General features: G+C 42.7%; 2 protein-coding genes and 1 pseudogene across 2 annotated transcripts; 1 reads left to right on the forward strand and 2 right to left on the reverse strand.

Annotated features, from left to right (window-relative positions):
• Positions 1 to 3,219: 3,219 nt before the first annotated feature.
• On the forward strand, positions 3,220 to 6,478 carry PABPC1L2B (poly(A) binding protein cytoplasmic 1 like 2B). The gene has a single exon (XM_075539090.1). The coding sequence runs from the start codon at positions 3,490 to 3,492 to the stop codon at positions 4,144 to 4,146; it is 657 nt and encodes a 218-aa protein (XP_075395205.1). The 5' UTR covers positions 3,220 to 3,489; the 3' UTR covers positions 4,147 to 6,478.
• A 13,380-nt stretch (positions 6,479 to 19,858) lies between these two features.
• On the reverse strand, positions 19,859 to 20,943 carry LOC142433454 (deubiquitinase OTUD6B-like; annotated as a pseudogene).
• Positions 20,944 to 43,458: 22,515 nt separating this feature from the next.
• Positions 43,459 to 46,168, reverse strand: LOC142434378 (polyadenylate-binding protein 1-like 2). The gene has a single exon (XM_075539101.1). It carries the CDS (start codon positions 45,895 to 45,897, stop codon positions 45,241 to 45,243), a length of 657 nt encoding a protein of 218 aa, XP_075395216.1. The 5' UTR covers positions 45,898 to 46,168; the 3' UTR covers positions 43,459 to 45,240.
• Between the last annotated feature and the right edge of the window lie 25,921 nt (positions 46,169 to 72,089).

A 72,089-nucleotide genomic window follows, 5' to 3' on the forward strand; every position in this document is an offset into this window, starting at 1 on the left:
GTAACTAAGAGGAATTTCTAAATCCCTGGTGGGGACTGAGCATGATAATGGGATAGGAGGGAGGTGAAAGGAAATAGAGGAAAGAGCTGGGAGGCAGAGGGCATTGATAGAGGTCTAGATAAAGACATGTACATATGCAAATATATTTATACATGAGGTTGGGGAAATAGATCTTTGTGCATATATTTATAAGGTTAATATTAAGGTAGCAGAGGGACATTGAACCTCCACTCAAGTTCTCCATCAATGCAAGAATATTTTCTTCTATTAAATTGGTATTCTATGATGCTCACATTCCCGACAGAACTGCTGAGGGCAAAGTGGGTAAACAACTAAATGTGGTGAAGAACGTTGATGGTGCCGGCTACAAAAAGAGATAGCGTCTGGGGTCTTAAAGGCTTGAACGTAAACAAGAGGCCATCTGGCTCAGAAGCAATAAAGCCCACATGGAAGAAGCACACCAGCCTTTGTGATCACGAGGTGCTGAAGGGATCAGTTATCAGGCATCAAAGAACAAAATATCGCATCATTTTTTGCTCACCTCCTGATATGATTGCTGAAGACAAATGGGTGCATAAGCAAATGAGGGGAAGAAAGCTGAAGGTTCCCGGCTATAAGAAAAGATAGCTTCTGGGGTCTTAAAGGCTTGAAGGTAAACAAGAGGCCATATAGCTCAGAAGTAACAAAGCCCACATGGAGGAAGCACGCCAGCCTGTGTGATCACGAGGTGTCAAGGGATCAGGTATCAGGCATCATCAGAACAAAAAATCTTACCATAGTGAATGAACGGGGGAATGTGGAGTGGAGACCCAAAGCCCATTTTTAGTGCACTCCATATCCCCTTACTAGAAGGGTCTTGGGGAGGACACGAGACAGTCAGGGTGTGACATAGCAACGATCAAAAATACAACTCTCTTATTAAAAAAAATACAACTTTCTTCTAGTTCCTAAATGCTTCCTATCCCCCCACTCGCACTGTCATGATCTGAATCCTACTTTCTAAGTCTGACTAGACCAGAGGATGTACACTGGTACAGATGGGAACTGGAAACACAGGGAAGCCAGGGTGGGTGATCACCTCAGGACCAGTGGTGTGAGTGGCTATACTGAGAGGGTATAGAGAGACCAGGTATCTTGCTGTAGAGGCTGTGGTTTTTGTTTCTATTGAATAGGGCTGTCCACCTCACCTCCCCATTCAAGTTGGAGGCCTCGGCACCTTGAGGGCAGATCTTAGAGCACCTGAAGCTGTACTCCTTGAAAGGGGTTGTGCGTTCAACCTTTGCTTTGGCTTTGCTCATCTTATCCTTCAGGGCAGCACTGGAGACAGGAGACAGGTTGTTCCTGATTGCTTGGCTTCCAGGGGGCATGTATAGAGACCACCAGGGGGTGATGGCCGGGCATGTGTGCATCCTCACAGGCCCCTACTCCTCCCATACTCTGTCACAATGGCCTATGCCCTCCTGCCTTTCAGAACCCCTCTCTCCCTAGAAATGGGGACAGTCTCAATAGTTTTGTGGCATGGCTCTATGAGTGGAGCGAAGTATAAGCATAAACATCTATGTGCATGCATAGCTCTATCTGCCTGGCTACCTGTCTGTCTGTCACGTTGCAGTCAAGGTCCAGTTGATTCTGACCTGTGGCGACCCACAACTGAGACCCACAGGGTGTTGGTGGTGGTCATCTTTAGGAGGCAGGTCGCCAGGCCTTTCTTCAGCAGCACAGCTGGGTGTGGGCTTGAACCGTCAGCACCCTTAGGTGCCTAATCAAGTGCAAGCCCTTTGCCTGTCCCAGGGACCTTTGGAATGAATGCATGTCTGTGTGTTTCCTATGCTCTCTTTTGTGAGCACTGCATAGGAGGGAAAGGGCTGGGAGCAGGGGGTGGCTCCCTCAGGAAATGGCTGCATGGTGAGCTTGGCAGGCTCAGAATAGGAGCAGTTTCCCTGGTGATGGTGGTGGTGTTGATGTTGACAGTGATGGTGATGGTGATGGTGGGGAGTGCTTGGGCATTGAGAGCATGGCCCAAACCCAGCCCTAGCCCCGGTCCTGGCGACCCTACAGGGCAGAGTCTAACCACTGCATGGCTTGGGGTTTCCCAGGCTGGGAGCCCTACTGGGGGGCACTGCCATATCTTGCTCTCCAGGAGAGGCTGAGCTGATGCTGATGGGCTCCCTCCACCCACCATTCCTTTAGCAGCCCCCCACTTACTTGGCCCGCTGCACGCCTCAGGCTCCTCCTGGAGAGCAGTATCGCCCCTGTGTCTATCTGAGAAGACCCTTGTTTTTAGCTTTGCTGGGGCCAGCCAAGTGAGTTCTCAGTGCCACCTCACTGGCTCTCTAAAGGGTCCCCGCCCTTCTAACTTTTCATTGTGGGTGGAGGAGGGGGCGGTGTGGGGGCCAACCCAAACTCTCTGCCATCCAGCCAATTCCGCACCCTGGTGGCGCAGAGGGGCTGCTGGCCACTAGGTCAGCAGTTCAAACCCACCAGCCCTGCCCAGGCTGTCTCCTCCCATAAGGATCTAGATGTCGGGAAGTGCCCAGGGCCATTCTGCTCTGCTCCGAGGGGTCCTTCCCTAGGAGCCCTTGGCGAGGGGGCGGACTGGAAAGCACCCAGCTTTCAACCAGTACCCTCCCCTGCTGGCCACCCTGGGCTCCTATCCTGGGCGTCCTCTTCCTGCATCTCCCAGAGACCAGGGCGGCTGGCACGCACCCACGCGCGGGCTGCAACACCACCACTGGCCCCTGCCCCCGCACCCGCCGCGCCAGACCCCGCGGGCCCGTGCCGCCCCGCCACCCCACCGCGCAGCAGCCACTGGGGGAACCAAAGAGACAGAAGCCTTTCCAGCTGCCCGGACCGCGGACGCCAACACCCCCAGCCCCCCAGCACACGCCGCCCGCTCCCCGCACGCCGGCCCACGATCAGGCGGCGGCGGCGGCGGCGGCGGCGGCGGCTCGGACCAGCGCGCTCCCCGGGCGGTGCTCGCCAGCCCAGGTGACCCGGGCTCGCCAGGCCCCCCCGCCCCCGGGCCGGCCTCCCGCAGCTGCCCTCCCGGCCCCGCCGGCCAGCCCCCACCTCCCGGCTCGCGGAAAGGGAGGTCGCGGCAGCGGCCCGGCGGTAGCGGCGACCGTGGCGGCGGCAGAGGCGACCGTGGCGGCGGCGGCGGTGGCGGCGGCGGAGGCGGCGGCGGCGACCGTGGCGGAGGCGGTGGCGGAGGCCTCCGTGGCGGAGGCGGAAGCCGAGGTGGAGGCTGCGGGGGAGGCCGAGGCCGGCGGAGAGGAGGCAGCTGCGGAGGCCCCCCTGGGGGAGGCGGCGGCGCCTGCGGCGGCGGCGGCAGCGGGGTCCGAGGCCGGCGCGGCCGGCGCCTCCGCCGCGGCCGAGGCTGCCGCGTCTCCCTTGGCAGAAGCGGATGCAGGCAGGGATGCGGATGCTCAGAGGGATATCGATGCAGATGCCGAGCTGGCGGCGGCGATCGCCGCGGCCACGGCCGCCAGTATGAACGTGGATGCGGACTCGTGCGGGAGCGCCGAGGGGAACCCAGACTTCCCCATGGCCTCGCTCTACGTGGGCGACCTGCACCCTGAGGTGACCGAGGCGATGCTGTACGAGAAGTTCAGCCCGGCCGGGCCCATCCTCTCCATCCGCATTTGCAGGGACAAGATCACCCGCCGCTCCCTGGGCTACGCGTATGTCAACTACCAGCAACCGGTGGACGCCAAGCGGGCCTTGGAGACCCTGAACTTTGATGTCATCAAGGGCAGGCCGGTGCGCATCATGTGGTCCCAGCGAGACCCCTCGCTCCGCAAGAGCGGGGTTGGCAACGTGTTCATTAAGAACCTGGGCAAGACCATCGACAACAAAGCTCTGTACAACATCTTCTCGGCCTTTGGCAACATCCTCTCCTGCAAAGTGGCCTGCGACGAAAAGGGGCCCAAGGGCTACGGGTTCGTGCACTTCCAGGAGCAGGAGTCCGCGGAGCGCGCCATCGACGCCTTGAATGGCATGTTCCTGAACTACCGCAAGATTTTCGTGGGGAGATTCAAGTCCCATAAAGAAAGAGAGGCCGAAAGGGGCGCCTGGGCCAGACAGTCCACCAGTGCAGAGGTCAAGGATTTCGAGGACGACACCGACGAGGAGGCCACCTTCCGATGAGCGCCGCCCACGAGTCAGCTAGCAAGCCAGCAGAGCCCAACCTTGGCTCCCAACCGGTTTACAACATTCCCTCCCCTCTCCTCCCCACCCCACCCCACCAGCAGTGTATTGTGTAGGGTGTGCAGGTTTCTCCTCCCCCTGCCCTCCTTCCACCTTCCTTTTCCTCCCCTCCATCCCTCTTAACCCCCCCTCCCACCCCCACCCCCGCCCCAGCTGCGCCCCTCCTCAGGCTGCCCCCACCACCACCCCGCAGGACGTCGTGAATAATCTTGCTAACCTGCACCATTCTTCAGTAGAGTAAAGGCTGCCTCTTCTCCGTGTGCTTCGGTTTTAAAAAAAACGATCTCTTTGCTCTCTTGGCTTACTGCACAGGTGATTGATTGGTATGATTTCATGGTAAAAACACCGGAAAGGAGAAGGAAGTCAGATGAGGGAACGCCAAGAGAGCAATTACTCCCCATGCTCCTACTACCCTGTTGAGACCACCACTTTGACCTTTTTGGTGTGCTGTTTTTCAGGCTCTCTTCTCTCCCCCTCTCTCCCTTCCTCACCCCCACCCCCTTTTACCACACTGCTATAGAATGGTTCCTGTGTGTGCTGCTTCTTAACCCGCTTTCACAGAAAGGAAAACCAAACAAAAACCCACCCACCGAACTGAACTTCTTTCCATGTTACCCAACAGACCGCGGAAGCGTCCAGTTTGCTTCAGTGCCTGCCCAGTGCCCCAGTGTGTCCCGCGGACCTTAGCGTTTCTGTGATCCTTTCCATGTTGTTGGACATGCAGGTGGTGTCTAGATCTTTCCCTGTGTTTAAAGCTCACACTGCGGACTCGGACGAGGGAGTACTTCCTTGTCAAGCCAGATCTTTGCTCGCGTCCCCAGGTGATCCGATGGCCTCCTTAACTGTTGGCAGTGCATATACATGTGAACTTGTTAAAGGCTTTTGCTGTGTGTTGCCAAATGCCTCCTTCCATAAGTATTGCACTGATTTGCATTCATGCCAGCTAGAACACCTACTCAAAGCCCAGTGCCTCAGCTTAGGGTCCCGGTTCCTGTGTTTGATCATTATGAATAGACATGGACTTGATAGCAATGAATCTGTGTTTAGTAATTGATGTGTATGTTTTTTGTTTGTTTGTTTGTTTTCACGGAGGGCAGGTGCTTCGAATTTTCTTTTTGTATCCTAGGTGGTTTTGTCTGATTTCAACTTAATTAATCTCAGTTTTCTCCTGCCCTCATTCTCTTCCCTACTCCAGTTGTGAGAAAGATAATTCAGCTACACTAAGGACGGTGGGCAAGAAGCCATCGGAACAGAAATATAAGCAGTACTGAATTCTAATGACCACTCCTATCTTCCTGAAACATTTCATGTGTACCCTTCCAGTATTTTTCCTGTTATATATAATATATTTGTGGATTTTATTGTATATACTGTTTCAATAACTGCTTTTTCACACGTAATTAAATAATATACATAGATATAAATATAGATGTATAGATATTCTTGAACTTACTTTCATGTCATTAAATATTCTTCTAAAATTGTTTCCATGACTATTTAGTGTTCAAGTGTATGGATGAGTTACAAAAAGCGCTTGATTACATTGTGTACATATGTATGCATATACGTATTGATATATAGATATAGATATTAGTATATTTGCTTTAACTACTTCCTTATTGTTTATCTGGGGTTTCTCCCCTCCTATCTGTTATTATCCCAATCAAAGCTTCTAAGACCACCATAGTGCAGAAACTTCCTGACAATAAATATTATTTCTTGAACAGACATTGCTTACATAATGGTCTCTGCTATAGTTAAAAATATGGGTCATTTTAATATTTTGTGTGTGATTTATTAAATTATCATTTAAAAGGAATATCAATTTACCCTTATACGGTAAATGAATCCCATGAGAAGTTCTGGAGAGTTTTCTTAACTTGCCTTTATCATCATTTGTACCCGTTGGCCACATTTTGTCAGGCTGCATTTTAGTTCCTATTTACTTTAAAATAGATGCTTGATACATATGCTACATTATTGTAATAGAAAATTAAATTAAATACCCAAGGAAGGGACAATCATTCCTAATTCTACCACTTTAGCACAAAAGAAAGAAATGCCCACTTTGAGTATGCAGACATGTAAAGGAGTAAATATTACTTTCAATAAATATTACCTTCAAAATTGTCTCATGGTGAGATATTTTCACCGTAACTCTTCTTTCTTATATTTCCAAATTAATAACTATTCTTTAATTTTAAATTATTATTCCATTTATGGGTATGTTATAATCCTGAAAATCCAGTCATTCATGTAAATTTAATATGCTTCCAATTTCTCCCCCATTAAAATGAACTTTATGGGGAAACCTCTCTAGCTGAGTGTTTGCTGACATCAAGAGATATTTAATTGCCTTGTGTTATGTATATTGCTAGTCTGTTGCTAAAAGCTCCTTCCATAAAAATGTATAATCACTAGCAGTGTGAATGAGTCCATACTTTATTGTAGATCTTCTTAAGGTGGTATTTTCATTTTTTATGTATATGGTCTCATTTTTTGAAAAAATGCTTTATTGTGTTTGGGATGAAAGTTTACAGAACAAATTCGTTTTCTATCCAGCAATTCATACACATTTTGAATCATGATATTGATTGCAACCCCTCAAAATATCAGCACTCTTCTCAATTCTTGCCTGTGTTTGCCATTTCCATTTGTCTTTTCCTGTCTCTGCCGGTCTTCTGAGTTTTATCCTTGGGAAAATGCTGCCCTTTTGGCCTCAAATGTTTAATTCTAAGAAATGCATACCTTCCTGTGTTTTTCACCTTGTGTTTCTGTCTATTGTTTGGCTGAAGTTGAGTGATTAAGAGCCATAGCCTTAGAGGTTCCACAGTCTCTTTAAAACTAGTAATCCTGTTCCTTTTTAGGATTTTGAGTTTTGTTCCACGTTTTTCTCCTACTCTATCCAGAACCTTCTCATGTACCCCCTTTCAAAGCAGTTGGTAGTGGTAGTCGGGTACCATCTAATTATTCTGCTCTCACAGATTTATTAGTTCATTGAACTAAATATTTCTATGCACCTGCTTTTCTTTCTCTCTTTTAAAAAACCCAGCTAGAAAGAGACCAATAATTGTACCTTAGATGGTAATTCACGATCTTTTAAGACCTGACCAAAGTGGTTTGTAGATTGTTGTCATTGTGGATTGTGTTAGGCCAATTGACCTTTATGTCTCCTGAGACTATAGGCTGAAACCCCAGACCCAACATCTCATTCACTCAAGGTATTTGGTTATGATTGTGAAGTTCTTATAGCTCCTCATACTCTATTATATTCAGAGATATACTTGTGGCATGTATGCATATGCAGAAATGTATGTGTATAGTTGTAGTCTTATTCTCCTTCCATGTCTATTCAATGTGTGTCTATCTGTGCTTCTCTTCATAGCCTATTGTTACTGTTCTTGCAGAATTGTGTATGTAATAGTGACCTTTTGTTGCCTTTAACTATTGTGCTCCCTCAAGTGTATTCCTTTGTCTTGATCATTCTCTGCTTACGTACCCCTTATTGTATATTGCTTTTCCATTTATTCAAGTTAATATGTGCCTATCTCATAGATAGTGATTTGCCTTTCTGTCGCTTTCACCTTTAGAAACCTTCAAAGACTATATCTTTTTGTTTGTAAACACTTGATTTTACACTTTTTACAATAGTAGCCTCATACAATATTTTTCATTTTGTTATTGACTAGTTTCAATCAGCATAATGCTCTCCAGATTATGTTTGAGGTTATCATAATTTAATATTGCATAGTACTCTGTGACATGAATGAACCAAGTTTGGCTATCCTTTTGTCCATTGGTTGGAACTTAGGTTATTTACATCTTTTTGCTATTGTGCACAGGGCTGCAATGAACATGGGTGTAAATATATCTATTTGTGTCATGGATCTCATTTCTTTAGGATGTATATCTAAAAGTAGGATTCCTGGATCACGTGGTATTTCTAGTTTCAAGTTGTTGTTTTTTTTAAGTGCCATGCCATTTCCCACAGTGGTTGCAGCATTATACTGTCCCTGCAGCAGTGTATGACCGTTCAAGACTCTCCATACCCCACTTGCATTTATTGTCTTTAAAAAAACCCAAAAAATGATGCTGTTAATGGATGCATGAGAGTATCCCGCATTGTTTTTTTATTTGTATCTCTCTGGTGGCGAAGGAGCACGAACTTTTCTCCATCTGTTTGTTGGCCAGTTTAATATCTTCTTTGGAAAAGTGTCTCTTCATACCTTGTGCCCATTTTAAAGATGGATTGTTAGTCTTTTTGTTGTTGAGGTGCTGGAACGTTCTATTAGTTGATTGTCTGATATGTCACTGCCAAAATATTTTTCCTCTTCTGCACATTATCTTTTTGACTCTTTTGGAGATGTCTTTTAGTATACTTAATTTTTTGGAGGTCCCAGTTGTTTAGTTTATCTACTGCTGTTTATGCATTTTTAGTTTTGTTTCACAGTATATTTGTGCTATATGTTTTAGGGGGCATAAGTCTGCTTCTATTTTTCTTCACTGATCTTTATAGTTTTAGATTTCACATAGTTTTAGGTCTTTGACCCATCTTGAGTTCCTGTTAATAGATGGTGTTAGGTCTGGATCCTGCTTAATATTTCTGGAAATGATAGCCAGTTTTGCCAGCACCATTTCTTTTCTCTTTTTTTAATAAATCATTTTATTGGGGGCTCTTACAGCTCTTATAACAATTCATAAATCAATTGTATCAAGAACATTTGTACATATGTTGCAATCATCATTGTCAAAATATTTTCTTTCTGTTTGAGCCCTTGGTATCAGCTCCTCTTTTTTCCTTCCTTCACCCATCCTCCCACCCCAATGGATCCCTGATGAATTATTGTTATTTTCATATCTTACAGCACCTGCTGTCTCCCTTTGTCCATTTTATTGTTTTTGTCCCCCTGAGGAGGTAGGGTAGTTATACATGGACCATTGCAGTCGGTTTCTCCCACTTTTCACCCCACCTTGCCCCTACCTTCATGGTATCACTACTCCCATTAGTGATCCTGAGGGGGTTATCTGTCCTGGATTCTGTGTGTTGAGAGCTCTTATCTGGAGCAGTGGACATGCTCTGGTCTCACCAGATTTGTAAGGTAGAACTGGGGTTATGATAGTCGGGGTGGGGAGAGCAATGAAGAACTAGAGGAATGTTGTGTGGTCCCTCAGTGCTATGCTGCACTCTGGCTGTCTCTTTCTTTCCTTGTGACCCTTCTGTGAGGGAGTGTCCAATTATCTACAGATGGTCTTTGAGTCTCTACTCCAACCCCATCATTTACGTTGATATATTTGTTTGTTTGGGGTCTTCTGATGCCTGGTATCTGACTCTGTCGGCACCTTGTGATCGCACAGGCTGGTGTGCTTCTTCCATGTGACCTTTGTTGCTTCCCTGCTAGATGGCCACTTATTTAACTTCAAGCCTTTAAGACCTCAGATGCTATATCTTGTAGTAGCCAGGCACCATCAGCTTTCTTCACCACATTTGCTTATGCACCCATTTTGACTTCAGTCACTGTGTCGGGAAGGTGAGCATCACAGAATACCGGGTCATTAAAACAAAGTGTCTTGCATTGAAGGAGTACTTGAGTAGAAGCCTAATGCCCATCTGCTACCTTAATACTTAACATTTAAATATGTGTACATAGACCTACATCCCTATCGTTATATATTAATATATTTACATATGTACATGTCTATATTTATACCTCTATAACTGCCTTTTGCCTCCTAGTTCTTTCCTCTATTTCTTTATACTTTCTTCCTGTCCCACTATTGTTTGACCTTTAGTACTTTCTCTCAGCTACACTGCACTTGATCAACCCCCATAAGGCATTCTACACCCTCCTTGCCATCGATTTTAGATTTCTTATTGTTCCCGTTTATCTAGGTTTGTTGGCTATCCCCTCCCTTTGTCCCTCCTCTTCCTATCCTGTGTTCCCCAGAGCTGTCAGCCCTGTTTTCTTCTCCTTTGGATTGGTTATTCTGCCTATCCTATATGGATAGAAATGAGAAAAAGGAAAAGGAAAAAAGAGAAACAAAATAAAACAAAACAAAAAAACAACCAAGCAACCCTCTAAATACTTCCAGGTTTGTCTGCTGACCCTTCTGAATGTTTTCCAATCTGATCTGGTGAAGTGTTACACCCTGCCCTCCGATTCTGAGGTCTCTTTTTGTGATTCCTCAGTTACTTCATTCATCGGGTACATAAACACTTGCTGTTCTGCTGCATTCCTTTCATGTTTCACTCTGCTGTGTCAGGGTCAGATCGGGCACAATTCCCACACTGTGTCTCCAATGCTGTCCCCTGTAGTCCTGTGGTCAGTGAGGGGGTGTCATGTCTCGTGTTGGCGTCAGCCCCATGGTCCTCTGTGCATTGCGTGCTCCAAGCAGGACTTTCATCCTCGAGGCTTGTTGGGCCAGGTAGTGGTCCACTCTCTCTCTTTCCCTCTTTGTTTGCCCCCATTGGACTGGACAGATCCATCACTCTCCTGGGGCTCTATACTCATTGCTGTCCTCTGTAGTGCATTCTTCTGGGGAGGGTTGACATAGCTAGGGCTGGAGCTGGCCCCACATAGCTTTCAGTTAGTTCATTGATTTATGCCATTATGTTGGCCTCGAGGTTTGGCACCCCAGATTGAGGTCGTGCCCCTTTCTCGCTTTCCTGTGGAGACATGAACAATACCTTCCCCCTGTGTGGGTTAGTGTCCTGTTTCCCTACTATCCATGCCCCCGCTTTCCCCTCCTTTTTAGTTGGCTGCCATATTGTATCACTGGGTTCGGTCTGACCCCTGCCACAGTGCCTGGACCTCGCCCCGGGAATTTATGTACTTGGTGGCTTTCCCCCTATGCCCCTTATGCCTTTTAAGCTTACCTCCATGGACTCATGCTGTACTTGCCCTTTTGCACCTGACTTACTTTGCTTAGCAAAATTTCCTCCAATTCTTCCCATGCGTCGAGGTGCTTCGTGCATTCATTGCTGCTTTTTAGGGATGTGTAGTACTCCATTGTATGTATATACCACAGTTTTTAAACCATTTGTTGGTTGATGGAAATGTAGGCTGTTTCCAACTCTTTGCGAGTGTGAACTGTGCTGCAATGAGCATTGGAGTACAGATGTATGGTCGTGGTCTGTTTTTTACTTCTTCTGGGTATATGCCCAGTAAGGGGATGCCAGCTCCATTTCTTAAGGAGACTATCTCTTCCATATTTAATAGGTTTGGGTCCTTCGTCAAAGATAACTTGTATATATGTGAATAGATTTGGTTTCGAGTTCTCCATTCTGTTCCCTGGGCCTTTGTGTCTGTCTTGGTAGCAATAATGGACTATTTTGACGATTGTAGCTATATAGGAGGATTTGAGATTTGGAGGTGTGAGGCCTCCTACTCTGTTTTTCTTCTATAGTCATACTTTGCTTATCCAGGGTCTCTTTTCTTTTCATATAAAATTGGTGATTAGTTTTCCCAACTCTTTAAAGAATGATGGTATAATATGGAAGGAGAAGGCATTATATCTGTAGAGAGCTTTGGGCAGTATTGACATTATTGTTAAGTCATCCTATCGAAGAACATGGTATGTTCTTCACTTTATGGAAGCCTCTTGGTTTCTTATGGTATTGTTTTGTAGTTTTCTTTATATAGGCTTTTTGTATCTCTATTTAGATTTATTCTTAAATAATTAATATTTTGTGTGACTATTGTACATGGTATTGCTCTCTTGATTTCATTTTAGAATTGCTTTTGTTACCAATGTCTTCATGTCAAATTTTGGTAAGTTGGAAAAAGTGCTTATGATTCTGGTAGCATAGTCACTACACATTGAACTGCTAACCGTAAGTTCAATGGCTTGCTCCACTGGAGAAAGATAAAGCCATCTACTCCCATGGTGATTTAAAAATATTAGAAACCAGAAACCAAAGAAACAGTTCTACTCTGTCCTATAGGGTTCCTGTGCGTTAGAATAAATTCTATTGCAATGAATCAGTCTGCAGTGTTAGTGAAAGAAAAGACTTGACTACTTTTCAGTAGTTTAAAACTGCTGCATGTGTATCAAGTCAATGTGATTATAACGAAGAATCTGTTGTAAACGGGTTGGTTCAATCATTCCAAAGTGAGGAAAATTTACAAAATATATAAGGGCAAGTAGACAAACCCTGGAGGGACAGTGATTAAAACACTCATCTGGCAGCCAAAAGGTTGGCAGCAGTCAAGTTTAGCAACAGTTGAAATGTTGGCAATATTACCACCAGCTGCTCCATAATAGAAAGATATAACTGTCTTCTTTCATAAATATTGACAGTATTGGATCCCCCCCACCAATTCTGCCATTAGAGTGACTCCAAGTCAGTATTGTAACTGTCCATGTTTTTTCATTTGTTTTACAAAGGAAATATGAACGGTACATTTGTAACCTCAGGACTTACTCTTTGACTATTCAGCATTCACCCATAAGTTGCTACAATTGTAGAAAACTCCAATTTTCCTGCTATTAAGTGTTCCAACTCATACAACCTTATAGGACAGGGTAGAACTGCCCCCATGTGTTTCCTAAACTCCCTAAACTTTATGGGAGTAAGAAGCTTCGCTTTCTTCCACAGAACAGCCTGTGGTTTTAAACTGTTGACTTTGTGGTAACCAGCCCAACACAGTCACTACAACACTAGGGCACAGTTCACGTAGGTCTTTTTAAGGCCTGTTTTCCCATTTTGAACTTTACAGTAATTTCTAATATTTCCTCATCAAATCCAAATATGTGGTGAATATTTTGGGGGCAGAATTATCACATATTAAGTACTTAGATGTGGAATTTAAAAGTTAAAGTATTTGGCATCCCCAATAAGACAGAGGCACACTGTAGACAAATCCAGAATAAAACAAGATGAGCAGAATGTGAACTAGATATAAGAAAAGAAAGTGCAGGAAAACAGGTGAGAACTCTAGAGATCCATGCTCCCACAAAGCAAGGTGGAAGGCAGCAAATTAAGATAGAAATCATTGGTGTTCAGGACCCATTCAGAAGGGAAGGCCTGTCGAGAGGTGGCTCAAAACTCATGGTGTCTCTCCACACCCTGCCACATACACATATACCATGGATTGAATCAGGGCATGAACCCAATAACCAGTTGCACCTGCCAAGGGATGCGCCAGCAACTTCAGCAGTGACAAGCAACTGGTGGAGCTCACCATCCCTCATTCTCTCCACACACATCATCCAATTGACTCCAGGTGTGACCTCCCCAAGCTCACCCTCCCAGGATCCAGTAACACTTCCTGTGGCATTACTCCTCCAATGCTCATCATGCACTCTTGTGCCCACTGCCTCCAAAGATAGTGACAAAAAACGCAAACCCACAAATGGGCTACTTCCCCGGGGGGCACGCTTCCAAGATTGCAAATTCTAAAAATTCATACACTGCATGTCCATCACCTCCATGGTCAGCAACACATGCCCATGGCCTTGCCAGGCACTATGCACTTGCCACCTATGAAATTAGTAACACTAGTATCTAATACCACATTGCTTTTCTCCCTTCTCTTTTATTTCCCAATTCAGCAAGAAGCAACGATTATTTCCCCACTAGCCAGCCACATATGCAACACCTGCTGCCCAGACTTGGGTAATTGCCATCACCAGTTTTGTATCACTGGACTGACAATAGATAAAGGTGAAACCAGCCCTCAACTGCATTACATGACTAGTTAACAGAGACACACACACATTCATACCTGCTACTTCACCTACCAGAATACAGGAAGCAGTGCACAAAAATTGAAATGTTTGCCTACTAAAGGAAGCAATAAGATGAAGCTCTAACATATGAGCAGGAACTATATATGCAAGAAAGCAATGGGATGGGGGTAGAAACAAATAGCCAGTAGTTTCTCTTGAAACATTAGTTCCAAACAAAAATCTCAATAAAGTGGAGAGAAAAAAACCTGACTTCTGACCTCCCAGAGACACACGTGAGACACAGGATGGCAATTCAGAGGTGGGACGTATGGGCAAGGATATCCAGAAAGATGGCAATTCTTAGTGGGCTCATTGAAGCACCACAAAGCAAACCCTCTCTGAGTGCTTCAATCCAAGAGAGTGGGTATGGAAAGGATGAGTTAACACCTGGCCTCCACATTCAGTGGGCCCCAAGACTTAATCTAGTCCCACAGAGGACAGTGGCACCCTTCTCCAATGTTTCTGGGAGGTTGAGCTCATGCTGGGGAAGGGCAAACCTAACTGAATGTGCATAGGGGAAATTAACAAAAAAGAAGCTGAAGTTAGTCAACTCTCCATAACCTTAAGTCTATGAAATATACATGCCCACACTTAAATTCCCTGTCGGTAAAGGTTGCTTTAAATAGACCCTGAACCCTGTTCTGAAATTCACCGCAAGTGAAGACATGAGCTCCCATCCATCTATTAGAAAAGAGGCAGGTTCATGGCTGGAGACGGGGCTGCGCTTCTCATCCATTTTCCTTCCCTTGATTTTATGGGCAATTGCTCTTGGAAGATGACTGTTTTGCTCATTGGCCTATACCTCCCTGGCAACAGAAGCCACGCCAAGATTGGGGTGTCAAAAATGAAGAGCAGCCAGATTTTGTTTATCATTAATCCATGACCATGTCACTTCTTAACCTTTAACAGCTACAAACAGTGTACAGGGAATATTATTTACTCCCATACCAACTGGCCAACAAAGAGAGACACCAAACAACAAAGAGATAAATACCAATACCATGTCTCAGAGACAAGAAATCTCAGCACACAAGCGAAAACAAAACGTAGCATGAATGAGTGGTTAAAACTTAGTAGAATTTACAGATGTAAAAAAGGCACTACAGCTACCTACGAAGAAGTTCAGAAGAATGATGTTCAACTGCTTTCAATGGATGGAGAAAAAAATGGAGAAAGATACAGAAAAAAATACACAATACAAAAACCAAAGAGAACTCAGGAAAACATTACAAGAACAATCTGACCAGATTAAAAAATCAGGAATAATTCAACAACTCCAAATAGAAATCCAGAAGACACACACTAAGACATTATAATTAGAAACTAAAGTATTCTGAAATGGCCAAGCAGTGGAGTTGAAGCAATGGAAGCTAAAATCAGTGATCTCAAAGGTAAATCTCTGAAGTACAAACTACAAAAAGAACAAGCTATAAAAAAAACCCAAAAAAACCTGAATAAAATCTAAAGATTTTGTGTGACACTATCAAAAGGAACCATTATAGGAGATTAAAAAGTTGAGAATAGTAAATAGAAAAACCACACGGAGAAAATAGTCCAAGAAATATGGGAAGAAAATGTCTCTAATGCCATGACTCAAAAAATAAACCAACAAAAAACTTTACTGTCATATGTCAATATCAAATTATAGTTACCCTGTAAGACAGGGTAGAATTGCTTCTGTGAGTTTCTGAGACTGTAACTCATTGGGGGAGAAGAAAACCTAGTCTTTCTTCCATGGTGGTTTCAAACTGTTGACCTTGCAGATCAATTAACCACTATGCTACCAGGGCTCCTTTTACATCATGACAGAACAACAACAACAACAACAAAAAGTCATTCAAGAAGCTGAAAGAACACCAAATAGGATTGACCCCAGAAGAAAATCACCACAACATATAACCAAATTTTGCAGCATCAAGGAAAATGAAAGATTTATGAGATTAACTATGGATTAACTATGGAACCAATGAGAATAATTTTGAATTTTTCAATAGAAAGTACCGTAGGGAAGAAGGCAATAGAATAATATATACAAACACCTAAAGGAAAAAATTGACAACCAAGAATCATATATCCAGCAAAATTATCCCTCACCTACAAGAGAGAAATAAAGACATTTTCAGACAAGAGAGGTTTCCTGACTTTAGAAACATCATTTTTTGTTTCATAATATTTTTATTTTGTCTACTGTTTATTTTTCTTTTTAAAAAGTTTTATTGACAAACAATTCCTATATCATACAATTCTATAACTAAATTATATTAAAGAGTTGTACAATCATTACCACAATCAATTTTAGAACATTTTCTTCTTACTTGTATTCATTGTTCTTAGCCAGATTTCTTTTGTTGTTATTTTTTCAAGTATGAAATAAATTTTCATTTTGTTTTATCATTCATTCATCTTTTATTATTTTTGTCAAGTATCAGATAATGTGGACAAAACTATATTGCTCACTATAGTTATACTTTTTATTGCTTTGTATATGTTGTAAACGTATTAAAATGGATAAAATTCTTGGCTAAATGCACAGTGCAAGACTCTAACATGCACTTTTCTGAGTTAGAACGAAAGAAAGCTCATTGTACAGCAAAGTAATCTAGTATATGCTGCTTTTAAATTAACATCTGCCATTGCTATAGCTAGTATACTGTTTAGCTGAAGTTTTATCACAAACCAGAAGCCAGCATACAAATAATAATACAAATAAACATACTGGTTATTTCAATTAAAACTGATTTAAAAAGTCTATAATCAAAAAAATTCCAGTCAGCTCATTGTCTTAAAAATGACAATAAGTTATTTTAAATGAAGAGGAATGCATAGTGCCTTGCTTTCAGAATATCTTTATATAACCTTCTGATTCTTCTATGACAAGGCTCCTACAAATTTGTTATCAGTCTCACATTTGTTGCCCGCAGATCATGTGAGACTGACATCTTGATTTAAATATTCTACAATACAATGTTTACTTACAAAAACCAGTTTCACTTAGGGAAGCAAAAATCAAATAATATAAATTTGTTAAATCGTGCCAGTTATATTCCCAAATGGGGAAAAACAAAAAGGGGCTTATTTTCTCACAGACAATGCTTCCTTACCTAACAGATAGTCAGACAGATTTGTATATATGGGTGCTATCTTCATGCAAAGAATACCGTTATGAGTAGCCTGAAGCTAGGGCTAGATAAAGTCATTTATCCCTAAAACTACTGCTGGACAGAGCTTTAGTAGCGTTTTTCCTGCTAGGCGAGCACCAAGCAACTCGCCCTGAGTTAGTGCAGATGGAATCACTTGGGAAGGTTTTCTCTGGTCACAGTGAATATTTTCATGAAAGCAGTTTCATTTGAATCTCTCTCTCTCTCTCTCTCTCTCTCTCTCTCTCTCTCTCTCTCTCTCTCTCTCTCTCTCTCTCTCTCTCTCTGATGGCTGATTTAAGAGAACAGTGTGTGGCTCTGAAATTTGGTTTCTTGCTCAGGAAAAATGCCGCAGAAACTGTTGTGTTGAACACAGCTTACAAGGACAGCGCTATGGGGAAAAACTCAAGTGTACGAGTGGTTTTCTCCTTTCAAAAAAGGTGAAATGTTGATTGATGACAAACCTCATTCTGGACGTATATCAACTTCCCGAACAGATGAAAATGTCGACAAAATGCTTGCACTGCTGCTGGAAGACTGACGACCAACCATTGAAGAGATGGGAAGTTAACAGAACTATCTAGGAGCTCGGTTCAGTGGATTTTAATGGAAGATTTGGGAATGAGAAGGGTCGCTGCGAAATGTGAGCCTCGGGTTCTGACTGACCCGGGAAAAGAGCATCGGATGGAAACATGCTGTGCTTTAAAAGAACAGCTCCAAAGCTACCCAGACTTTTTCTCCAAGGTCACTATTAGTGTCAAGACATGGTGCTATTCTTATGCCGCCAAAAGCAAACATCAATCAAGCCAGTGGAAGGTGCCATCATCCCCTCGCCCAAAGAAAGCTCATCAAGTGAAATCAAAGATCCAGATAATGCTCATTTGTTTTTCTGGCGTGAGGGGGTTAGTACCTTTGGAGTGAGTTCCACCAGCTGAGACTGTTAATCAAACTTTCTCTTTAGAGGTTCTGAATAGATGGTGTAACAGTGTGGGACCAATAAAAGTCTGATTTGTGGCAGATGGGGCCCTGGTTTTGCCACCATAATAATGAACCTGGTCACGCAGTCATCTCAGTGTGACAGTGTTGGATTAAAAAAAAAGCACGTCTCTTTTTCCCCACACCCCTTACTCACTTGACCTCACTCAGTGTGACTTCTTGTTTTCTCGAATGAAGAGGGACATGGAAAGACAGCGAGTTGACAGACGTAGAAGAGGTGAAGAAAAAAACGAGGGAGATGCTGTCAGCCATCCAAACAAATGAGTTTGAAAAATGTTTCCAAGAATGGAATCACAGATTTGACAAATGTATTAAGTGTAATGGAGAGTACTTTGAAGATGATACGTTTTTTTTAACATTTTATTAGGGGCTCATAAAACTCTTATCACAATCCATACATATACATACATCAATTGTATAAAGCACATCTGTACATTCTTTGACCTCATCATTTTCAAAGCATTGACCCTCCACTTAAGCCCTTTGCATCAGGTCCTCTTTTTCCCACTCCATCCCCACTCCCCCTCCCTCATGAGCCTTTGATAATTTATAGATTATTATTTTGTCATATCTTGCCCCATCCGGCGTCTCCCTTCACCCCCTTTTCTGTTGTTCATCCCCCAGGAAGGAGGTCACATGTAGATCCTTGTAATTGGTTTCCTATTTCCAACCCACTCACCCTCTACCCTCCCAGTATTGCCACTCACACGCCTGGTCCTGAAGGGATCATCCACCCTGGATTCCCTGTGCCTCCAGCTCCTATATCTAAGCTAAAGGGAAGGTGATTTTAATAAATAATATCTAAGCTAAAGGGAAGGTGATTTTAATAAATCTTAAAAAAGTTTTCTTCAAATCCCAGAGAATGAAGCAAAAAGACGAGAGCATGTAAGGTAAATTGGAATAGAAAAATCTAAAGTAAATTTGAATGACCTTGAACCCTTTTAAACACCACTATTCTCTCCACTTTTACTAAGTGGAGAATGAGGGAGGCAACAAACTGCTTTTTAGTGGAGCAATCTACAAGGAGAGCAAACCAGCTAAGTAGTGATAGGAAAACACTCAGAGAATATAAAAATGTGTAGTTATGAATGAAGATAATAAACAGATGATAATAATTCCATCCTGAAGTTTAAGAAACAACAGAAAATAAATAATAAAATAATAGAAAACAGAGTAATCTGTTGGGTGTTTTATTTTTTAATTAAACTTGAATAAAATATAATCTCTAACTCTTTAGAGATAATCTGAAGAATATCTACTTGTCTTTGACTTTGTCTCATTTCTTGAAATTGATTCCAAACTGAAGAAATCTGTAAAAATTTGTAATTATTAAAAAAATTTCCTTAAGCTGCACTTTGATGGGGTTATATAAAAAGTTCCATGGTATTAATTCCATAAATACCATGTTAGTATAATCAATTGGATGTATAATAATTAAATTTGTTATCACCACCCTCCAATTATTGCAATCAGAGAAGAAAGGGAATCAATTCACATCTTCAAGAAATATTACACTGAAATGATTAGTAATGTGTAAAAAAATTAAAATGTATTTCCAATGATGAGGAGAATGCCCCAAATCTTTTATCAATGTTGATATCCATGAGTAAGGTACAGTGTCCTTTTTGTCTGGAATGATGTTCTCTACAATGTTTTAAAAGTACCACTAAATTCTAATACATTTCTGAAAAATATTTGTACCTATATAAACACCTAAATAGTTGTGTTTTATTGCGACATGTAGATCAATCCAGGATTTGTAGAAAACATAATTGGGCAACTTTCATAAACTAGCAGCAATTTTCACTAGCTGTGCTCATCAACTGTGCAACAGAATTGCAATGTTCTCATAAGTCATATGCATGTCTCATAATATACATTAGTGTGCCCCGCCCCTGGATATTGCTCACCAACTATAATCAGAGAAGTCTGCCTGTATTCTTTTTATTGGTGTTTGTGAAAGGTGAGACAGTGCTCTAAGCTCAAGCTGACCTTGCCATGCAGCTGTGTTTACAACATCATCAAAGTACTTTCCAAAATCTTCTAGAGCAGCAGTTCTCAACCTGTGGGTCGCGACTCCTTTGGGGATCAAATGACCCTTTCACAGAGGTTGTCCAATTCATAACAGTAGCAAAATTACAGTTATGAAGTAGCAATGGAACTAATTTTATGATTTGGGGGTCACCACAACATGAGAAACTGTATGAAAGGGTCATGGCATTAGGAAGTTTGAGAACCACTGATCTAGAATATAAATATCTCCTGTATTAGGGTTGTTAAAAATGACAGAAAGCCTTCGACATTACTTTGCATATATTCAGCAATTTAACTCCTTAAGATAGTCACCTTTGGAGCACCATCTTATTGTGTTCTTTTGGCTGATCATCAATGACTGTATATACATGCAGTATTCATTGTATGCAATCTGTTTCATATCCTACTGCCTGACTTCCACAATTTGAGCAAGTTTTTGACTTTTCATGTGTCTGGCTCCAAATAAGATCTCAAATTCAGCTTCAGCTAACCTTTCTTCATGCTCTTATTCCAAAGTGACTTTCTTTTCCTGCCTCTTTTGTGCCTTTGATACTGGAGGCTACTGATTCTCAAGAACCAAGTTTGAGATGTTAAAAGCAACAGAATCTATTGCATTTTCCTTAGTTGTCAACTTCAATTGTTCCAGTTCCTCCCTATGTTTCTGCTCCGTTTCTTCCAACTTAGCAATATCTTCTATGATTTGATTCCTCCTCTTGTTGTCATTCTTAGGCCCAGCATTCTTCATACTCTGAATTTTAGCCTGCAACTCATTCTTCTCTTTTCTATGGTCTCTCACCAGCTGTTCCTCCTTATCTAGCACCTCTGTCAAGACTGCCTCCATGTCGAACAAATAACCCGGCACCTTAAAAGGGTTTTGTTAAAATAGTTTACTGACATATACTTCACGTATTATATAATTTAACAATTCAAAACTATTAAAATATTGCGCAATTATGACCACAATCAATTTCAGAACATTTTCTTCGCATACTCATTTTTTAGCTCCTTATTTCTCCCCATCCTCCCATGCTATTCCCCTAGGTAATTATCAATCCAGTTACTGTCTCGATAGATATACATTTCCTGGATTTGATACACAGAAAAGCATACAAAACATAAATAGGAAGCAAACAAACAAGCATACCTACAACAACAGTATCTAGACAAAGCATAAAAAAAAACTCCATAAAAAATAAAGAAGACCCACTCACCCTCTACCCTCCCAGTATCGTCCCTCACACCCCTGGTTCTGAAGTGAGTGGGCTGGAAAGGGGGAACTGATTACAAGGATCTACATGTGACCTCCTCCCTGGGGGACGGACAACAGAAAAGGGGGTGAAGGGAGACTATGGATAGGGCAAGATATGACAAAATAATAATTTATAAATTATCAAGAGCTCATGAGGGAGAGGGGAGCGGGAAGGGAGGGGAAAAAGGAGAACTTGATGCAATGGGCTTAAGTGGAGAGCAAATGCTTTGAAAATGATTAGGGCAAAGAATGTACAGATGTGCTTTATACAATTGATGTATGTATATGGATAGATTGTGATAAGAGTTGTATGAGTCCCTTATAAAATGTTAAAAAAAGAAGAAAATCAGGTGGGATAGACTAAAAAATAAAATAAAGGGGACCCCCAGAACAATTTATTTCAGAGGACAGCACTGAATCTGCAGCTCGGGGAGAGGGAAATGTCTGATCATAGCACACGGAAGCAAATCAAGGCGAGAAAGAGAGAGTGGAGCACATCCTGGCCCACCAAGCCTTGAGGACAATATTTCCACTCAGAGCAGCCAATCCACAGAGAAAACCATATGGCCGACCCCACTATGAGACATGACATCCCTCACTGACCCATAGCCCTACATGGGGACAACTGTGGAGACACAGTATGGGAATTGCGCCCAATCTGATCCTACCACGCTGAGGCAAAACACTAAGGTCATGCAACAGAACAGCAAGGGGAACAGAGCAACAAAGTCCCCAGGTAATACCAAAAATAGACTTTGGGGCCAGGGCTTGGCACCCCATCAGACTCAACCAGAAAACACTCCTAAAAGCCAACAAACAGTCCTTTAACTAACTACAAGCTTTTCTTTTTTATTGTTGTTGTGTTGGTTTTTGTTTGTCATTGACTTTTTGTTGTTGTTTTGTTGCTAGGTTTGCTCTGTCTTGTTTTTGTGCATGTTTATCTCTGCAGGTCTGTCTAAATAAGAGAGGCTGGATGAACAATCTGGAGGAGAAAACAACGGGACCGACAGTTCCAGGGGGACATGGGAGAGGGGGAGGTGGTGGGAAAGGAAGTGGTGTTAACAAACCCAGGGACAAGGGAACAACAAGTGATCTAAATCGATGCTGAGGAGGGTGTAGGAGGCCTGCTAGGGTGTTATCAAGGGTAACTTAACGGAGAGGAATTACTGAAACCCAAATAAAGGCTGATCTTGATAGTGGGACAAGAGGAGAGTAAAAGGAAGTAGAGGAAAGAACTAGGAAGCAAAGGGCATTTATAGAGGTCTAAATAGAGGCATGTACATGTGTAAATATATATATATGAGGATGGGGAAATATATATATTTGTACATATATTTATAGGTTTAGTATTAAGGTAGCAGATGGACATTGGACCTCCATTCAAGTACTCCCTCAATGCAAGAATACTTTGTTCTATGAACTGGCATTTCATGATGCTCACCTTTCCGACACAATCACTGAAGACAAAGGGGGTGAATAAGCAAATGTGGTAAAGAAAGCTGATGGTGCCAGGCTATCAAAAGATATAGCGTCTAGGGTCTTAAAGACTTTAAGGTAAATGAGCAGCCATCTGAGAAGCAACCAAGCCCCCATGGAAGAAGCACACCAGCCTTTGTGATCACGAGGTGTTGAAGGGATCAGATATCAAGTATCAAAGAATGAAAAATCATGTCATTGTGAATGATGGGAGTATGGAGTGGGGACCCAAAGTCCATCTGTAGGCAACTGGACATCCCCTTATGGAAGGGTTGCGGGGAGAAGACGAGCCAGTCAGGGTGCAGTGTAGCAATGATGAAACATACAACTTTCCTCTAGTTCCTAAATGCTTTCTCCACCCCAACCCGCCCACTATCATGATCCCAATTCTACCTTACAAATCTGGCTAGATCCGAGGATGTACACTGGTACAAATAGGGACCAATGATACCTTCAGGACCAGGGGTGTGAGGGGCGATACTGGGAGGGTAGAGGTTGAGTGGGTTGGAGAGAGGGAACCGATTACAAGGATTTACATGCGATCTCCTCCCTGGAGGATGGACAACAGAAAGGGAGACATCGGGCAGGGCAAAATATGACAAAATAATAATTTATAAATTATCAAGGGCTCATCAGGGAGGGGGGAGCGGGGAGGGAGGGGGAAAAAGAGGACCTGATGCAAAAGGCTTAAGTGGAGAGCAAATGCTTTGAAAATCATGAGGTCAAAGAATGTACAGATGTGCTTTACACATATGATGTATGTATGGATTGTGATAAGAGTTATATGAGCCCCCAATAAAATCATTTAAATAAATAAATAACAAAATATTAAAAACTAAAATAACTTTAAAATAGGTCAAATGATAAGATAAAACATTTAAACTTAACTGCGGCTGGCATAGTTTCTTTTACAGTGCTCTGTTTGATAGCAATGATATTCACATCCCTGGACTATGGTCAGAGGCTTAATCCACATGGGGACCATGAAGATGGATTTCACTCTCATCTATTCCCTTATGCAAACTGAGTGTGTACAAATTAACTTCTGATGCCATTTCCTTCCTTGGATTTCGATTCTATTCTTTACAATCCTTGGATCACAGTGGCTGGTGTACTTTTTTCCATGTGAATTTAGTTGACATCTCACTTAGATGGTTGCTTGTTTTAAGACAAGCTGTATTAGTCTGGGCACTTTAGAGAAACAAATCCACAGAAACTCTTATGTATAAGAGAGTTTTCTATAAAGGTTAATTGTGTATCAAGAAAACATCCCAACCCAGTGCTGCCCAAGCCCACAAGTCCAACATTAACCCATATGTCCATCACCAATCCACAAAGTCTTTCTCCATCTCACAAAACAGACGCAATGATGCCAACTGCAGGAGGAAAGCCAAATCAGTGAATATGTAAGCATCTCAGCGCTGGCAGGGGTCTCCACACGGCTGCTCCAGCATGCAGAGCTGCATCGGGGTAGGTCCATGTGTCTTCTCCTCAGGGATTTCTTGCAGGAAGTGAGCCTTGCCAGTTAAAGCAGGGAACTGGCTAAGGCAGCTGCACCCTGGTCTGACCATCAGAGAGCAAGAGACCTGAGAACTCGAAAGGCGAGGCTCACCGAGCCGTTTATCTTTCTGCTCTTCAATTATTCCCACATGTGTTTATTAGCCAGGTTGGTACAATAAACTAACTAACTCACAAGCTTTTAAGATACCACATGGCATTCTTTCTGATAACCAGGTATCATCTAATTTCCTCTCTACATGTTGCTATAGGACCCATGTCTTCAGTGATCTCTTCATGAGAATGAGATAGGCCAGGGCCATGTCATAAGAATTTTTTTTCCTATATTGGGGCTAGAATTAAGTGTAAGTCCAAAATCCATTTACAGATCTAGGTTTTATATATGTCTCTCACTCACTTTATAGACATCATTATCATTTTGTGATAGAGAATATTATAACAACCTGCTGGAACATAAGGTAGTTCTATTGATAGTATCATTAATTTAGCCAATGGTATAGAATTGAAAATAGTGCCAAGAAAATGAAATTACACATGTATAGGCTGGCTTTTCAGATGGCAATCCATGAATTATTGGCTTGTACAGATTTAACTATTAAGTGACTGGACACTATTTACCAAAAGAAAGTGGAGGTTGCGGATAGGTGAAAAATTTCAATAAAACATATTCACAAAGGAAGACCCATGCCCACTAGACTAATACATTTCATAAGAACACAAGGAGAGCATTAAAATAGTAAATACACAATCGGTCCAATTGTTTTCTCCTACAGATTGTTCATTCCACCTATCTTGTCCAGATAGACATGCATAGACAATAAGACACGCAAAAACAAAGCAAATCAAAACATAACAAAAAAGAAGATAATAAATAAATCAACAACATCTAATACAACACAACAAAAAAAGAAAAACACCCAACAGCTAAAACTGAAAAGCTCTCAAACAGTTCCAGGTCTGTCTGTTGTTGAGAAGCAACAAAGCCCACATGGAAGGAAGCACGCCAGCCTGTGTGATCATGAGGTGTCGATGGGACCAGGTATCAGGCATCAAAGACCCAAAACAAACAAACAAAAATCATATCAATGGAAATGAGGGGGAGGGCAGAGTGGAGACCCAAAGTCTATCAGTAGTCAATTTGACACCCCTTGTCAGAAGGGCCACATGGAAGAAACAAGCCACTCAGGGTGCAGTATAGCATCAACAAAACACACAATCTTCCTCTAGTTTTTTAATGCTTCTTCCTCCCCTGCCCCCACCCCCGCCCCATTATCATGACCCCAAATCTGTCTTACAAATATGGCTAGACCAGAACATGCATACTGATGCAGATAAGAGCTCTCAACACAGGGAATCCAGAACAATCCCTCAGGACCAATAAGGGGAGCAGCGATACTAGGAGGGTAAGGGAAAGAGGGGGAGGTGGAGTGAGGGGGAACCGATCACAAAAATCAATGTATGGCTCCCTTCCCAGAGGGATGGACAGTAGAAACATGGTGAGAGGAGACAGCGGTCAGTGTAAGACATGAAAAAAAAAAAGAATAATTTATAAATTATCAAGGGGACATGGAGGAGGAAGGGTGGAGGAGGGAGGGGGAAATGAGGAGCTGATGCTAAGGGCTCAAGTAGAAAGAAAATGTTTTGAAAAAGATGATGACAGCATATGTACAGGTGTGTTTGACACAATGGACATATGTATGGGTTGTGATAAGAACTGTAAGAGCCCCCAACAAAATAAAAACTAAAAAAATAAGTAAATAAATGGTAGTTTCTAGCCACGATTCATGGGAAACCTCAAAGTAAGAAATCTGAACCAAAGTCCAATGATTACCAATTCCAAAACCTTAAGATAAAAGTCATCTGCTTCTCACACTAGGGAGTTTCAACTTCAATTTGATGTGATTATTCCAGTTCCTTGAATCTGCTACAGGTAAGTTTGAGGTAAAGTCAAGTTCCTTTAGGGGGGTTTTCCACACTGAATCCTTCTGGTGTAAATAGATTTGGAGTTTCCACTAGCATCCACCTCATAAGGACAGAGTTTTAAATCCCTGTTGTCTATTGCATACAGCTTGGGTCACCAAAGGCTGGATAGAAAGTACGTCAAACGTGTCTCATGAGGAGCATTAATAAAGGACGTTTTCTCTTCTTGGGTGCTGTGTAAGTATTGTTAAGCATTTCCCGCCTACCCCCTGTGGGAGGTTGCTCAACCAGGCTGACCCATTAAAAGAAATGTAATCGTCTTCTCCAAGACATACATGCCCCCTTCACCACACCTTGGACTTGAATTACCAGGAAGGTCTGTTTATCAGTCTTAAAGGAGTGTCTGTTGATTTGAGATGACCGTAGCATAATGTTATATGGCAGCAATTAAAAGGTCTTCTCCTTCTCCCCCACATTTTGAAAAACTAACCTCACCTGAGTTGAGGTCTCCTCTGTGTAGTGGTTTTTAAAATGTATACATAAAGGGGGTGATAGGTGGTTCATGGCACTAGGTAGGCTCTCTAACTCGTTGCTTGAGAGACCAGATTAGATTACAGGATCTGAGGACAGAAGTTTTCTTTCCTCCGTGTGTTTATCCTTAAAGTAGTGGGCTCATACAATTTTTTCCTTTGACGATTGACTAACTTCACACTGTATAATAGTTTCCAGGTCTGTTCATGTCTTGAGGTATTTCAAGGTTTCATCATGATTTCTTAGGGATGTTGAGTATTCCATTGTGTGTATCCACCAGAGTTTCTTTATCCATTCTTCTTTCAATGGACATTGGGGCTGTTTCAAGCCTCTTGCTATTGTGAACTATGCTTCAATGAATGTGGGAGACCATACGTTTGTTTGTGTGTTTCATTTCTTTGGGACATAAGTCTAGCAAAAGTATTGTGGAATTTTTATTCCCAGTTGTTTCTGGTAGCACCCTGTTACTTTTCACATGGTTATACATATTTATAAGCCCACACCAGTAGTATATAAAAGTTCCACACAAAGTTCCAATCTCTCCATCATTTGTTATTCTCCATTTTTAATTGTGTGTAAGGTGATATCTCATAATTGTTTTGATTTGCATACCAGATAGCTAGTGATTCTAAACATTTCTCCTGTGTATTTGTTAGTCATTCAAGTGTTGTCCCTTTTGAAATGTCTGTTCATGTCCTTTGCCCACCTTTTAATTAGAATATTTGTTTTTTCTTATAAAGATGTTACAGAATTCCATAGATTTTAGTAATGAGTCCATTATTTGTTGTACCATTGCTAAAGATTTCTTCCCAATCTGTGACCTCTCTTTATATAATTTAGGTCTTGTTTTATTCTATGGCAGATAGAGATCCAAATTTTCCAACACCATTTGTTGAAGAGGGCGTCCCTTTCCCATTTAATGTGTTTTTTTCCTTTGTCAAAAATTGGTTTCCTGTAGGTTGATGCTTTTATTTCTGGGGTTTCTACCTTGTTCTATTGGGCTATGTATTTATCAATAAACCAATACCAGGTTGTTTTGACTACTGTGGCTGTGTTTTGAGGTTGGGACGTGTGGTAATTACATAATCTGGTGTCAATTTAAGAGGATTATGAATGAAGGGGTAGAGCCTGGCTTGTTAATCAAGATATAAACAATGAGGCCTCTGTGTGGGCCTGACCTTCTCCTGAGAATTCTGGGAACTCTTGTATTTCCTCCTCGGATGTAATCGAGACTCTCTCTCTGCTCACTCCCTTGGAGACTATTGACAAGACACATGGCACTAAGCTGATAGACCCCATGTCCTGGGAACTGGAGAAGTCACATGGAGACTCCAGCCAGCACTGGGATGCTTACAACGCCACTGGATCCAAAGACTTTCTACTCATTGGCATGAAATTGTCCTGTATTTGGCATCAATGCATGTTTTTCATGAGTCTGAAGAGGACTCTACAGATTGGTATCAGACATATGGACTAATATCAGGCTTATGGGCTTGGACTGGCCTGAGTTGGGATGCTTTCTTAACGTACAATTATGCTTTATATAAAACTCTCTCTCATATTCACATATGAGTCTCTATGAATTTGTTTCTCTAGCCTACCTGGACAAGCACATTATGGTACCAGGAGTGGGGTTGTAGAGAAACAAATCGTAAAGATAGAGTATGGATGTTTATTTGACTTCTGCCTCATGGTAGAGTTTCTTCTTGGGTTAGATAGAAGTCAGATATGTCCATGCAGTTTACTGGGTTGTTTTCTGGAAAGAATATGAGAAGTTAATGCTTTGATTATTTTGTTTGGTGATATTCTTTGGTTATTCCTGTGCGAAATGGTAAAAATGAATGTTGTTAATGTATACTTTGAGCTCAGAGGTAGGAATAACCATTTGAATTTCTCAGAGACTAGGATGCTTAGGGAAAAGACTGACAGAAGGTCAAAATGGATGGCAGAAAGCATGGTATGATGCTTTCAGAAGTCTAGTCCCATATTTTTGTATCAATAGAATAGTTTAGATGAGGATTAAAATAAACTAAATAATGATTGAATTGACTGTTTTAAGAATTGAGTTTCGTATCTGATTCTACTTTGTTTTTACTGATTTCTTCTGCTAATTATCGATATAATGATTTATAGAAATGTTTATTGGGAAGTATGAAAATAGAGAGCTTGTAAGCCCACTTGTCTTCAGCCATTAAATTTGGATCCTTACATGGGTTTAGAACATGCCTGCCAGGAAGGCTCTGAAGAGATTAACCCCACCCAGTGCATTGGAGTACTTAGGACTTTTGCGTTCCAAGATATGTGCCTAGGGGCTGTTGACAGATTGAAGAAAAAAGGAACTCTTTAGAATTTAAAGTTTGAACTAGTGATTTTTGTCAGAAACTGGAAATAAAAATCTGGAACCATGAGGAAAACTCCTCTCTAGGACTGAATGTTAAAGGAAGGCTGTGAGCAGGCTCAAATGCTTGCTAGGTGACCACCTGGATCCACTTGTTGAGTGGAAGTTGGAGAAATGCAGCAATAAAGAGACAGGTTGAGTCTGGTCACTGACACCCATGGACCTGGTTTACAGGAACTAGAGGAGAATATGAGAGTGGGTTGACTGGTCTGAAGTTCATGGTCTAGCACAAAGGGACTAGGATTGTTCAGAATTTGTGGTGGAGTCTAAAGGGAAGGCGATCAATGGACACTCTGGTGAGGCTAAGTGAGGCAGCTCACATTGAGTTGACCAGAAGCCAGTCAGCTGAAGAGAAGTTATTTGAGCCTGTGAAATGGTAAATGTTGCTGCTGATTTTATGGACGGCCTGTCCTGATTTGACTTTGCTTATGGATGCGGACTCACAAGGTTCCAACTGGAATGAAGATTCTTCACGTTAAAGAATATGATTGTTTCCTAAGGCCACTGGGTTGATATAAGTGAGCAGTATAGTATAGAAATTGGATACACAAATTGAGGGATAAAGGCATGAAGTGGTTGGCTTACAAACTTTCATAGGTGGGGGAATATAGTCATAGGAGTATAGGATTAAGGTATAGGCGTTACGTAACTACAATTGTTAGGCATAGGACATTTTTTGTTTTGCTCACTTATAGAATGTTATGTTTCAATGAGGATGGCACACATGAATTACGTGCATTTTAGCTTTATCCTGTTAGATACAGATATGATTTTACTATTGTTTGCTTGAAAATGTATATTACTAAAGAGTCATGTGAAAGTGTCAAAATGACAAGGGGTGGTCTGTGGTAGTTACATAATCTGGTATCAATTTGAGAGGATTATGATTGCAGAGGTGGAGTTTGGCCTCTCAATCAAGATATTACCAATGAGGCCTCGGTGTGGGCATGGCTTTTCCCTGAGAATTCTGGGAACTCCTGTATTTCCTCCTTGGAGGAGGGAGGCATTTCTCTCTCTCAGCTCACCTCCTTGGAGACTCTCTACTGACAAGATTGACTGAATTCCTGCAAGACATCCCTGATGAGAAGCCACATGGACCAACCCTGATGCAGCCAGAACCCTGGACTTGGAGAAGCCACGTGGAGATCCCTGCCTGCTCTGAGAAGCTTACAATGCCACTGGATCTATAAGAGTTCCCACCCACTGGCCTGTGATCTTCCTGCATTCAACACCATTGCATGTGTTTCATGAGTCTGAAGAGGACTTTATAGATTGGTGCCGACATATGGGTTAATATCAGACTTATGGACTTGATCTGGACTGGGCTGGGATGTTTGCTCAATATTCAACTGCTCTTGTATATAAACCTGTTTCTTGTATACATATGAGTCTCTCTGGATTTGTTTCTCTAGTCAACCTGGACTTACCCAGGTAGTGCAAGGCTTCCTATTTTACTATTCTTATTGAGAAGTTCTTTGCTTATCCTTGGCCTTCTTTCTCCATATGTGTGGGGGTAGCAAGCCTCCCACAACTAATCACGGGTTTAGTAGGCACAATTGTATGGTTAAGATATACAAATATTATAGTAAGATCATAGAGAAATGGTAGATGGGAGAGAGAGAGAGAGAGAGAGAGAGAGAGAGAGAGAGAGAGAGAGAGAGAGAGAGAGAGAGAGAAAGAGAGAGAGTAAAATAAAGAAGTCAGATACATTTCATAGTAGCATGCTCACCTCAGCTCCTCTTAATGGTACACATGGAGTTGGGAGATGAGTGGGCAGGAGAGAGAGCATGAGGTTTTATTTTTAACCAAAGCTTATATGTCTTTGGGGGCATGCCAGCCCCCTGATTACAGATAACAATCTACATCATAGGAAGGGGTTGTAACATAGGCAATACAAGCAATAGGAGGGGGATAACCTAGGGGTTTACACATAATGGTAAAGGGAGGGAATAGGGATACATATGTGGCAAGGTGGGCAGACCCTAGACTTAATATAGTAGCCTAACCTTAGTTATCCTTGAGTGGTCCCAGGCTTGCTTTCAGGCTCTCCTTCAAGGGAACAATATTAGAAGGGAGTGGGTCCTACTTAGGCTGAGTCAGACTATACAGTCTGGTTGCTTTAGGTGGCTGATACCCTTAAAGAGACTAACCTCTGACCTACTTTCATTGACCCCCTAGTGTACAGTCATTTACCATGCGTAGCAAGCCGCATCTTGGGTTTGGCATATATTTGGGGGATAAATTTTGGAGAAATATTTCTGTATCCCACACATATGAAGTTCATAATTCTATTTCCACTTCTTTAAAGAATGAAGCTGTGGTTTGTATTGGAATTGCATTGTATTTGTAGATTTCTGAAAATAGTATTGACATTTTCGCAATAGTATGTCTTATTGATTAACACAGGATATTCTTCCATTTATAGGTTCTTGCAGTTTCTTATAATAATATTCTCTAGTTTTCTTTGTAAAGGTCTTTTGTTCATTTGGTTGGGTTTGTTTGTTGGTGTTTCATCTTTTGTGTGGCTATTGTAAATGCTTTTCTTTTCTTCATGTCTTTTCAGACCTCACTTTGCTAGTTTATGAGTCCAATTGATTTCTGCTTCTTTATCTTGTATGCTGCTACTTTACCGAATTCTCTCAATTGTTTCCAACATTTTGTGATGTGCTTGGGGTTCTGTATATAGAAAATCATATCATCAGCAAATAACGAGAACTTCACTTCTTCTTTGCCCAATTGTATTCCCTTGATTTCTTTCTGTTCTCTAATGTTTCTGGCCAAGACGTCCAGCATGATGTTGAGTAAGTGTAGTGATAAGGGGCACTCCTGTCTTGTTCCCATTTTAAGGGAAAATATTTTCACTTTTTTCCATTGAGTGTGATATTGGCCATTGAATTTTTGTATATGGCCTTTATTATGTGGAGGGATTTCCCTTCTATTCCTATTTTATTGAGTGTTTTTTATTAGAAATGGTTGTCAGATGTTGTTAAATGCCTTTTTTCTACATTTATTGATATCATTATCATGTGGTTCTTATTCTTTGTCTTGTTTATGTGATGGATTACATGGATTGTTTTTCTAGTGTTGAACCATTCTTGCATCCCTGGTATGAACCCACCTTGTCAGGATGAATTATTTATTTGATATATTGTTGGATTCTAGTGGCCAGATTTTTTTTTTTGGAGAATTTTCACATCTATGTTCATGAAAGATAATTTTCTGTCTCTGTTGCATCTTTGCCGGTTTTGGTATCAGCATTATGGTCACTTTACAGAAGACATTTGGGATTTTGCTGTCCCATTAATATTCTGGAGTATTCTGTGTAGAATTGATGACAGGTCGCCCCTGAATATTTTGTAGAATTCTCCTGTGAAGCTATCTGTTCCCAGGATTTTCTTTGTTGGAGATTTCTTGATGACCTCTATTTCTTCTTTTATTATGGGTCTGTTCAGGTTTTCTACATGAATCTTAGTTAATTTGAGTAGATGGTTTATTTCTTAGGTATTTGTTCATTTTTTCTACATTATCAAACTTCTTGGAGTTCTCAGTCTTTCATAGTATTGTTTTATTTTTATTTCAATTATATCTGCTGTGATATCACTCCTTTTCATCTATAACTCTAGATATTTGAATCTTTTTCTTTGTTAATTTGTCAATTTTGACAATCCTTTCAAAAACCACCTGCTTGTCTCATTGATTTTTTTCCACAGTTTTTCTGTTTAGTTGTTTAGTTCATTGATTTTCACTCTAATCTTTATGATTTTTTTTCAGTTTTCAGAAGGTTTATGTTGTTTCCCTTGTTTAGTTGTTGAGATGCTGTGTTAAGGTGTTAATTTTTTTATTTCTCCGCACTTTTTATGTGTGCATTGATTAGTATAAATTACCCACTGATAACTGTTTTTGCTGTGTCCCAGTGGTTTTGGTATGATGTATTATATTTATGATTTGTTTCAAGGAATTTCTTAATTTCACCCCTTATTTGATCTATTACCAAGTTATTTTTAAGTAGTAGGCTATTGAGGCTCCATGTGTTTGTCTTTATGTTTCTGTTATATCTATTGTTAATTTCCAGTTTTATAATGTTAAGATCTGAAAAAATGGATTGTAGGATCCCAATGTTTTCGAAGTTATTGAGGCTTGCTTTGTGGTCAACCATGTGATCTATTCTAGAATATGTACCATATGTACTAGAGAAGACTGTATAGTGGACTATTTTTGTGTGAATTTCTCGCTATATATCTAGGAGGCTGAGCTGATTGTGTTTAGCTCTTCTGTTTATTGAGTTTCTTTCCTGATGATGTCTTTCCTTTAGAGTGGTATGTTAAAGTTTCCTACTATTATTATTGAGCTGTTTATTTCTGTTTTCAACTTTGTGAACATTTGATTGATGTATTTTGAGTGTCATTCATTGGGTGAATATACATTAATTAAGGCGAGATATTCCTGGTGCATTATTTCTTAATCATTATGTAGTATTCTTTCTTGTCTCTCATTGTGTATTTACCTTGAAGTCTATTTTTATCAGAGATTAATATTGTCACTCTTGCCTTTTTAGGGTTTCCATTGGCTGGGTAGAGATTTCATCATTCTTTGATTTTTCATCTATTTTTGTTTTTGAGTTTTAGGTGCATCTTTTTAAAGCAGTATATAGATAGGTCTTGTTTTCTTTATTTTTTCAAGTCAATTCCAATTTATAGAAACTCTTTTTAGGGAGTCCAAGGCTGCCATTCTTTTTTTTTTCTTTTCTTTTCCAACAGTTTATTGACAAGTAATTTATGTATATAATTCAATCATTCAATCATATCAAGGCAAATTGAGCAATTGACCCCACATTAATTTTAGACCATCTCTCCCCCCATTCAATCACCTCTAAAATGAGTTAGGCAATCACAATCCATTCTACTACTACTTCCCCTCCCATCTCCATTATTTACTTCAGAAAATCCCTTCCCTGTTATCTACTCATCACACCCCTGTATTCTCTATAATACCATGTATCAGTTATTCTCATTATGCATACACTCCTCCTGTGCCTCACAGATGGAAAACTGAACAGAAAACACTAACAAAAATATTGCACTAAGTTGATTAGGACAAAAACATAATAGTATAGCCAAAAATACAAATTATGCATAAGAAGGAAACTGGGAGAGTAGAGGGTGAATGGGTTGGAAAGGGGGAACCGATTACAAGGATCTACATGTGACCTCCTCCCTGGGGGACAAACAACAGAAATGGGGTGAAGGGAGACGCCAGATAGGGCAAGGTATAACAAAATAATAATTTATAAATTATCAAGGGCTCATGAAGGAGGGGGGAGCGGGGAGGGAGGGGGAAAAAAGAGGACCTGATGCAAAGGGCTTAAGTGGAGAGCAAATGCTTTTAAAGTGATTAGGGCAAATAATGTACAGATGTGCTTTATACAATCGATGTATGTATATGTATGGATTGTGATAAGAGTTGTATGAGCCCCTAATAAAATGTTTAAAAAATAAAAAGAAGGAAAAAACCACCAACAACATTCAAAAATCCAGGGAAGAAATTGCTGCCATGGAACCAGTAAGAGATACTTGCACCCAGAACAAATTCAGGTCACATCTACAGGGTGGTCAACTGGCCGATTGTCAAGGTCGATCCAGCATAATCAAGATTACAATGGTCTCTGCCTGATATTAAGGCTATTTGAGACTTTTGCCTTTGGCTAGAGCAGAACTGTCAGTGGCTCAGTCTGACCAGATACTCTATAGATGGGCCTTGGGCTCCTACAATCCTCCACAAATGGGGTGCTCATCATTTTGTTCAGATGCTTTTCTCCTCACCATACTGAGATTTTGTAATTGTCATCTTTGAATCACACAAGCTGGTGTATTTCTTCTACGTAGACTTAGTTGACTCTTCACTTAGATGGCGGCTTGTTTAATACAAGCCTTTAAGATCCGAAAAACTATTCCAATTGATAACCAGGAACTATATGATTTATTCATCTCACTTTCCTTATCTTCAGTGATCATTTCCTGAAGGCGAGTATCAAGGACATGATGTAAGAACTGATTGTTCTTAAGTTGGAGGTAGGATTTAGGACAAGCAAATACCCATTCCTAGATCTATGCCTTTAAAAAAATTTTATTTGCTGTAACTTGGAACCCGATGTATATGTCATATATTTCCATAGCTCAATCATGTCAAACATAATTGTGCAATTTATTTCATAATCATACATGTTTACCAAAACACATTTTTCCTTCCTGGACTTCTTGACATAATCTCCCTCTTATCTTCCCCACCCCTTTATTTCCCCTTCTCCCAACCCCTTGTTATATGTTGTTTCCTGTAGGCTCAACATCCTTGGGATTCATTTACTGAAAATTAAGAAACAAAATAAAAGCTTCAAGAGGGTGAGCCCCAATGGTGACACACCTCTGAGCTACACCCTAATATAAAAAAGCATAAGCAGAATATAACAGATTGGTTGTCACAGTACTGCCAAGATAATACGTGTTTTTTAATAAATAAATAATTTTATTGGGGGCTCTTGCAGGTCTTATAATAATCCATACATCAATTGTATCAAGCACATTTGTACATATGTTGCTTTCATCACATAATACATAACTTGATCCAGTCTACAGGGTATTGATGTGCCAAGACCTTGCTTGTTTGTCAACCAATAATACACAGTTCTTGGTACAGGTGTCTTCTTCTACCTCAGATACCTTGTGTTTTCTGGCTTAAGTCCTCAGGTTACTCGTATGTCTGGGATTCAGTGTCCCCATGTTCTGCAGCACCCAGCCTGTGTTCCCAGGGTATCCCTAGATGTCCTAGATAAATTCTTCCCTCCTGCTGCACACCACAAAAGACCCTCCCTACCTAGTGATACCAAGAGCATCCTCAGTTTCCAACCCCCCCCCCCAACCTGGAGGTCAGCTCTCCTTACTCCTCCTGAGGGGACATGCGCCTATGTTTGCCCAACCTTGACCATTCCTTCTCCCCTCTCCTATGCTGCTCTCCTATTAGTAGGCCTCATCTGTCTGACAGGGCTGCTTCTGTCTCTAGGACACCTCACCACAGATCCACATGGCTACCAATCAGTCGACAGTGTCAGCATCCAACCCCTCTCCCTCTCAACCATTTGATCCCAGTTGTCGTGATGGGCCTTGTTTTCTAATAAAATCTGATACTTCCTATCTTTTGATTGGTACACTTAATCCATTAACATTCAGTGTCATTTTGTTATAGATGATGGCATTTTGTTGTCATTTTGCTGGGCCTGTGTTTGGTTTCTTCCCTCCTCCATTTTTTGTGGTTTTATTGGTGTCTGATCCCTCCTCCATTTCTGTGTTGTTTTTGTGTTCATTTTATTATATTGGTTTCTGGGTGGTGTTGTGTCGTGTGATATTCTCAGGTTTGTCTGCTGTGATTGTTAATTCTCTGACCATAATGATCTAGTTAATATATTTTGCAATGCTGGTTGTGTTTTTACAAATTCTTTTAGTTTTTCCTTCCCTGGAAATACCTTTATTTCCCCCTAATATTTGAGGGATAATTTTGCTGGATAAAGGATTTTTGTTTGGGAGTTGTTTTCTTTCAAAGTTTGATATATATCAATCCATTTGCTTTTCTTCTTGCCTACATACTTTATGCTGAAAATTTTGAGTTTATCCTTATAGGCTTTGCTTTGTAGGTGACATTTTTTCTCTCGAGCTGCCCTCAGGATTCCCTCCTTTTCCTTAAAATTAGGGAATTTGACTATCTTTTGTTCTTATGTTTTGGGGTATTTATCCTATTTGGAGATCACTCAGCTTCTTGAATAGTCATTTACCCCTACTTTGTGATTTTGGAGACATTTTATTCCAGGATTTCTTGTAATATTTTCTCTGTAGGCTTTTTGTTTATTTGTTTCTTCTTGTTTGGGATCCCAAGAAGATGTTTCTTGTTTCTCTTGATAGCGTTCCACATAATTATTATGCTTTCCTCTGAATCCTTTGCTTTTTTGTTGTTTATTGTTTCTCTTGTCACTTTTAGTCAAAGTGATTGTCTTTGAGCTCACTGATTCCATTTTCCTTTCTTTCCAGTCTATTCCTCAGGTCTTTTACTATATTACCTACTTATGTTATCTCATTGTTTATCTTCTGGGATCCCTTTTGTTTTGAGGATTTGGGTTTTACAGTTTCTTCCATTGTTCTCCACATCCCTTAAATGGACTTAAATATCATTCTTCTGAATTCTATTTTTAGTATTTCAAGGGTCTCTTTTCCAGAATACTTCATTAAGTCTGTATGATTTGGGTTATTTGTGTTTATTTTTCTTGATTAATCTAGGCTTACAGCTGACCACTGTTTCCTCAGAATTGTGATGCAGCTGTTAGTGATTTGTGAGGTTCTGAGTCCTGTGGAGCTAGTTGGCTCTGTCCAGTGATATGGGAGAGATATTATAGCTACACAAAATATAGAGTCATCGAATGGAGAAAGGGGGAGTTGGGCAGGAATGTGGAGAAAGTACCAGTGTGAGTGGTTAATAAGAGAGAGAATTGAATACAATTAATGATAGTAATAATAAACCATTGTCTGGATTAGCCAATAGAATTGTAAAAATAATGGGAAATGCATTTTAAGAGAGGTAATTAGAATTAATAGGCTTTGTAGAAATATATTTCATGAAGAAAAAAAAATAAATCACAAGAAAAGATAATGGATTGGGCAAGAGAAAAGTGTAACCAAAAATTCAGCGCAGAAGGAGAGGATTTAAGTGTGTGTGTGCATGCGTGCACACGCGCACATTTAGTAGAATATATTTAGAACAGAAAATTGCAAAGAGAAAAGTAGGAAAAAGAGAGAAGAGGAAGAAGATAAAAAAAATAAAAGCACAAGGACAGAAAATTGTGAATGAAGAGACATAGAAAAAAGAAGAAGAGACATAAGACCGGGGAGAGTTGGGAGCTAATAATAATGAATACAGAAAGAAGAAAATGTTCTAAAATAAGTTGTGATGATTGTACAACTCTTCTTAATAAGATTGAATTATTGAATCATATGATACATGAATTAAATCCCAACAAAACTGTTTAAAAAAAAGAGAGACAAGCACTAAGTTGTAACTTGGGTATTAAGGTGGAGTTCTGTTGTATGGCAGCATGAATGTAGGTGGGTCTATGTGCTCAGAAGCAACCTAAAAAAAAAAGAACCATTGTTTGGTCGGGTATGCTCCAATCTATAGGTCTGCTTGTTTTTGCCAGGGGAGTGGATGGGGTTCACACAAGAAGAGAAAGTGAGTGAGAACTAGGAAACATAACAATAAAAGTATTCAAATATAACAAAAGAATAAAGAAAATTAAAGTACAAAAAATAAAACCATCTTGTCGGGGGGTGGGGGGGCAGAATTGCTGCTCCTTTCATAGTGTTATTGTGTGGTATGCATATGCCATATAACAAAGGGAAGTCAAAGTGAAAATAGTGCTGGAAAAGAAAGCAGGAAGCAAGGAGGAAGGATGAACAACGGTGAAAAGTGTAGCTTGGGTGCTGAGAATGCCTGCCCCAAGCTGCTCATGTGGTCTGCTATCTATGAAGAGCTCCCAGAGGCCAACAAGGTAAAAGGTTTGGCTGGTTGCCGTATTAGAGTTTAAATTCTGAGCAGCCCAGTTTGCAAAAGCTATAAATACCAGTGATAGCGCAAAATCTATTAGTAGACTCCCCACATAGATTAAGTCTCCTTTGAATGCCAGATCAGTAGATAATTTTGGATCAGGTAGAGTGCATTGGAAAGTAGATTACCTTCGTTCCTCTCCAGCCAGCCAAGGAGGGGAGTGTCTTGGGAGTTTACCTGGGTGTGTCTGTAATGGCAATCACCATATTGGGGACAGTTGAAGGGGGTCACATAGTCATGAATCATGCACTATCAGTCTTACCCTGGTCAGAAGGCCATGGACCAATCTTTGAAATCCCCCTATCTAATATAAAGTGCACGTCATGGCCCTATACCTGCTTCGGTAGTTCTACATGTAACCCTCCACCAATAATAGATCTATAACAGTTCCTTTGTTCCATGCCTATTTAACTAGTGTCCTAACTGTAAATCCTTGCATACCATTTTGACCTTGTGCTAATAGTCTCCCTCATCCTGATGATGTGCCCATTTCTTTGTCCCCTTTTTTAAAGACTTAATAATGTTCTCCTTAAATAATATTCGTGATTGGGGTCTCTTTCTTATTCTAAAACACTTGGTTGCCTGAGGGGTTTGGAAAAATTGACTGCTGGGGAGGAGTGGGGCACACAGAAGTAGCTCATGTTGCTGATTAGTCTGTCAGTAGGCTCTCCCATTTTAAGAAACTTGGCCTATTAACTTTTAAGTTGATATTCTCCCTGCCAGGAAGTGTAGGATATAAAGTCTAGTGGAGCCTCTTGGGTAGTTGCTGAGATCTTTCCATCCTTGTTATCTGGCAAGCATACAAGCATATTCCCCTATCATTCCCACAAACCATGATATTTTCCATGGCCCCATATAAGTGAGAAAGTTGGACACTGAATAAGGAAGACTGAAGAAGAATTGGTGCTTGTGAAGAAGATTGAAAGTGCCATGGACTCCCAAAAGAACAAACAAATGTGTCTTGAAAGAAGTACAACCATCATGCACCTTAGAGGCAATGGACAGACTTCATCTCACATACTTTGGATGTTGTCAGAAGATACCAGTCCCTGGAGAAGGACATCATGCATAATAATGTAGAGGGGCAGCAAAAAAGCAGAAGGCCCTGGACAACATGCATCGACACAGTGGCTGCAACAATGGGCTCAAACATAAGAATTGTGCAGATGGCGCAGGACTGGACAGTGTTTTGTTCTGTTGTACTTAGAGTTGCTTAGAGTCAGAACTCACTTAATGACCCCTAACAACAACATCATTCTACTATTAATTATCTTTACGAGTTTTGCATCTGCATAACCTACGCAGGGAAGTTATACCAACAAATCTGACACCGCTTCTCAGAGTGTTGCTTTGTTTCACAGTTGTAAAGTTACACGGGGTGCCCCTGTAGAATGGCCTCCCTTGATTACCATTTAGGTTATGAATTGTGTAAGGGGCACAACTAGTGGATAAATATCCAGGTCACCATAAAGTCATTCTAGGATTGCTTCCTTAAACAGCATGGTTTAAAGTGAGGACAGTTGTGCATCAAGGTTGTATCCTCTCAACATACACATTCAATCTGTAGACTGAGCAAATAATCACAGAAGTTGGCTTATATAAAGAATATGGTATCAGGAGTAGAGGAAGAGTTAGTAACAACCTGAGACATGCAGATGACACGACCTTGTTGCTGAATGTGAAGAGGACCTGTAGCAGTTACTGAGGAAGATCATTGATTGCAGTCTTCAGCATGGATTACAACTCAATGCAAAGAAGAGCAAAATCCTGACAATTGGATCAATAGATAACATCATAATAAATGGAGCAAAGTTTGAAATTGTGAATGATTTTGTTTTGCTTGGAAATCAATGCTCATCCAAGCAGCAGTCAAGAGATCAAACAATGCATTACAATGGGTAAATCTACTGCATACGACTTCCTTAAAACGGAAACGCAGGGGGTTATTTTGAAGACTACTGTAAGCCTGACCCAAGCAATGGTATTCTCTATTGCCTCATCTGAATGTGAAAGTTAGACATTGAATAAGGAATACTGACAACGAATCAATGCCTTTCAATCATGGTGGTGGCAAAGAATATTGAATGTACAATGGCCCGCCAAAAGGACAAACAAGTCTGTTTTGAAAGAAGTACGGTCAGTGCACTCCTTAGAGGCCAGCATGGTGAGGCTTCATCTTACATACATTGGACATGTTGTCCAGAGAGCCCAGCCCCTGGCGAAGGACATCACGCTCCATAAAGTGGAGGGGCAGCGTAAAGGAAGAAGGTCCTCAAGGAGATGGATTGAAACCGTGGCTGCAACAACGGGATCAAGCAAAGGAACAATTTGCAGGACTATGAGTGTTTCTTTATATTGGGCATAGGGTCTCTATGGGTTCGATCCAACTCAATGGCACTTAATAGAAACAACTGGAGTGTCCCTCACTCATTCGTTGCCAGGGAGTCAATAATGAGTTGACACCTCATCTTTCTCCTGAGAAGTTGCTGGTGGTTCCAACCTGACCTTTCAGTTATCAGTCCAATGCGCAACCTAACAAAGGCTGTGGTTCAAATCACACCCACCACCAAGGTCGGGGCTCAGTCCCACCTCACTCCTGTCCATCATTGTAGTAGAGAATGCCCTCCAAAACGGGACCACAGTGACAGGTGTATAACATCATGTGAGGAACCATGGCTAGAAGGACCGTATTAATTGACCATAACTCAACACGTTTGTATGTTTTTCTCTCTAGATTAGGAATCTTTAGCTAAAACATAGTGAGAGTCTTGCTCTTTACAGTACACCATAAAATTAATCTTACTATGGCAAAATGGAAACCATTTCAATCATACTGCAAGGGACTTGTTTGCTTATTGTTTATTAATACGTGATAGTTATCTTATGTAACAACATAAAAATAGAAGATCATGTAATGATTTGTAAAGATTGTTATGGGGAACTCTTATAATAAAACGATCACCTAATGAAATGATGTATATTGAATTAAAATATAAAGCTGTGCATATATAGATTAATATATACATATATGTGTCTCTATGTATGAATATATGTTAAGTTAAATATTAGTAAAATAATTTTAATTTTCTTTGCTTTCATTAATAATTTTGTAAAATTTAGTCATAATCATGCACAATTTGTATTAAAAATATTAAATACAAACAAAATGCTACTGTCTGCTTAAAAATGTATGAACAGTTGGAATCCAGGACAAATGAACCCTTCAGGACCAGTGGTGAGAGTAGTGATACCAGGAGGGTGAAGGAAAGGTGAGAGAGAAAGGGGGAACAGATTACAAGGATCTACATATAACCTCTTCCTGGGGGATGGACAGTGGAGATGTGGGTGAGGGCGACGTCGGAGGGTGTAAGATATGACAAAATAATAATAATGTATAAATTGTCAAGGGTTCATAAGGGAGGGGAGAGTAGAGAGGGAGGGGAAAAATGAGGAGCTGATATCAAGAGCTCAAGTAGAAAGCAAATGTTTTGAGAATGATGATGGCAACAAATATACAAAAGGGCTTGACACAATGGATGGATGGATGGATGGATGGATGTATTGTGATAAGAGTTGTACAAGCCCCCAATAAAATGATTTATAAAAACTGTATGGACAGTGCAGAAATTATTATCAGGGTCTTCTCATAATATTTTTGTACATTAAATGGATTAACTGGTGCCATTAAAAATGAGGAAATACACATACATACACAGAAACACACAATCATGCATACTGGAGTAATAAAATATTTCTGCTGTGGTTCCAGTACACACATGCACAGGTTTAAACATATCTCTACCATCAATGGAATTCTGCAGACAATGTCCCTTAGTAGTATACTTGTCTTACTTTCCTTATACCAACTGCAATTGAGTCACTTTAGACTCATGACAACCTAATGTAGGGTTTCCCAGATTTTAAATCTTTATGGAGCAGATATCTCCCCCACTGACCCACTTGGGACGAGCTGTTCAATACCTCCTGGACAGCGCCACCTGGCCTCCTTATAGTCACTTCAACGGAGTTATTAAAGTCTTTCAAAACGTTGGCTCCCAAGGGATCTGCTGACTGTTCAATTCAAGGAAGAGAGGGCAGCTTAGAACGTATGGTAATCTTTTTTTTAGGGTAATCTTTTAGGAAGAATCCAAAGTGATAGATGTTCTGGAGGGACACAGGATGACCACTCGGGCTTATTATGAAAATAAGGCCTTGAGGACGCCAGCAATGCAACTTTGCCATGGCATACATCAAAGAGCACAGGCTTCTTCCAGGAAGGGTTAGCGAGATGGATGCATAGCCTTCAGAAGTCTATAGACCTGGACGGAGGCTATGTCAAAAAATATAATGGCGTCACCATTTGACATTTGGGGTAAAAATGGGTTCTATTATTTTATCACATACTTCTTTACTTACTCTTATATATGTATATACACAAAGGGGCTCCAAAAAGTTCATGAATAAATGGAATTAAGATATAGACAGCCTCATCTTTCCCCAGTGGAGCAGCTGGTGGGTTTAAATGGTTGACCTTGTGGTTAGCTGCTCAATGCACAGCCCACTAAGTCATGAGGGAATATTAACAACCAGACAATATAGTTTTAAAGATTTTTTAATGACATGAAATGAACTATGTGTATAATATATATACATATATACATATTTATACACACACTTATTGTGAAAAAGCAGCTATAAAACAGTATTTACAGTATAATACACATATATGACCTGTGCATAAGAAAAATATTACAGAGGTACAGGCATGACTTAGGACATATTATCAGTAGGAACCAGTTCCCGGTGAAGGACATCATGCTTGGTAGCTATTCAGAGCAAAACAGGAACACCCTAGATGAAATAGATTGACACAGAGGCTGCAACCAGGAGCGTAACAGCAGTAATGATTTTAAGGATGGCACAAGGCAGGGCGATAGTTTGTGCTCTTGTACATAGGGTCACCATGAGTTGGAACTGACTAAAGGCACCTCATAGCAACAATAAGACGTGCAACCATATTTTCAGTAGCGGTTGGAAAATACTAGATAGATACATATGAAGTGTTTCGAGAAAGTATGAGCTACTGGTGACATTACCATCTCACTGTTGACTTGTCCACTTTGTATTTTTTTTCTTATAATGAAACTCACGTAATTCTCTTTTTGGCAATGAGAAGTAGGGTAGGGAGAGGGAGCTGAGGTGTGGGGAGAAAAATGAAGTTTAAATCAAACAACATTGCAAAGGACATCAAAGGATAGTGAAACAAAATGAGGATACAATCCACCGCCACTCCCCACCACCCACCCCTGCAAGCACACAAGCATGTCCCATCCCCCCACACACACACTAAGCACAGGAACCAGGACCCTAAGCTGAGGCACTGGGCTTTGAGTAGGTGTTCTAGCTGGCATGAATGCAAATCAGTGCAATACTTATGGAAGGAGGCATTTGGCAACACACAGCAAAAGCCTTTAACAAGTTCACATGTATATGCACTGCCAACAGTTAAGGAGGCCATCGGATCACCTGGGGACGCGAGCAAAGATCTGGCTTGACAAGGAAGTACTCCCTCGTCCGAGTCCGCAGTGTGAGCTTTAAACACAGGGAAAGATCTAGACACCACCTGCATGTCCAACAACATGGAAAGGATCACAGAAACGCTAAGGTCCGCGGGACACACTGGGGCACTGGGCAGGCACTGAAGCAAACTGGACGCTTCCGCGGTCTGTTGGGTAACATGGAAAGAAGTTCAGTTCGGTGGGTGGGTTTTTGTTTGGTTTTCCTTTCTGTGAAAGCGGGTTAAGAAGCAGCACACACAGGAACCATTCTATAGCAGTGTGGTAAAAGGGGGTGGGGGTGAGGAAGGGAGAGAGGGGGAGAGAAGAGAGCCTGAAAAACAGCACACCAAAAAGGTCAAAGTGGTGGTCTCAACAGGGTAGTAGGAGCATGGGGAGTAATTGCTCTCTTGGCGTTCCCTCATCTGACTTCCTTCTCCTTTCCGGTGTTTTTACCATGAAATCATACCAATCAATCACCTGTGCAGTAAGCCAAGAGAGCAAAGAGATCGTTTTTTTTAAAACCGAAGCACACGGAGAAGAGGCAGCCTTTACTCTACTGAAGAATGGTGCAGGTTAGCAAGATTATTCACGACGTCCTGCGGGGTGGTGGTGGGGGCAGCCTGAGGAGGGGCGCAGCTGGGGCGGGGGTGGGGGTGGGAGGGGGGGTTAAGAGGGATGGAGGGGAGGAAAAGGAAGGTGGAAGGAGGGCAGGGGGAGGAGAAACCTGCACACCCTACACAATACACTGCTGGTGGGGTGGGGTGGGGAGGAGAGGGGAGGGAATGTTGTAAACCGGTTGGGAGCCAAGGTTGGGCTCTGCTGGCTTGCTAGCTGACTCGTGGGCGGCGCTCATCGGAAGGTGGCCTCCTCGTCGGTGTCGTCCTCGAAATCCTTGACCTCTGCACTGGTGGACTGTCTGGCCCAGGCGCCCCTTTCGGCCTCTCTTTCTTTATGGGACTTGAATCTCCCCACGAAAATCTTGCGGTAGTTCAGGAACATGCCATTCAAGGCGTCGATGGCGCGCTCCGCGGACTCCTGCTCCTGGAAGTGCACGAACCCGTAGCCCTTGGGCCCCTTTTCGTCGCAGGCCACTTTGCAGGAGAGGATGTTGCCAAAGGCCGAGAAGATGTTGTACAGAGCTTTGTTGTCGATGGTCTTGCCCAGGTTCTTAATGAACACGTTGCCAACCCCGCTCTTGCGGAGCGAGGGGTCTCGCTGGGACCACATGATGCGCACCGGCCTGCCCTTGATGACATCAAAGTTCAGGGTCTCCAAGGCCCGCTTGGCGTCCACCGGTTGCTGGTAGTTGACATACGCGTAGCCCAGGGAGCGGCGGGTGATCTTGTCCCTGCAAATGCGGATGGAGAGGATGGGCCCGGCCGGGCTGAACTTCTCGTACAGCATCGCCTCGGTCACCTCAGGGTGCAGGTCGCCCACGTAGAGCGAGGCCATGGGGAAGTCTGGGTTCCCCTCGGCGCTCCCGCACGAGTCCGCATCCACGTTCATACTGGCGGCCGTGGCCGCGGCGATCGCCGCCGCCAGCTCGGCATCTGCATCGATATCCCTCTGAGCATCCGCATCCCTGCCTGCATCCGCTTCTGCCAAGGGAGACGCGGCAGCCTCGGCCGCGGCGGAGGCGCCGGCCGCGCCGGCCTCGGACCCCGCTGCCGCCGCCGCCGCAGGCGCCGCCGCCTCCCCCAGGGGGGCCTCCGCAGCTGCCTCCTCTCCGCCGGCCTCGGCCTCCCCCGCAGCCTCCACCTCGGCTTCCGCCTCCGCCACGGAGGCCTCCGCCACCGCCTCCGCCACGGTCGCCGCCGCCGCCTCCGCCGCCGCCACCGCCGCCGCCGCCACGGTCGCCTCTGCCGCCGCCACGGTCGCCGCTACCGCCGGGCCGCTGCCGCGACCTCCCTTTCCGCGAGCCGGGAGGTGGGGGCTGGCCGGCGGGGCCGGGAGGGCAGCTGCGGGAGGCCGGCCCGGGGGCGGGGGGGCCTGGCGAGCCCGGGTCACCTGGGCTGGCGAGCACCGCCCGGGGAGCGCGCTGGTCCGAGCCGCCGCCGCCGCCGCCGCCTGATCGTGGGCCGGCGTGCGGGGAGCGGGCGGCGTGTGCTGGGGGGCTGGGGGTGTTGGCGTCCGCGGTCCGGGCAGCTGGAAAGGCTTCTGTCTCTTTGGTTCCCCCAGTGGCTGCTGCGCGGTGGGGTGGCGGGGCGGCACGGGCCCGCGGGGTCTGGCGCGGCGGGTGCGGGGGCAGGGGCCAGTGGTGGTGTTGCAGCCCGCGCGTGGGTGCGTGCCAGCCGCCCTGGTCTCTGGGAGATGCAGGAAGAGGACGCCCAGGATAGGAGCCCAGGGTGGCCAGCAGGGGAGGGTACTGGTTGAAAGCTGGGTGCTTTCCAGTCCGCCCCCTCGCCAAGGGCTCCTAGGGAAGGACCCCGCGGAGCAGAGCAGAATGGCCCTGGGCACTTCCCGAAATCTAGATCCTTATGGGAGGAGACAGCCTGGGCAGGCTGGTGGGTTTGAACTGCTGACCTAGTGGCCAGCAGCCCCTCTGCGCCACCAGGGTGCGGAATTGGCTGGATGGCAGAGAGTTTGGGTTGGCCCCCACACCGCCCCCTCCTCCACCCACAATGAAAAGTTAGAAGGGCGGGGACCCTTTAGAGAGCCAGTGAGGTGGCACTGAGATCTCACTTGGCTGGCCCCAGCAAAGCTAAAAACAAGGGTCTTCTCAGATAGACACAGGGGCGATACTGCTCTCCAGGAGGAGCCTGAGGCGTGCAGCGGGCCAAGTAAGTGTGGGGCTGCTAAAGGAATGGTGGGTGGAGGGAGCCCATCAGCATCAGCTCAGCCTCTCCTGGAGAGCAAGATATGGCAGTGCCCCCCAGTAGGGCTCCCAGCCTGGGAAACCCCAAGCCATGCAGTGGTTAGACTCTGCCCTGTAGGGTCGCCAGGACCGGGGCTAGGGCTGGGTTTGGGCCATGCTCTCAATGCCCAAGCACTCCCCACCATCACCATCACCATCATTGTCAACATCAACACCGCCACCATCACCAGGGAAACTGCTCCTATTCTGAGCCTGCCAAGCTCACCATGCAGCCATTTCCTGAGGGAGCCACCCCCTGCTCCCAGCCCTTTCCCTCCTATGCAGTGCTCACAAAAGAGAGCATAGGAAACACACAGACATGCATTCATTCCAAAGGTCCCTGGGACAGGCAAAGGGCTTGCACTTGATTAGGCACCTAAGGGTGCTGACGGTTCAAGCCCACACCCAGCTGTGCTGCTGAAGAAAGGCCTGGCGACCTGCCTCCTAAAGATGACCACCACCAACACCCTGTGGGTCTCAGTTGTGGGTCGCCACAGGTCAGAATCAACTGGACCTTGACTGCAACGTGACAGACAGACAGGTAGCCAGGCAGATAGAGCTATGCATGCACATAGATGTTTATGCTTATACTTCGCTCCACTCATAGAGCCATGCCACAAAACTATTGAGACTGTCCCCATTTCTAGGGAGAGAGGGGTTCTGAAAGGCAGGAGGGCATAGGCCATTGTGACAGAGTATGGGAGGAGTAGGGGCCTGTGAGGATGCACACATGCCAGGCCATCACCCCCTGGTGGTCTCTATACATGCCCCCTGGAAGCCAAGCAATCAGGAACAACCTGTCTCCTGTCTCCAGTGCTGCCCTGAAGGATAAGATGAGCAAAGCCAAAGCAAAGGTTGAACGCACAACCCCTTTCAAGGAGTACAGCTTCAGGTGCTCTAAGATCTGCCCTCAAGGTGCCGAGGCCTCCAACTTGAATGGGGAGGTGAGGTGGACAGCCCTATTCAATAGAAACAAAAACCACAGCCTCTACAGCAAGATACCTGGTCTTGGGCCTCCAGCTGAAATTTAAGGAGATTGTAGCAAGCACCAAGGAGCCCTGGCAGTGTTGAGGGCTAGAAAGTCTGTGAGTGTTAGATAGCTCGTGGATGGTGTTAGATAAAAGTGCTAAGGGCTGCTGATCTCAAGGTCAGTAATGCAAAAGCACCAGGGGCTCTGCTGGAGAGAGACCAGGCTGCCTGCTCCTGTCAAGATTTACACTGGGAAATGCTAGGGAGATAGAGGCCCCTCCCCCTCCCCCACTTCACCCCACCTCACCCCTGCCATGGGGTCAGAATTGTCTCCTTGGAAGTGGCTTTGATGTTTTCTTTTTAATGTTAAGTACTGGTAAGTGTGGCATGGGTGCCTGGGGCAGAGTCAGGAAACTTTTTTGAGGGCTATGCATTGTGGAGCAGAGAGGACACAAAGGCCTGAATCCTGAGGAGAAAGACAAGCAGGAAACCATTGAACTGCAGCTCCACTTCCTGCAGAAAGGAGAGACCAGGGAAGATGCACAGAGGAGAGCATCCCTGAGCAATTTCTGAAAGATAACTTGCAGTCACCTATGGCAAGGCAGGAGGGAAAGTTTTCCAGGCAGGGGGATCATCTTGCGCCGAGGCCCTGTGGCATGACAGCACCCACGTGATCACTTCTGGTGTGGCAGAGGCCACGGTCTCTGTGTTAGACAGGGTTCTCTAGACAAACAAAACCAGGACACTTATGTTTTTACTGATAGATAGCTTGATAGATAGAGTGTGAAGGAATATAACAGCTAATTTATTCACACAGCAGTTCAGAGGGCCCAGTTCAACTCACTCCCGTGAAACAGTCAAGGGTTGAAGGCAGTCCTTCAACTCAGGAGGCCTGCTGGGTCCAAGGTCAAGGAAGTGAACAGAGGAGTGTTCCCTAGAGCAATGCAGACAGTCCGGCCACTGACAACAAACAGCAGGGTGAGTCACCAATGGTCAGACAGCTAACAGGATCCCACAGTCCCCAGCTCAAATGATCTATACACCAGCAGTGTGGCGAAACAGGTCTCAAAGGAACCTCAAGCTATAGCGACACGGTCCACGAGTTGGGTGCCCTACATGTAGGGCAGCGCGCAAGTCAAGGCAGAGAACAAGCTAAGGCAGCTGCAAACTGGTCTGATCACCAAAGAACAAGAAACAGAGAGATGAGGCTCGCCGAGCCATTTATCTCTTTGGTCTTCAATCAAACTGGAACCTTATGAATCCCACATGCTGTTATTGTCCAGGCTGGCACAATAGACCTACCTATCACCGTCTCCAAGAGTATGTGGTGGAAGATGGTGCTGGGAGATGCAAGGGCCCTGTGAATCATGATACTGTGCTTGGATGCTATGCTCAAAGTCACAGAACCGTTTTGCATTTTCCAGGGGGGACACGGTAGGAACAGAACTTTAGAATGGGTACATGTTCATATATATATATATATATATATATATATATATATATATATATATATATATATATATGCACACACGTGCACAATATTGAGACAGGATTGGATAGGATAAGAAGAAAATCAGTTGTAGCCAGTTCCCAAAGTTTCCGAAACAACCGTTCCCTCTATCTTGATTTTCCTTCCATGAATAGGAATCTCACACTTACCATGAGCCCGACATTAAACTCTGGGCCATGGGTTCAGATCTTTAAAAGAAAAACGCCAGGAAAAGGGTCAAATTCTCCTGCCTACTCTCCTGACCTTTCTGCTCCACTAAGGCTAAGGTTCCGCATACATGTCACAGAAATGCCAGGGGAGGGTTATAAGTGCAAAGAGATGAGTCTGTGGTAGCTGTGGAATGCCTTCTGCCCAGGGCATGCTCTCTTCTCCTCTTCCCCCTCTCTGTACCACCCCTTCTTAGAATAACAGAAGCTGTTTTCTCTGGTGGTCATCTTTGCTGACTTGGGGCAATTGCACATGCTTGCACAGCCGTGAATGTGAGGAATGGGCCAAATCACCATGGGATGGGATGTAGGGTGAAATTCCCTATCACTGGCTGGAAAGCAGCTCAAGATGGATGAGAACCAGACACGCAAGCAAGCATTTTGCCAGCTTGTGAAGCTTAGTGCCAGCAAAGGCATGGGGGGAAACTTTGGAGAACCTCCTGCCCGACCAAGTGATCATTGCCCTCCCTGTTAGGAGCTCTCTGCTGTACTTCTAGGTTACTTGCATGGAGCGAGAAGTTGAGATGTGTCTAGGTGGTTGTGCAAGAGGAACTTGAGGGGACAGAGGCCAAGCGGGTGGGAATGATGAGAAAAGCAGACATGACGAGGGAGGGACCAACTCAACGACCAGGACGCCACCAGATCTCCTTCTCTGGTTTTGGTTTGTAGCCCACAAAGCATGTAAATATCAAAGGGATGGCCGGACAAATAGATTCACAAAAGTGTTTCTACGACCCAAGTGAATCTCCAAACCTGGCAAAGGCTGAAGGCGACCCCCAAGCAATTCCTGCAGGGAACCAGCAGCAGGAAGGAGGTGGTGAACGGGGAAAAAAAGACAACAGCCGATGGAGGGGGTGGGGCGCGGGGATTCTCACCAAGACTCTTCCCAGAGGCCTCTAGGGTGCTCCAACCCTCCAAAGTCTGCCCTCTCCTTCCCCTTGCTTTTGAGAATTGATTCATGGTCAGTCTCTGCCATCTGTAATTGGAAGTATGCTGACTATGAAATGTTGTGACAGAGGCAAATCTAAAGAACCCCATTGTGCACCTTATACTATGCCAGGGGACAGGTCCTTGCACCTGGGAAACATATTTGCTAGTGGGGAGCCAGATGATAAACACATCAGGAAACAGGAAAAACACAGTTTTAATAATGCTGTCAAGGAAATAAACAATGTGATTTGGTAGAGATGACCTAGCACCCAAGGGAAGTACCAAAGCTAGGATTTGACGTACAAGGAAGGTCTTTCTGGGGACAGTGATGTGTCAGTCAGGGTAGACTAGAGAAAAAAATCCAGGGAGACTCATGCGTGTAAGAAGGTGGCGGCTTGGGGTTGGGGGGAGAGTAGAGAACACCCTGGCCTTCCAAGACCTGATATGATATTCCTGCTCAGAGCAGCCAAAGCACAGAGAGGACCAGTGGACTGGCCCCACTATGAGACATCAGGTCCCTCACTGACCCATAGAGCTATGGGGGACAACACTGGAGATACAGTATGGGAATTGCATGTAATGTGACCCCACCGCACCGAGGTGAAACAGTAAGGGCACGCAAAAGAACAGAAAGTGGAACAGAGCAATGAAGTCCCCAAGGAAAACCAATAGACTTTGGGACCAGGGCATGGCACCCCATCAGATTCCGCTGGAAAACAGTCTACGAACAGACCTTGAACTATTTACAGGCTATTCCCTTTCTTGTCCTTTGTTGTTGTTGTTTTCTTTTCTTTTGTTGCTTTGTTTTGCTCTGTCCTGTTTTCTGTGCATATTATTACATCTACAGGTCTATCTAGATAAGATAGGCAGGATAAACAATCTGGAGGAGAAAACAATGGGACCTGTGGTTCCAGGGGGACCTGGGAGAAGGGGAGGCAGGGAAAGGAAGCAGGTGTTAACAAACTCAGGGGAAAGGGAACAATAAGTGATTTAAAATCGATGGCAAGGAGGGTGCCGGAGTCTTGGTAGGGCTAAATGAAGGAAAATGTAACCGAGAGGAATTACTGAAACCCAAATAAAAGCCAAATATTATAGTGGGACAAGAGGAAAGTAAAAGCAAATAGAGGAAAGAGCTAGGAGGCAAAGGGTATTTATAGAGGTCTAAATACAGGCATGTGCATATGTAAATATAATTACATATGATGATGGAAAAATAGATCTATGTACATATTTGTAGGTTTTGTATTAAGGTAGCAGATGGACATTGGGCCTCCACTCAAGTCCTCCCTGAGCACAAGAACACTTTGTTCTATTTAACCTGTCATTCCATGATGCTCACTTCCCGACAGGATCACTGAAGACAAAGCAGGTGCATAAGCAAATGTGGTGAAGAAAGCTATGGTTCCCGGCTATCAAAAGATACAGAATCTGGGGTCTTAACATCTTGACGATAAACAAGTGGCCATCTAGCTGAGAAGTAACAAAGCCCATGTGGAAGAAGCACACCAGCCTGTGTGATCATAAGGTGTCGATAGGATAAGGTATCAGGCATCAAATAACAATAAATGATATCACTGTGAATGAGGGGGTAGTACAGAGTAGAGACCCAAAGCCAAACTGTAGGCAACTGGACATCCTCTTACAGAAGAATCACAAGGAAAAGATGAGCCAGTTAGGATGCAGTGTAGCACTGAGAAAACATACAACTTTCCTCTAGTTCATTAATGGATCCTCCGCCCTGCCCCCCACTATCATGACCACAGTTCTCCTTACAAATTCGGCTACACCAGAGGATGTACACTGGTACAGATAAGAGCTGGAAACACAGGGAATCCAGAACAGGTAAACTGCTCAGAACCTATAGTGAGAGTAGCCATACCAGGAGAATACGGGAAATGTAGGGAGAGAAAGGGAGACCGATCACAATGATCTACATATAAACCTCTCCCTGGGGAACGGACAACAGAAAAGGGGATGAAGGAAGACATTGGACAGTATAAGACAAAATATAACAATAATTTATCAATTATTAAGGGTGTGTGAGGGAGGGAGGTTTGGAGCGAGATGGGGGAAATGAGGGGCTGATACCAAAGGCTCAAGTAGAAAGAAACTGTTTTGAGAGTGATGATGCCATCAAATGTACAAATGTGCTTGACAGAATGGATGTATGTATGGATTGTGGTATGAGTTGTAGGAGCCCCCAATAAAAGTATTTTAAAAATAAAATAAAATTTAAATTTTCAAAATTTTTGAAAAAAGAAAGAGCTTTACATAATAGAGAAAATGCATATTAATCGAACACCCCAGCCCAGATCAAGTCCATAGTCCAATATTAACCCAGATGTCAGATGCTAATCCATAAATTACTCTTTACTCATGCAACCATGATATGATGCTGAATGCAGAAAGATCACAGGCTGGCAGGTGGAAAGTCTTGTAGATCCAGTGATGGTGGAACCGTCTCAGCTTGGGTGTGGGTCTACGCATGGCTCCTCCAGCTCCAGGGCTCTGGCTCCATCACTGTGCCTCCTCCATTTGGCTTGTAAACAGGAATGTCAAGCAGAGAGACTGTGTGTCCCACCTCCAGGGACACTTTGTTCTATTAACCTGGCATTCCATGATGCTGGAGAAGGACAACCATGCTGTCCTTCTCCAGGCGCTGATCTTTCCTGACAACATGTGCAAAGTATGTAAGACAAAGTCTCAGCATCCTTGCCCCAGGGGAGCACTTTCACCATAAATCTTCCAAGACCAGAGTTCCCAGAATCCTCAAGAGAAGGCCATGCCCATACGGAGACCTCTTGGCTACAACCTGATGGACAGGCTAGACTCCACCCCTTTGCTCAAGTTGACAGAAGATTATGTAACTGCCACAGGTGATAAAGCAGTCAGTTATGTAAGGACCCAGGGGAGGCACACGCCTGAAATTGTACTGGCAGGGACAAACTGGAACTGCTAGAGAGCCAGGAAGCATGGCAGAGTGCCTGTAGCCCAGTGAGTCAGGGGATAGAGGCTGCACAGGAAGGTGTAGTGGTGTAGGACGTAAGACGTAAGAGGAATTTGGCTTTTGTTCAAGGTGCTATGGCGAGCCAGAGATGTGCTGTGGATGGGATCTGGGTTTAATAAATTTGCTCTGTGTGGAAAATATTTCATGTGGGCAAGGGGTAAAGGACAGCAAGGACACCCCTTGGGAGGCTCTTGCTGCAGGCCAGCTGAGGGATGAGGGGGATGGGCCACTTTGTGCACAGTGCATAGCGTCACGTGCTATGAGGTTAATCCAAAAAAAGCATGACTGCTAGGGCTGCATTCCGGCCCACCCATGCATGGGTTTATTCTCAACAAAACATGTTTAAACATGCCTCTGTGGTCAGCGGGTGGCTACACACAAGTAATTCGTTTGCCTCCGTCTTGTTGTCTCAGTGCCGTCGAATTGGTTCTGACTCAGAGCAACTTTATGCACAAAGAATGAATACACTGCCCAGTCCAGCGCTGTCTTCACCCCTTTTCCCATGCGGGACCCCCCTGGTGCAGCCTCAGCATCAGTCTGTCCACTCGTTGAGGGCCTTCTTCTTTTTTGCTGCTCCTCTACTTTAGCAAACATGCTGTCTTTCCCCAGGGGCTGGTCTCTCTGGACAACATGTCCAAAGGATGTAAGACAAAGTCTCACCGCCCCTGCCCCCATGGAGCACTTGCACCAGAAATCTTCCAAGACTGCTTTCTTTGTCCCGTTAGCAGTCCAACGTGCTTTCACTACTCCTTTCCAGCGCTACGCATCAAATGCATCGACTCTTCGGTGGTCTTCCTTACTCAGTGTCCGACTTTCACATGCATGCAGTTGACAACACCATGGCTTGCGACAAGTGACCATACTCCTCAAAGTAACATCCTTGTTTTTCCACACCCTGAAAAGGTCTTGTGCAGCCAAGTACCTAATGCAACCTGTCTTTTGGTTTCTTGACTGCTGCCTCTCTGAGCGTTGATTGTGAACCCAAGCAAGACAAAATCTTTCACCGATTTATGATGATGCTGCCTTTTGATCCAGTTGTGAGGATCTGGATCTACTTTCCGTTTCGTCATAACCCATCCTGAAAGCTGCAATCCTTCATGCTCATCAGCAAGCGCATCACGTCCTCCACCATTTTAACAAGCAGGTAGGTCTCATCTGCAGAGTGCAGGTTGTTAATAAGCCTCCCTCAGGTCCTGATGCCACATGCCTCTTTCACATCATCCAGCTTCTGTGTGGATTTTCTCTGCATGAGCATGGTGAGAGGATACAAACTTGATGCACCCTTTCCTGATTTCAAGCCATGCAGTATTCCCTTGTTCCATTGTGGTAGGCCAGATTGACAAGAGAGAGACATACAGTGATAGTCGTATACGTGTAAGAAAGAGCTTTATATCAAGAAGCTTTATGTATCAGGGAAACACCCCACCCTAGTCCAACTCAAGTCCACAAAGTCAATACTAGTGCATGAGTGCCTCTTCAGACTCACACAGTCACAAGCAATGATACAGAATGAGGGGATATCACAGGTTGGTTGGTGCAAAGTCATGTGGATCCAATGACGGTGGACGCATCCAGGCCCCTGGCAGCAACCAGGACCCTCCTTATGCGGATGCCATGATGACAAGGAGTCACCATCAGGCTGTGGCCTCATTGTCAGCTTAGACTACCCCCTACACTTTGACACATCTTCAAGTTGACTGGATATTATGTTAACTGCACCACACCCATGTACAAGGTCCTCATAAGCACAATGAAGTATTCTGGAATTTTCAATCTTCTCACAACGATCCAGTGTGTGTTATGATCTCCACAGTCTTACTAGGGAGCCTTCAAAATCAGTACCCACCAAAGCAGTGGCTTCTGGGTGCCTCTGCTGGGCCAGTTAAATTCGGGTCCACTTAGATTCATCTCAGAATGTTATTGGGACTTTTCTGGTGTGTGTGTGTGGGGGGGGTCACCTTCATAGATTTTCCTTAGAAGGACACAAGGTGATCATAGCGTTTACTGTGAGGAAGTTTTTATGAGAATTGAGCACTGCGCTCGCTCGTGAGACACAGGCCAGGAAACTTGGAAAAATGACATTCTCTCCATGACAAGAACGCAGCTTTTCAGGGCAGCAAGACCCTTCATATTAGAATTTGTTTGGGAAGCCTTACTGCATCCTTCCTTCAGCCCCCATCTTAACCCCCCCCCAAACTTCCCTCCCACCCAAATTCAAAGAACAACATTTGATTCCTTCAAGGACATCCAAGTTGCCGTTTGATTTTGTGCAAATTGAGGACTACAGAGTTCCTCTGGGAAGGGTTAGAGGGATGTGAGTCCTGCCACCTTCCGAAGTTTATAGACATAGATGAAGTATCGAGGGCTGCAAACAGTAGCATCACATTCTGGTATTTTTGTCTAATTGAGGTTTCTATGGTAGAAGAGTAGTAGAAGAGAACCAACACTTGTCCATGTGCAGCCATGATTCACCAAGTGTTTGTGGGTGACCTACAATATACCAGGGGGCACGCTTCTAGACAGTCAAGAAACCGAAGAAATGAATCACTGCTGTTCTCGCATGGCTTGATATCCCTCCACGTGTTAAGTATTGTGGTAGGCAAGAGTGGAAGTGCATCTGGTAGGTTGGAAGAAGAGGGAAAGACATCCTCTTGAGGATGAGTCTCAAGAGCTCTGCTTTGCACATGCTAAGCTACCTAACTCTTTCTCCATCGTGTATGCCAAAGAGCAGCATTAGGGAGACAGCAGGATCCTGATAGGACTTTCAACTGAGAGACTGCTCCTAATCAGAGAAAGAAGGTTCCCTGAGACACTGGACCCTTGGAAGTTGGGTTCAGAGAGAGAAGCCAGCAAGAGATTGAGAAAGACCAACCAGTGATGGGGCTCAGCCTTAAAATGACTTCTGGGGAGGACAGTAATCTGCAAGTGGGAGAAGAGCAGTCAAAGGAGGGAGATCAGGGCAGTTTCTGAGAGGGATCACTAGCTTACAGTGTTGAATACCAAAAAATGGTCATCTGAAATGTAAAGTGCTACCTAATCCACAATTAAAACAACAAAACTACTACACAAAACAAATACTTCTTATTTGTGGAGTCGATGAATACATAACTTAGGATGCAGTCATTTACACAGTTCAGGGAGATGTACAAAAGTTATTACTACTCAGCAAGAAAAACAGACTATAGAGAAGCAAACTGTATGTCTGGAGGACCTGTTAAGTGGTCCTGATCCCAGACTTATTTCACTGCCTCGTTCCTATTTCACACCTGCACTTGGATGTCTCATGTGCATTTAATCCTTTAAGGGAAAAAATTGAGCTCCCAAGCATCTTTCCTTTCCATGTGCTACACGCCTCCACCCCCACCTTTTCTACTTTCAAAACCATCTCCATGTCTGTGTTAACATCCCCATCCATAAACTGTAATAACTCTTGTGTATTTCCTCTCCCACATGTTCCTCGGCTACCATTTCACCCTTTGGCAAGTTCTATCAGGTGTACTTCCCAAACACCCAGTGAATCTCTCCAACTCCACCGGCTCCCACCATGATGTCCTTGTGGATCCACATCATTCCCTTCTTTATTCAGTAACTGGAATGATATTTCTGAAAGACGTACCACATCGTTTGCTTGCCTTACTTAGAATTTCATAATGACTCCTCATTTCACGTAGACTAACTTGGGAACTCCTCAACATGATTTGCATATGGTGAGCTCCATGATTTACCCTCTGCCAACTGGCCCCACCACAATTCTCGAATTTTGGACAAAATGGACATTCTGACAACACCATGCTCCAAGCTCGATTCATTGTGAAGTCTTGCACCTACCCAAAACCTTTTTGTTTCCCCTTCTAATATGGAAGCAATTTTAAAAACATATACAGAAATGTATGCCAAATCACAGAACACCCATCTATCCACAAATCCCTCGCAATTAAACAAATATTTCCTCGTTTTTGCCTCAGAGACATAGTTTTGGGGGCGGGGGGGCAGTTCAAAATACCGCTGATGTCCCTTTTGGAGTCCTCTCCCATCACTCTGCCCTCTCTGCCTCCATAGGTGCACATACCTAGGTCACATCTGGGCATGACTAATACAGTAGACAAGCAGATCCTAGGTCTCTCTCTCAGTTCTGTTTCTTTCTCTGGCTCTGCCTTCATCCTTTCCCTAAGGTAAAGTCTCTTATAAACTCTTTCCGTTTGTCTTTCAGGGATCCTAATTATTTGGACCTAGGATTGGTCTTGAGAAAGAAAGAAGCCTATACACTCTCATGCTTTTCCCTAAATTCCAGGGTCTGGGTTGGTGAAAGTATGATGTGCCTTTTGGTTAGATTCACTGTAGGCAGAATCCCTGACTAAAACCCGTAACTGTTCAGAATCTCGTTAAGTACCTTGAGTTTGAGTGTCAGAGACTTTAATTAAGGTTCCAGTGGCCTGGTCATCCTCTGTTGGCTTGTGGTGCCCACGGCAGCGCCGCAAGACCAACAGCAACTCTGCAAGAGCGAAGACTGGGCTCTCCACTCCTGTAAGCAGTTACATTCTCAGAAACCTTCGGGGAGAGGTGGGGCATAAATCAGCCTTGCCTGGTGGCGGAGCGGGAGTTTGACTCTAGTCCCAGTCCTGTTGAGGAACCAAGGACAAACAACAGCCTTGAAGGATTTTTATGTAGCATCTAAGGTCCTTTTGGTTGTTTGTTTTTCCACTTTCTGGGAGTCAAATCACCCAATGTATCCATGTATGCTTAGAGAGTCAATTAACACCCTTCTTTGTCATGATCTCAGACCATTTACCGCCACAATGTCACTGCCTGGTTCCTATTTGACACCTCCTCTTGGATGTCTCATGGGCATTTAATCCATAAAGGGCAAAAATTGAGCTCCTAAGTGTGAAGTTCTGTGCTCAGGCTGTTGCCTAACAAGTAACTAGCAAGCTCCAAATCCTTGTGGTTTGTTAAAGTCCAGAAATAAACTTTGCTCACACATACATATGCACATAGCATCAAAAAGTTAACCCACAGTATGGTTAAAACATAGAGCCACTTCAGAACAAATAAATCAAGTCCCCCTCTTGAGGTGAGAAGGGAAATTGTCTAGACAAATGCTTCTAGGTTTTATATGGCACTTTAGAGGCGGGGTGGGGTGGAGAGGGGCAGCCGGGATGAGGTGTAGCTCTGCAGATGGCCAAGCAACTCTCTAGTTACTCAGTCCTTCCTTGGGTCTGGTACATAGTTTCTTTCAGTTTTATTGAGGCTGCTGCTTTGTGTTGGCATGTCTCAGAATTATCACCAAGTACCGCCCTGCATCAGGATTTTCACCAGGCCTAGATTCGAGGTTAAGGTGTTTGCCAGGCCAGCTTTCACAGTCTTTCGTGCATAACTTGTTTCACAGGGTCCTTTATTCATTCCTTCAGCAGGTAGGGCGGAAGCGCCTGTTCTGACACTGGCACTGTTTTCCACCCCATCGGTTACATACCCTATCCCCAACCTCTCTACTTTTGTAATCATCCCCATCCCCCTGAACAATACCACCTACAGGTATTCACGTAAAATAAAATTGGAGTAACTCTTATTTCCTTCCTCTCCCACATGTTCTTCAGCCTACAAGCCCACCCTTCAGAAAGTTCTATAACCTCCAACTCCCAAATACCCCTTAAACGTCTCCAAACCTACTGGCACCCACCAAGATGTCTCATGGATTATATCATCCTCTTCTTTATTCAGTAACCAGATTGATGTATCACATCCTTTGTCTCCCCTACTTCAAATTTCATAATGAGTCTCCATTTCACTTAGACTACAGGGTAAACTCCTCAGTATGACTTACATAGAATGAGCTACATGATCTGACCTCTGCCAGCTGCCCGCAACCCAATTCTCATTTCTTTGGACAATATGGACATTCATAGACCACTTTGACAACACCATACCCCAAGGTGAATCCATCCTGCATCTACCAGAACGATTTTTGTTGTTTATGTTCTACTAAAACATGAACAAGCTTTTTACAATACAGAAATATATACCAAGTCACAGACTTGGCACATCCAGGCACAAAACCCTCAGACTTAAAAAAAAAATCTGTTTTTTGCTTCAGATACTTAGATTTGGGGTGGGCGTGGGGGATAATTAAAAATATAGCTCATTTCCGTTTTGGAGTGTTCTCCAATCACATTGCCCATTCTGCCTGCACAGATGCACATACCTAGGTCATAGCTGGGCGTGACTAATGCAGTAGACTAGCACATCCTCTCTCTCTCTCTCTTTTTCCTTTCTCTTTGCCTTCATCCCTTCCCTGAGGTGAACATTCTTATAAGCCTTTGCTGCTTGTCTCCATTAGATCTTACTTATTTGGACCGAGGAATGGTCATGAGAAAGAAAGAAGCCTATACACTCTCTTGCTCTTTCCTAAACTCTGGGATCTGGGTTGGTGGAAATAAGATGTGCCTTACAGTTATATATGCAGAAGCCCAGATTTAAACACATAACCACTCAGAATTTCAGTATGTACCTTAAGTTCAAATTTTAGAAACTTTAATTGGGGTTCTTTGAAATTTATTCTACAGTAAATAGTGTCTCACCTCAACCCTGTTTAGGGACCAAGAGGAAACAACAGCCCCGAAGGATGATTTTTATGTAGCATCTAAGATCTTCTCTACCCTCCTGTCAACCAAAGCACCCAAAAGTATCAAGGTTTGCTTAAAGATTTCATTAACACTCTTCTTTGTCATGATCTTAAAGAGTTCACAGATATGACATTCTAATACAACAGACGGATATACCCCAAGGTTGTGACTTACTATCTGAGCTACCTTGGTCAAGTTGCTTTACTTTTTTCTTTCTTTTGTTGAAACTATGGAGTCCTTAGCTACATAATAGGAGGTTTGTAAGTATGAAAAAAAATCATGTAAGTATGAAAAATGTATCATAAATATTTATAAGTGTCAAGCATGCATTTAATGGTCAGTGTATTATGCTTCTTGTTGGTCTCAATTTGGTCCTAAGAATGTTCTCATGCAGCAGGTTTTAGAAGATCCTAGGTTGTTCCCTTCCAGTGTCCTAGAAAGCATAGAATTTTCTCTTTAATCAAGAGTAAGTGTCAATCCAGAGGAATTCTGATCTTCTAGGTGTATCACACCTTTTGTACTTGTTTGTATTTTTGCCCGTTTGTTTCGTTTTGTATTCTTTCCTCTCTTAATATTTAATTTTACAAACTTTCTGTGAAAATATATTCACACAATGATTACGAGGGGGTACCAACAAAACTCTGGTGTGGAGTGTTGCTAGTGGGCAATTTTTTCCCCCAGTAGGCGAGCATCTAGCAACTCACTCTGAGTTAGTGCACCCAGTGGCATCACCTGGGAAGGTTCTCTCTGGTCACAGTGAATTTTTTCATAAAAGCAGTTTTGCTCGAACCTCATTGTGATAACTGATTTAAGAGAACAGAATGCGGCTGTGAAATTCGGCTTCCTGCTCAGGAAAAACGCTGCAGAAACTTTTGTGATGTTGAACACAATTTACATGCCTCTCTTTCCCAATGCACACACCATACCTTGCTCCGTACAACTTCTTTTTGTTTCCTCAAATGAATCGGGACATGAAAGGACAGTGATTTGATTATGTAGAAGAGGTGAAGAAAATATTAGGGAGATGCTGTCAGCCATCCAAACAGATGAATCTGAAAATGTTTCCAAGAATGGAATAACAGATTTGACAAATGTATCAAGTGTAATGGAGAGTTATTTGAAAGTGATAAGGTTGTTTGGGGGGGCGGGAATTAAATACATAACTCTGAAAATAATCAGATTTCTTTTGTATGTCATTTAACATCATTGACTGTGTTCAGTCTACTGATGAATCCATCAAAAGAATTCTCTTTTTCTAATTAGTCTACCTTTCATAGTTTTATTGACATGTCATTCATAAAACACACACTTCAATAGTTTGTTATATTAAAAAGAGTTGTACAATCATCACTATAATAAATGTTCTGGAACATTTTCTTCCTTCTTGTACTCTTTGTTATTAGCTCTTCACTTTCCTCCAACCTCCCCTCCCATATGCCAATAAATCATTAATCCAATTATTATCTCTATAGATTTACCTAGCCTGGATTTCAGGCACTGGAAAACATACACCCACCCACCAAAAAAAAAAAAAAGCTGCAAAAATAAAAAAAAAACCAAAGCTAGTATTAACAGAAGAGTCCAGAGAACAGCCTCAATAAAAAAGACAGTAGGAAATATAAACCAGAATAAATTTTAAATTGGTCAAAAGGGATATCAAATGATAAGGTATAACATTTTAACCTAACCACATCCACCACAATCAAGCTTACAATGTCTAATAGCAAGGTCATTCAACCATGGTTTGAGGAGATTCACTGGAAACTTGGTTATCAAAAATAACAGCATGTGGGGTACTAATGTCTTGTCTTAAAATAAGCAGACATCTAGGTGAGGTTTCAACTAAATCCACATGGAAGAAGCACACTAGCTTGAAGGAGGAAATGGTATCAGAGCTTAAATTGTGAACACCTGGTTTTAAGAAACCTATGGTTGACAGTGAAGCCCAAACTCCATTTGCATTGTCCCTAAATGAGCCAAGTCTCCAGAGACACATGGGGTATGCTTTGAGTCAGGAGTTTATACCCACCCATTAGTTGCCAAAAGGAATTGAGATGGCATCGGGTGTCAGCAGCATTTCTCATAAGGGGTGCAGGTGAGTTTGAAGTAATTCCCAGTTAACTTGGTCAGGTTTCCACATTGAGTCGTTCTGGATGTTGTGCACTTTCAAAGGACAAAATCTAAAGTCATAGTAGTTTATACCACAAGGTTTGGGCCACCAAAAGCTGGATAGAAACTAGGTCAGTGTCTAATTAGGAACATAATATCCACTTTATTCTCCCCTTGGGTTCTATTTAAATATTTTCAGCATTTTCCCTCATGTGTGGTTGATCCTCCCCACTTACCCACCAACAGCAATGTAAATGTCTCCTCTGAAAGGTTGCTTAGCACTCTTGTAGGAATGTCTGTTGATTTGGAGTGACCTTATCACGTATTATACGACAGAAAATGAATGGTCTTTTTTCTCTACCCGCTTCTTGAAGGAGTGACCCCAGCTGAGGTGAGGTCTCCTCTGTCAAAGTGTTTTAATATGTACATATCAGGGGTAATATATGGTTCATGGGTGCAGGCAGGCTCTCTTACCTCTTTGTTCAGGGGGCTGGATTACAAGTTTACATACCTAAGAGCAGAAGCTTGCCTTCAACTTGGTGTTTGAACTCATATTATATTTGACTCAAAGGCATTCTTTATTTCTCTTGCCTCTTCTCTTTAACATTCTAGTATTTATATTTTGATTGCTTTTCAGAGATTCCATATCTCTACTTACAACACACATTTGTTCTTGCATATTGTCTGATTTTTCATTAGATCTCAACATATAATTATTTTAAAATACCTGTCTGAAATGCAGACACCATTTATGAGACTAGTCTTTTATAAAACAGCTTTATTGATATATGTGTTAGTTTGGGTAGACTAGAGAAACAAATCCAGAGACACTCATATGTGTATAAGAGATTTATATAAAAGAGCAGTTGAATATTGAGAAACCATCCCAGCCCAGTCCAGATCAAGTCCATAAGTTCAATATTAGCCCATCTGTCTGACACTAATCCACAAATTCCTCTTTAGACTCACACAGCCATGCAATAATACCGAGTGCAGGAAGATCACAGGCCAGTGTGTGGAAAGTCTTGTGGATTCAGTGGTGGTGTAAGCATCTCAGTGCTGGCAGGGGTCTCTACGTGGCTCCTCCAGCTCCAAGGCTCTGGCTGCATCAGTGTAGCTCCATCAGGCTTGTTGTCAGTAATGTCTCACAGGGAGTGTATCTGTGTCCTGTCTCCAGTGAGCTATTTATCTCTGTGGTGCCTCTAAATAAGATCATCAAGCTGCAACCTGATTGACAGGCTAGACTTCACGCCTTCACTTTTAAGTTTCAAATTGACAACATATTAAGTAATTACCACAATATATAATTCACATACCACACAATTCAATAAGTTAAATGTATTAAAAAGAATTGTGCAATCAATACCACAATCAATTTTAGAATGTTTTTTCATCCTTGTACTCCTTATTATTATCTTTCCATCATTCCCTATATGCCTCTGCCAAAACCCTAAGGAACCATTAATCTAGCTACTGATTCTATAGGTTGACTTATTCTGGGTTTCATATGAAGCAAGTCATACCAAATATTCAACAATAACAACAAAATAAAACAAAGAAAAATTTCAGGCCAAGTGAAAGCAGAAGATACTAGAAATTAGACAAATTAAAAATAGATCAAAAGGAACACTAATGATCATTTAAATTTTAGCCTAACTATATCTTCAGTAACCCTATTTCCATTGCACTCTGCCAGAGGGCAAGACTATTCACATTCCTGGTTAATGGTATCAGGGAATTCAATAAAGGCTTTGAGTGGAAACTGTGCGAATGGATTTTGGACTTTTACCATCATCCATAGCCTTCTGCAAACTAAGTTCTCAGAATCAATGCTCTAATACAACTCCCTCCTCTGGTCTTGAATTTTACTGTTTATAACTTTTGGTTATCACAGCTGGTATGCGCTTTCCATGTGGACTTAGCTGACATCTCACTTAGAAACTTAAAGACAAGCTTTAAGACTCCCACTTCCTATTCTTTATTCTTTCTGTTAGCCAGACATCATTTGATCTCTTCACCACACTCTTTGATAGCACTCGTATCTTCAGTGATAACTTCATGAGGTCAAGCATTGAACAGAGCCACATCATAAGAACTACTTTTCCTTAGAATGGGGCTTGCGATTAAGTGCAAACTCAAAATCCACTTGTATATCTAAAGTTTACATGTACCTCTGGTCTATCTTAGAAGCGCCATTATAAACTTATTGAGAAATAATTTCAGTTGTTAGGGACAGATAGATACCTTTCATTAATAGATTTATAGAGGGAGGTGAGGTTTGTAGGGAACAGGAAATCAATGAAAATGAGATGAAAGAAATTTAGGATAGCCAGATAAAGAAGAATTAGAGCTGGCTCTTTGTCTAAAGCCAGAGAATTAGTTAAGCTAAAGAGTATAGCGACCACGAGAGAAAATTACATAAAGGAAGAGAAAATTAGGCTTAGTGCACACCCACTAACAAACGACAACAGAGTCTGGCGAGGACGGAGTCAATGGTGTCTTGTGAGCTGCAGTCACTGCCTGCCGTGTTTATTGCGGAGCGTGTTTATTACAGAGAACCAGCAGGTGAGGAAAGAAGGAGCTGACAGATAGAAGCCGAGGAAGGAACTTGGAGAGAGACAGACAGACAGACAGACCTGCCTCCTCTCGCAGCAGAATCAAGAGAACAGTAAGAGCCAGAACAAGGATCACTTCGGGTGTTCAAGTTTGTGGGATGGCGCCAACTCTTTTAGACAGCAGGGTGCCTGTACATCTTTCTGGTTGGTGGGCATAACTCCAATGGGCTGGGCGCCAGCTTCAGCGGGCTAGAGTCACTTAATTGGGCAGGAAGATGGGCGGAGTAAGCTTTGTAAACAGAAGAAATGTCTGCTTCAGTCCTTAGTAACGCTGCATGAGACATTTTGTAATTATAATAATAGTACAATTAATCTGGCTAGTGGTATAGAATTTAAAGTACTGTTGAGAAAAGGATAATATAAATATGTAAAAAAGCCTTTTAGACTAAATTACATAGGATGCTCATGTATACAAGTTAAAAACTTAAATAACTAAACAGTTTCAAAAGGCAAGGAGGCTTAGACACAGGCCAAGATTTCAATAACTCTCATTCTCTAAGACAAAAGTATGTTTACAGGACTAAGATGTCACGAAAAGCAAAGAAAGTATGAAAATAACAAGTACATGGTAGTCTGAAGTTGTCAATTATTGGGCAACCTCAAAAGCAAGAGATTTGGACCAAATTGACAACATAAGGATAGCAGTCCTCTCCTTAGTCTCACACTTGGCTGGGCTAGTTCAGCTTTAAGTCCAAAGGAATAGTTCAGTTCCTTCAATCTGCAGCAGGTGTGGTTAAGGTAAGTGTGGTTCCCTCAGTGGGGTTTCCAAATCATACAATTCTGATGTGGTTTTTTAAAATTTTATTAGGGGCTCATACAACTCTTATCACAATCCATACATACAGCAATTGTGTAAAGCACATCTATACATTCTTTGCCCTCATCATTTTCAAAGCATTTGCTCTCCATTTAAGCCCTTTGCATCAGGTCCTCTGGTTCTCAAGGAATGCTGTACATCTCAAAAAGACAAAATCTAAAATCCTGGTAGCCAATAGCACACAGCCAGGATCACTGAAGCCTGAAAGAAACTCATTCAAAAATGCATGATTAGTCACATAATTCTGGGTGGTTTCGACCACTGGGAATCTATATAAGTAATGTTAAGTGGTTTCCCTATGGACAGACTGCCCCTCTTTGGCTTGCCCGTCAACAGAAATGAAATCACCTTCTAAGAGACAAATATGTTCTCCCCTCCTCTGGTGGCGTAGTGGTTATGTGTTGGGCTGCTAACTGCAAAGTAAACACTTTGAAACCACCAGAAGCCCATTGGAAGAAAGATGGGACTTTCTACTTTTGTAAAGAGTTATAGTCTCAGAAACCCACTGGGGAAGTTCTACCTTATCCTTATCGGATTGCTATGAATTGGCATCGAAATGATGGCAATGATTTTGGTTTATTTGGTTGGGTCATGAATTCCCATAGAAACAAATATAAAAACACCTCAACCCAAAATTCATTAATTTGGGGTAGCTGTATAGGGTCAGTATGAATCAGAATTGGTGCGATGGTAGTGAGTTGTTTTGTGATAAAATGTTATATGACATTCAATATTTGGTCCTGTCTCCCTGCGCCTAAATAAAAACCCAACCCCCGGCTGAAGTGAGGCCTCCTCTGAGGTGGTTTTGAAGATGTACAAATAAGGGAGTGATAAATGGACCACGAGTAGGCACACCACCGCATTGTTTGGGAAACCGGATTAAATGATTACAGGACCTGAAAACAGAGGCCTGTCTTTGTCTTGGTGCTTGTCCTTGAACTATTCATATCATACAATATTGATCCTTTGGTAATTGATTAATTTCACCCAGCATAATGCTCTCCAGCCCTGCATGATTTTTTGGTTGGGAGTTTTTTAATTACCTTGTCTATTTCTTCTTTTGTTATTGTTTTGTTAAGGTTTTATACATTAGCCTGCGTTACTTTAAATAGGTGGTATGTTTCTAGAAATTTGTCCATTTCTTCTAGGTTTTCAAACTTATTGGAGTACAGTCATTCATTATGTTTCTTATTTCAATTGATTGTGTGGTCATATCACCCTTTCTGTTTCCTATCTTAATCCTACTATCTTAGTATTGATCCTCTGGATTTCTAGCTGATGCTTTTTAATTGTTTCTAATTTTCATTCATTTTGTCAGATTGCTCTTTTATTCTTTTCCTGAGCTCTTCTACTGTCTTTTCTCATTTTCCCATAACTCTCCTGAGCTGTTTAAAGTACCCAAGAATCATTCTTCTGAATTATTTTTCCATTCATTTCAACATGTTTTTCCCATTGTCTCTGCAGTGAGCAATCATTTGCACCACTGTATCTTGCTGTTTCGTGTGAACAGAAATTGACTGTTGTCTCCAAGAAACTGAGTGGCTTATTATATCTGTTGAAGAGATGATAATGAAGTTTGTAGTGGCCCTTGCCCACTAGTTGTAGTTACTGTAGTTGTTGGAGTATCTGGGTAGTCTTAGGGCAGTTGGCTCCATCAGGTGAAGTGGGAAAGGAATAATAACAAACAACACAAGACACAAAGACACACACTCATAACAAGACTGGGCTAATAACCATACACATCCCATTACACACACAAAGACCCAAGTTCTAACCAACACCTTTTTTCTCTTTCTCAGCTAAAACTATGCTCTCATCAAGGGCTCACCCTAGGTGTGCCCATTAGGACACAGTGTTTGCCTCCTGCTGAGTGAAGCAGAAGAAAAATAGCAAAAAGGGAAGGAGAAAAAGATAAGAAGAAGAGAAAGAGGGGGAAAAAAAGAAGAGAAAGAGGGGGAAATAAATGAAAGTAAAGAAATAAAGGAGCTCTCTCTCCCTCCACGTGGACCACCAAGCGGGGCTGAGCTAGAAGCTTGCCATCTGACTTGCCAACTTTGGGTTCATCAGCCCCTACAGCTGCATGAGTTAGGAGAGGCCTTCCATACGACGTTTATCTGACCCCTGGACTAAAAACTTGCCTGCCTTCAAAGCTGTCCCACTTCAACGACTTTCCTGGTGACTATAAACTATCTAGATTTCCAGATAGTTTGATGTCGTTTGCTCTGAAGCAAGATCCTGACCATCAAACACAGTAGCTATTGAAAGCTACATGATCCGATGGCACAGTATTGAGAAGAAAAGAAGCCATCTTTGGAGGGCTCAGCAATGAAACTGGAATCTGTAATGTGACAATAAATATCATAAAAGCACAAAAAAAGAAATAAAGGAAAGTAGAAAATGTGACATGAAGAGGGCACGCAGATTTGTAACTGCTAAGGCTTAAGCTTACAGCTGGCTGCCGACCTCAAAAGCAGAAAAGTAGCAGGCAAGAGGCTTAATATCTTCAGACTGTGGACCCCAAGTCGCCGAGGAAATGGTATGGTGGCACCCCTAAGGCTGATGATCCAAAGGAGCATGCACACCTGGCATCTGAGGCTTGCAATCTGCGTGTGGGGCAGGATCGAGGGGATGTTCACCATCTTCTGGGCAAGTACAGTGGCAGCAGGCATGCTCTAGAGAGTTTGACCCTTCAACCTTGCGGATGGTGGGCATTTGACATGAGCTCGGTGAGAGTGTGCTGTGTTCTTCCAGAGGTACAGAGCACGGAAAGGCACCAGGGTGGGCACGGGGTTTGTTCAGAGTGAGCCCAGCCTTACAGTGGAGGAACCTCAGCGGTCACTCCCTGCTGGGTTGGTGGGAGCAGGGCTTGCCTCACCCCTGGTTACCTGCATAGTGCAGGAGGAAGCTGATGAGCGTCATTCTCAGGTTATCCTTCACTAAGACGAGCCCACTTTACTCATAGAGGAGGGTAGCCAGTTATCTAGTTCCTGCAACAAATTTAAATAGGGAGGTGGGGTGTCCATAGTCAAGCATATCCAGACAACCCACCGGCCTTCCTCTCCACAAAACCCCAATCAATATTATGAAGAAGCTTTATCCCTATTAAATGATTCTCTTCGTGCTCTGTGGCCACTGATTACTTCAGTTCTTGGTCCTTCAGTGGTCCTTCACTTTTCTTCCTTACATCTACCAAGTGTTCTGACTACTTGGCATCACTCCAGATGTGCTTACACGATAGCTTATTGGTAATATGTGAAGTTGGTTTCTCACCCATGTATGCTGCCTGCTATATCCAAAGTGATCGCCTGTGTCAGACCTCTGTTTTGTTTTTCTCACCACTGTTTATGTTCTCTATTCTGATTTGTATTTCATCAAATTCTTTATCATTACATTTGATATCAGAGTTCCAGGATTATCATTTCCATATGTTTTATTTGGCTTCTTGGATCGTTGCTGTAGATTGACTTGGTATAGCATCTCACCAGGATGCTGTCTTGTTCGCTCTGTATACTTTATAGTGGAGTAGTATTCCATTATATGCATGTGCTGCAAACTGTTTACATTTTGCATTCATCCATTGGTGGCCACTTAGACTTTTGCCATTTTTTGCTATTGCAAATAATGTTGCAATGAACAAAGGAATGCATATGTCCATTCATCTCTCAAAAGGCTAATAGAAAATGCCAGAAATATATTTACTTGTGTGTTATGGACTATGCAAAGCCATTAGTTGGTGTGCATAATAACAAATTATGAAAAACATTCCAAAGAAGGGGAATTCCAGAACATGTAATTGAGTATGCAATTAAAAAATGTAATTGTCTCATGCCAGGTAGTCTTCTGACATAATATGGGAAAACTGCACGGTTTAAAACCATGAATGGTGTGTGTGTGTTAGAGTGGTGCCCTGGTGCCATACTTATTCATCCTGTATACTAAGGAACTAATCTTAGAAGCTGGACCCTATGAAGAAGTATGTGGCATCAGACTCGAGAAAGACTTATTAACAACCTGTGGTATGTAGTTGACACAACCTTGTTCAGTGAAAATAAAGATGATTTGAAAGACCCACTGACAAAGATCAAAGATGACAGACTTCAATATGGATTGCATCTCCCTACAGAGAAAACAAAAATTATCAAAACTTGAACAGTAAGAAACATCATAATAAGAGCAGACAAGCTTGAATCTGTCAAGGATTTCTTCTTTCCTAATTCACAATCAATGCTCAGGGAAACAGCAGCCAAAAAAAAAAAAGAGAAGAGTAATATATTATCGTATTGGGCAAAACTGCTGCACAAGGTCTCTTTAAAGTGTTACAAAGGAAAGATGTCATCTTGAGGACTAATTGCTTCTGATCAAAGCCATGGTCCATTCCAGTGATCCTCAACCTTCGTAATGCTACAACACTTGAATACAGTTTCTCATGTTGTGGTGACCCCCCCCCCCAACCATAAGATTATTTTCGTTGCTCCTTCATAACTGTGGTTTTGCTACTTCTATGAATTGGGCGACCCCTGTGAAAGGGTCGTTTGGCCCCCAAAGGGGTCGTGACCCACAGGTTGAGAACCCCTGGCTTTCAGTTACCTCATATGCATGTGAATGCTATAAAACACACGGAAAAAGAAGAAATAACCCAAATCTACACTTAAGCCCAAATTAACAGTGAGAAAGGAACAATTAAAAAGGGCCACAAGCACTAGAAGAAAAGACATAACAATGATTTGAATAGAAATAAATGAAACAGAAAAACAGCAGAAGCAGCAAGCGTAGGAAATTTGTTCTTTAAAAGGATTATGAAAATTGACAAACTACTGGCAACTATAACAAAGGAAAAGAAAGCAAAAATGAAAAGAACATGAATAAGAAATGATATGGTGCTGGTCGGCCCCAATCCCAACTATGTGGACCACCCCTAACCCCCGAAAGAATGCACTTCAGAGGACAGCACTAAAGCTACAGCATGGGGAGAGGGGCACGTCTGATTAGAGCACACAGGAGAAATGATGAGGGATGGCGAGTGAGTGGAACACATCCTGGCCCACCAAGGCTCGGAGACGCTATTCCTGTTCAGGGCAGACAATGCACAGAGAGGACCATAGGGCTGGCCCCACCACGAAACCAGACATCCCTCACTCAATTATAGCGGTATGGGGGACACTGGAGACAGTGTGGGAATTGTGCCCAATCTGACCCCATCACACTGGGGCGAAACACTAAGGGCATGAAACAGAGTAGCAAGGGGAGTAAAACGATGAAATCCCCCAGGGAACACCAAAATTAGACTTTGGGGACAGAGTGTGTCAGCTCATCATACTCAACTGGAAAACACTCCTAGCAATCACAAAACAGACCTGGAACAATTTATAGGTTTTTCCTTTTTTGTCATTGACTTTCTTTTTGTTGTTGTTATTTTGTTTTTGTTCTTTTGTTGTTGTTGTTGTTGTTTAATTGGTATTGTCTACCTTTATTGTTTTGTTTGGCTTTGCCTGGTTTTTGTTCTTATTAATGTCTGTGCATGGGATAAACAATTCGGAGATGAAAACAATGGCACCTAGGGTTCCAGGAGGACACAGGAGAAGGGGAGGTGAGAGAAAGGAAGGGGGAGGTGTCAACAAATCCAGGGACAAAGGAACAAGTGAACTAAAATCAATGGAGAGAAGGGCAAACATGCCTAGTGGAGCTTAATCAAGGGCAATGTAACAGCGAGGAACTGTTAAACCCGAATGAAGGTTGAACGTCATGGTGGGACAAGAGAAAAGTCGCAGGAAATAGAGGAAATAACCAGGAGGCAAAGGAAATTTAGAGAGGTCTAAATACAGGCATGGACATATGTAAATATATTTATATATAACGATAGGGAAATCTATGTATCTATATCTATATATAAAGAATTAAGGTTGCAAATTGACAATTAGCCTCAACTCAAGTACTCCCTCAACACAAGAATACTTTGTTCTAATAATCCGGCATTCTGTGATGCTCACCTTCTTGACATGATCACCGAAGACAAAATGGGTGCATAAGCAAATGTGGTGAAGAAAACTGATGGTACCTGGCT

The sequence above is a fragment of the Tenrec ecaudatus genome, chromosome X (assembly GCF_050624435.1).
Source record: "Tenrec ecaudatus isolate mTenEca1 chromosome X, mTenEca1.hap1, whole genome shotgun sequence".
NCBI lineage: Eukaryota > Metazoa > Chordata > Mammalia > Afrosoricida > Tenrecidae > Tenrec > Tenrec ecaudatus.

Bases quoted from the DNA above. Each gene is read 5' to 3' on its own strand.
- LOC142434378 (XM_075539101.1), bottom strand. From the start codon at position 45,897: ATGAACGTGGATGCGGACTCGTGCGGGAGCGCCGAGGGGAACCCAGAC.
- PABPC1L2B (XM_075539090.1), top strand. From the start codon at position 3,490: ATGAACGTGGATGCGGACTCGTGCGGGAGCGCCGAGGGGAACCCAGAC.